This window comes from Oncorhynchus keta, chromosome 2, assembly GCF_023373465.1.
Source record: "Oncorhynchus keta strain PuntledgeMale-10-30-2019 chromosome 2, Oket_V2, whole genome shotgun sequence".
Classification (NCBI taxonomy): domain Eukaryota; kingdom Metazoa; phylum Chordata; class Actinopteri; order Salmoniformes; family Salmonidae; genus Oncorhynchus; species Oncorhynchus keta.
Window position 1 is genome coordinate 35440882 of NC_068422.1, and position 72089 is coordinate 35512970.

At 42.3% G+C, this 72089-nt stretch overlaps 1 protein-coding gene across 1 annotated transcript; it reads left to right on the plus strand.

The window, feature by feature from the left end:
- The first annotated feature begins 7281 nt into the window (after nucleotides 1–7281).
- On the plus strand, nucleotides 7282–42191 carry LOC118361706 (uncharacterized). The gene is made up of 7 exons (XM_035741859.2): nucleotides 7282–7628; nucleotides 17538–17649; nucleotides 18153–18342; nucleotides 19950–20012; nucleotides 20105–20212; nucleotides 26227–26352; nucleotides 40220–42191. Exons 2-7 carry the CDS (start codon nucleotides 17549–17551, stop codon nucleotides 40952–40954), a joined length of 1323 nt encoding a protein of 440 aa, XP_035597752.1. The 5' UTR covers nucleotides 7282–7628; nucleotides 17538–17548; the 3' UTR covers nucleotides 40955–42191.
- Nucleotides 42192–72089: the final 29898 nt, after the last annotated feature.

The following is a 72089-nucleotide window of genomic DNA, read 5'->3' on the forward strand; positions in this document are numbered from 1 at the left end:
CCCGGATAAAGCACTAAATAAACTTCAGTTAGTGCTAAATACGGCTGCTAGAATCCTGACTAGAACCAAAAAATGTGATCATATTACTCCAGTGCTAGCCTCTCTACACTGGCTTCCTGTCAAAGCAAGGGCTGATTTCAGGGTTTTACTGCTAACCTACAAAGCATTACATGGGCTTGCTCCTACCTATCTCTCTGATTTGGTCCTGCCGTACATACCTACACGTACGCTACGGTCACAAGATGCAAGCCTCCAAATTGTCCCTAGAATTTCTAAGCAAACAGCTGGAGGCAGGGCTTTCTCCTATAGAGCTCCATTTTCATGGCACGGTCTGCCTACCCATGTCAGAGATGCAAACTCGGTCTCAACCTTTAAGTCTTTACTGAAGACTCATCTCTTCAGTGGGTCATATGATTGAGTGTAGTCTTGCCCAGGAGCGGGAAGGTGAACAGAAAGGCTTGGGAGCAACGAACCGCCCTTGCTGTCTCTGCCTGGCCGGTTCCCCTCTGTCCACTGGGATTCTCTGCCTCTAACCCTATTACAGGGGCTGAGTCACTGGCTTACTGGGGCTCTCTCATGCCGTCCCTGGAGGGGGTGCATCACCTGAGTGGGTTGATTCACTGATGTGGTCATCCCGTCTGGGTTGGCGCCCCCCCCCTTGGGTTGTGCCGTGGCTGAGATCTTTGTGGGTTATACTCAGCCTTGTCTCAGGATGGTAGTTGGTGGTTGAAGATATCCCTCTAGTGTTGTGGGGGCTGTGCTTTGGCAAAGTGGGTGGGGTTATATCCTTCCTGTTTGGCCCTGTCCGGGGGTGTCCTCGGATGGGACCACAGTGTCTCCTGACCCCTCCTGTCTCAACCTCCAGTATTTATGCTGCAGTAGTTTATGTGTCGGGGGCTAGGGTCAGTTTGTTATATCTGGAGTACTTCTCCTGTCCTATTCGTTGTCCTGTGTGAATCTAAGTGTGCGTTCTCTAATTATCTCCTTCTCTCTTTCTTTCTCTCTCTCGGAGGACCTGAGCCCTAGGACCATGCCCCAGGACTACCTGACATGATGACTCCTTGCTGTCCCCAGTCCACCTGGCCGTGCTGCTGCTCCTGTTTCAACTGTTCTGCCTTATTATTATTGGACCATGCTGGTCATTTATGAACATTTGAACATCTTGGCCATGTTCTGTTATAATCTCCACCCGGCACAGCCAGAAGAGGACTGGCCACCCCACATATGCTCTCTCTAATTCTCTCTTTCTTTCTCTCTCTCGGAGGACCTGTTCCCTAGGACCGTGCCCCAGGACTACCTGACATGATGACTCCTTGCTGTCCCCAGTCCACCTGACCGTGCTGCTGCTCCAGTTTCAACTGTTCTGCCTTATTTTTATTCGACCATGCTATAATAATAATATAATATATGCCATTTAGCAGACGCTTTTATCCAAAGCGACTTACAGTCATGTGTGCATACATTCTACGTATGGTGGTCATTTATGAACATTTGAACATCTTGGCCATGTTCTGTTATAATCTCCACCCGGCACAGCCAGAAGAGGACTGGCCACCCCAAATAGCCTGTTTCCTCTCTCGGTTTCTTCCTAGGTTTTGGCCTTTCTAGGGAGTTTTTCCTAGCCACCGTGCTTCTACGCCTGCATTGCTTGCTGTTTGGGGTTTTAGGCTGGGTTTCTGTACAGCACTTTGAGATATCAGCTGATGTACGAAGGGCTATATAAATACATTTGATTTGATTTGATTTGATGATCGCGCCACAGGGTGCAGATTGAGAGGGACAGGAGGGAAAAGAAGGGGGAATAGAGGTTGACTCACTGTAGGACACAGAATAGTGCTGGCATTCCCGTATTATGTTACAGTCGCTATACACAACCAGAGCAAAAATAATCCTGAGTTGATGTAACCAAAATGTGAATAATGTGTAAAGGGCAATTCCGCAGTCCTGGAATTTAGATGATACCAAGGGGCCAGGGTTCGGGTCTAGAAGCAAGGATCAGACTGCTCCTACAGTTTTGCTTTGTTACTGCAGTTTAACTGAAGCCCATCCGCAGAGATTTCCAAAGACAGCCACATAGGGAAGTAGATTTAGAAAATTCCTAATAAGACACTTTAGTCATCACTTTTGCGCACAAATCATCCATTGAATTATTCAAATAATTTTCACTGAGGCAGAATTATTTTTCATCTCTCACAGCCAAATACATTAACATTTTATTTTCATCCAATGTCTGCCTTGTTTTTGGATGATGTGAGATGTCATAGCTTCTCGCGCTGCTCCTTGTGCACACTGAGTGCTATTGTGCATGTGATGTTGGTCCGTATAAACCGGATGCAATATGGATATCCTGTTAGTGATACCTTCATGCACCAATCCTTTTCGATTTGACAACATCCAGTGAAATTGCAGAGCACCAAATTCAAATTACAGAAATATCTATATTCAAGGTTCACGAAAATATAAGTGTAATACATCAAAATAAAGCTCAACTTCTTGTTAATCCAGCCGCAGTGTCATATTTCAAAAGGCTTTACGGCGAAAGCATACCATGCGATTATCTGAGGACAGCGCCCCGCATACAAACACATGAAAATCATTTTCAACCAGGCAGGTGGCGACACAAAAGTCAGAAATAACAATATAATAAATGCCTTACCTTTGAAGATCTTCTTATTTTTGAAATCCCGAATGTCTTAGTGACACAATGAATGGTCGTTTTTTTTTATAAATTCCTTCTTTATATCCCCAAAATGTCAATTTATTTGGTGTGTTTGATTCAGAAATACACCGGTTCCAACTCGCCCAACATGACTACAAAGTATCTAATAAGTTACCTGTAAACTTGGTCCAAATATTTCAAACAACTTCCTAATCCTACCTCAGGTACCCTAAAACATAAATAATTGATCAAATTTAAGATGGGATAAATTGTTTCCAATACTGGATAAAAACAGCATGAAGCGCGTTCCAGTTCACACGCAACAAACAGTAGAGTCCACCTGGAGTGACACTTACAAAGAATAGCCATACTTTTTCATTTCTCAAAATAAAAACATTGAACAATTTCTAAAGACTGTTGACCTCTAGTGGAAGCCATAGGAACTGCAACCTGGTTCCTATTAAATAGGGCTTCCGATAGAAACCCATTGGGCAAAACTATGCCTTCAATTGTTTTTGTCCTCGGGGTTTCGCCTGCCAAATCAGTTCTTGTTATACTAACATACATTATTGTAACAGTTTTAGAAACGTTAGAGTGTTTTCTATCCAAATCTACCAATTATATGCATATCCTAGCTTCTGGGCCAGAGTAACAGGCAGTTTACTTTGGGCACGCTTTTCATCCGGACGTAAAAATACTGCCCCCTATCCCTAAGAAGATTTAAACTTAAAAAAGGCAGAACATTTACCGCACTATTCAGTTCAAATGTATTTCTAATACATTTTTAAAACCTTTTCTGGAAGATGTGATCTAAGACCCCTTTACTTATTCCGCATTTTTTAAATAGAAAATGGTTAACAAATGTGTATATGCTTTACTTTTATAAAAATGTATAGACTAGCTATCATTTGATACCCAATTTGATATACTCCTGTGAACTTCACGTTGGTGCTCATGGGTCCTTTTACATGGAAATGACCTAACCTCAATCGATTAAATATTTGAACAATGTGTAACCTCAATTGATGAAATATCTAACTATATTTAATATATATGACATGAGAGAGAGATAATCACACTATTCCTATAAATTAGTGGCCAAGAGTCTTAATCTGCTGAGCAGGTTTAGCACCACTGTTTGGACCACCACTGGAGCTAGCTTCATTTCTAATGGGGACCTGCTGTGCTACTGTGGTCCTGCTGGACCCCCCAGTTTGGCTGATGGTTCAAACGTCAGAGTGCCAGGGAAGTCAGCTTGAGTGAGATTTGTTTGAAATATGATCCCAGATTCTCAGTCTATTCAACCAGCCTTTTTCTCCACATTTTTGGGGTAGATTATGAGGCCCGCTCTGCATCCTAGCTGAAGCCCGCCGGTGTGAAATCCCATTTCCTCTGGTGCAACGTGCCGTGACTAAGACCTTCTCCACATAAGGGACTTCTATAGAGGAGAGAGAGGGGAAAGAGAAGAGAAGGTGTGTAAGGGCAGAGGGGAAGAAGAGAGAGGTGAAGAGAGTCAGGAGTAAAGAGAGGAAGAGGATGCAGAAAGGTAAAAAGGGAGAGTGAGAGAAGTCAAGAGAATGATAATAGGACTAAGACATGAGCAGTGGAGAGATCACAGGAGAGAAAGTGTTTGTGTATGTGTGTGTAAGGAGGCAGACCGGCTGGAGAGGTGTCTAAGGTGCCTGAACAGGAGGATGGTTAACAGTTGCAAATTGTTTTATTTATTTATTTATTATTTATTTATTTTCAAGCAAAGGTGAATGGCTTGGTATAGTACCAGATATCTGAAAAATCAACATGTTAATACATGAGAAAAAATGAATAAACTTCAAATTACTTCAATAAATATGATAAACTCATTGATAAACTTAATCCTTGCACTGCGTTTGACTAGCCGGAAGCCCAGCCTGCCCTCTGGCACTCCAGCTCTAACTGGACCTGCTCTTATATCATGAAGATGTTGAACAAACCAACATATCAAATAATTTCAACATTCACCAGTTTACATGTTACATCATTATGATTTTCATATGTAAATCTTTATAAGTTAAATAATGTTGACAAATAATATCAAACTTCATAATGGTCTATCTGTAAATACACAGGATCACATTTCACTATTAGTTTATTGGTTTATTTGGATCCCCATTTTCTTTTTTGCGGAAGCAACAGCTATTGTTCCTGGGGTCCACTACTGACTTGGACTAGCCCACCATCAACAGTGGTGGGAACCCATTCATGAAAAGGGGTTGAATGCACCATCACTTTCTTTACAACACGTAGGACGAGACAAAGCGAATGAAATGCACATCAAGGTAAGTACACAGCTCAGACTCAGCGATCAGACATTCACATACAGAGCACAACATAATGACTTCATAATATTAGGTGATCAGTCTAACAATGGACGACAGATAAAATGTGTTGTCTGTTCTGTTACAGCTTGCTGTGTGCCCAGGCTCCAAACACGCATATGGCGCTCTCTGCTGCACATTACACACATCTGCTCAATAAACAATGAAATAGTAACTTGTATTTCGGGATCATTTCTAATGGATGGTGATGAGGATGAGAACCGTTACAGTGTGGAAGACTGTTCAGTTGGGACATAAGTATGGATCAGATATTATATGTTCTTTATCTGTTTTCTATCATGGTTCCCTGCTTTCCTTACCTTAAATAACACATCATCCATTGATGACCACCAACCTCCATTTTATGGGCACATCTTCAATCGCTATTTATAAAAATGTTCATCTGATGTACAAAATTGCCTTGCAATTCATCCTTTGAATAGCATTCCGAAAGCAAAAAGGTCAAGAGTACAAATCAATACTTCAAACTTTAACGTATTAATTTGTACTCTAGGCCTATTTGCTTTTAGGTGTGCTACGCTTTGAATTCAACAACGAGCAGTATAATCAGAATGCAAACTATTTTAGCTGTAATCATTTTACCTGCTCGCCGTCACATTATTATACTCATTCAAGAGGGATGTTCCTTTAGAGAAATGAATGTGTCTGCTAATCTTTTGTTGTCTCCGACTCTGCGTCTTGTTGTTTTAAATGTCAACCGATGTTTGTGAGATTCAAAACGAGAAGTGTGAGCATAGAAATTTGGCCAATACTTGTTCACTTTAGCAGACAAAAACTGCCCCAATCATGCCTTTTCAGATGGGGGCATTGTGAGGTGTTTTTTTTACATACCCCGACATCCTCTAGAATCTCTTGTAACAATCTCTTGTGAAATGATACGACAAACAGTTGGGTTACTAGCTTGATTATTGTCCTAGATGATGGATGTGTAAACATAAAGTGAATCAAAATTGGAATTTTTATTGAAACCAACATTTGTCTCTCTCCCTCCCTCTCTTCCTCTATGCAGAACATTCTGAACAACCTGGACCACCTGGAGCCAGCTGACCTGGAGGATGACGACCTCCTGCTGGATGTGAACCTCCCTGAGGAAGGCTCTCTACACAATGGTGAGAGGACAGACAATAGTGGCTCCAGGTGCAGTCACATACAGTGTTGATTGACCTCTACCTTCACCTTTCCCCAGGCTTGGTGCTCTTTAATAATATGATTGGTTCAGGAGAGCCCTAATCATTACACTGAAAGCCTACACACTGTGATCAGATCCGGTCACCTTTTGAATGTAGCTCTTCATTCCACTGTGTAATTGTAATCATGTTTCCTTTCCATGTTATATCTAATCATGACACATTCCCTAGCCCTATAACAAGTGCTGATTAGGTAACAAGATAAATTAATTCCATTTATCGTTTTGGTAAATATGCTTTTATTCTCAGAAACAGCATAATTGTCTGAATTTATGGGTGTGGATGGGCATGCATTTAATTACTATTTATTGGACATCGACCGTGAATCGTGGGTAATGAAGTCCCTCAACTGTATTGTGAATGCAGTGCTGACAATGCTATTCATGGGTAATGTAGTTCTTTCTACTGCTCTGAATAGACTTTGCCCAGTGTCAGACCACTGACCTGTCTTGCCAAGGGATTGCTAACAAGGGTCCCTTCATGACCCCAAAACGCACAGACAAACCCAGAGCAAACACACACACACACACACACACACACACACACACACACACACACACACACACACACACACACACACACACACACACACACACACACACACACACACACACACACACACACACACACATTACTGGGGCAGCTGCCCTTTAATTAGAACTAGCTAATGAAAGACTATATAGACAGTCACAGCCTTGTTTTTCTGTTTACAGAGTGCTACAGTGTGTGTGTTGAGTGAGTGTGACAGGAATGTTCACTCTGAAAGAATGTGAATCCAACTGGCATACTTTTCTCCTCCTTTTTGGGAAGAGCCTGTATTTATAGTCCTGTATGTCATAGCGAAGGGTCGTAGCTAAGGGAGAGGAGAGCAGAGAGAGGGTCCAGCCAAGCTCAGCCATTTGAGGCAGGCCTAGAGAGAGGGGAAGAAGGGAGGGAGATTTACTGTTGCATAGTCTTAGGCTCACTCTCCTCCCCTTCCACCCTCCTTTCCATTGACACGCAGGCTGTGCCAGCCAAGCAGGAAGGGGAAAGGAAGAAGGGAGAAGGGAAAGGGAGGCCCTGCTATTTTATCCAGCAGGCAGGCTCTAGCTCCAATGACAGGAGAGGCCCAGTGGTCTCTTCCCTCCCTCCCCAAGCTGGTGACACCCAGCCTGGCCACGAACACAGCCACCCCAGCCTCTCCCTCCCTCTCTGGTCCCAGCTCCTAGAGAGTTTCTCAGAAAACAGGGTGGATGAGTTTCTCTAGCCCTTTAAACAGCTGACTGACACTTTAGCCCACACTGTTTTCTCACACTTTCTTATATTTGGATTTCAGTTTTGTACTGTTGAGAACGTGTTTATGGATGTAGCAGAGAGTCTTGGAATGTAGCTGAGCTGACCATTTGGACAGGGTCGTCATCAGTTGCGGTATGTGGAGAGAGGCTGGATAAATTATTTATTGAGTCCTCAGCTGAAGAAAGTGGCCGACTTTCTGTATTCTGTGTCCTTTGTTTTGCACCACATCATGGTACAACTGCAGTAAGATTCAGTTATTTAAAGACGGGCAATCAATTTTATGCAGTCTGTCTTTTTGATGTTGTCTCGGTTCATTAATGGCTTGTTTGAATAGTGTTGCCAAATATTTATGTCCCTTCCTTTCTTGTTCTGTTTGAAAGGGAAATTGCGTGTCTGTCTGTGTTTTGTGGGTGAGTACGAGTTTGTTAAACTTCTCTCTTGATGTTTTCCCCTGAGAGTCCTACTGACTGTCGGCCTTAGCTTGAGTCTAGAACTGCCGTCTTTGGTTTGATGTCTTATTCAGTACAAATCATACTTCAAGCAATGGAGCAATGTGTGAATGTTTTATGAGATGAAGAACTGCTTAAAGAATCCTTATTTTGCTATGTGATTGTATTCTGACTTTCTGAGTGTATGTGCTTGTTTGTGGGTAGGTGTGTGTGTAGGAACAAATAGATGTCCTCTAAAAATCTAAACAAATCAAGTTGTCACATGCTTCTCAGGGTTCTACACAAGCTTTTTCCACTGGTGCTTTTCCAGTTGGCAGCAGCAGCACATAACTTGGTTGCACCAATTTTTATATATACAGTGCCTTTGGAAAGTGCCTTTTTCCACATTGTTACGTAACAGCCTTATTCTAAAATGGATTAACTAAATACAAATCCTCAGCAATCTACAAACAATAACCCGTAATGACAACATGGTGGTCCTTCTGTAGCTCAGTTGGTAGAGCATGGCGCTTGTAACGCCAGGGTAGTGGGTTCGATCCCCGGGACCACCCATACGTAGAATGTATGCACACATGACTGTAAGTCGCTTTGGATAAAAGCGTCTGCTAAATGGCATATATTATTATTATTTATATTAACATGAAAAAGTTTTTTGTAATTTAGGGAAAATTATGAAAACTTTAATAAAATACCTTATTTACATAAGTATTCAGCTCCTTTGCTGTGCTATTTGTTGATTATCGTTGAGATTTCCTTGAGGTTTCTACAACTTTCTTCCGGCGCCGACAGAGATGGCCGCCTCACTTTGCGTTCCTAGGAAACTATGCACATTTTGTTTTTTTATGTGTTATTTCTTACATTGTTACCCCAGGATATATTAGGTTTTATTACATACAGTTGGATATAAGAGCAACGTCAACTCACCAACATTACGACCAGGAATATGACTTTCCCGAAGCGGATCCTCTGTTTGGTCCACCACCCAGGACAATGGATCGGATCCCAGCCGGCGACCCAAAACAATGGCGCTACAGAAGGGGCAGATGTAAATGTAAGGGGCAGACGGAGCGGTCTTCTGGTCAGGCTCCGTAGACGGGCACATCGCGCACCGCTCCCAAGCATACTACTCGCCAATGTCCAGTCTCTTGACAACAAGGTAGACCAAATCCGAGCAAGGGTTGCCTTCCAGAGAGACATCAGAGATTGTAACGTTCTTTGTTTCACGGAAACATGGCTCAGTATACGTCATCAGAGTCGGTACAGCCACCTGGCGTATTCACGCATCGTGCCGACAGAAACAAACATCTCTGTGGAAAGAAGAAGGGCAGGGGGGTGTGTCTTATGATTAACGAGACGCGGTGTGATCATAACTACATAAAGGAACTCAAGTCCTCTTGTTCACCTGACATAGAATTCCTTACAATCAAATGCTGACCGCATTATCTCCCAAGAGATGTCTCTTCGATCATAATCACAGTCATGTATATCCCACCCCAATCAGACACATCGATGGCCCTGAAAGAACGTCATTTGACTCTATGTAAACTGGAAACCACATATCCTAAGGCTGCATTTATTGTAACTGGGGATTTTAACAAGGCTAATCTGAAAACAAGGCTCCCTAAATATTATCAGCATATCCAATGGCAAAACCCTGGGTCATTGTTATTCTAACTTCCGCATGCATATAAAGCCCTCCCCGCCCTCCTTTCAGAAAGTCTGACCACGACTCCATTTTGTTTCTCCCAGCCTATAGAAAGAAACTAAAACAGGAAGTGCCCATGCTCAGGTCTGTTCAGCGCTGGTCCGACCAATCGGATTCCACACTTCAAGATTGCTTCGAGCACATGGACTGGGATATGTTCCGCATAGCGTCGGACAATAACAATGATGAATACTCTGATTCGGTGAGCGAGTTTATTAGAAGTGCATCGGTGATGTTGTACCCACAGCGTCTATTAAAACATTACCCAACCAGAAACCGTGGATTGATGGCAGCATTCGCGTGAAACTGAAAGCGCGATCCACTGCTTTTAATCATGGCAAGGTGAACGGAAACATGACCGAATACAAACAGTGTAGCTATTCCCTCCGCAAGGCAATCAAACAAGCTAAGAGTCAGTATAGATATGAAGTAGAGTTGCAATTCAACGGCTCAGACACGATAGGTACGTGGCAGTGTCTACAGTCAATCACGGACTACAAAAGGAAAACCAGCCCCGTCGCAGATCACGATATCTTTCTCCCTGAGAAATTAAACAACTTCTTTGCTCGCTTTGAGGACAACAAAGCCAAAACCAACCCAAAACCTGCAGGCTCTCCTTCACTGCAGCCAAAGTGAGTAAAACATTTAAACGTGTTAACCTTCGCAAGGCGCGTCCTCAGAGCATGCGCAGACCAGCTGGCTGGTGTGTTTACGGACATATTCAATCACTCCTTATCCCAGTCTGCTGTTCTCACATGCTTCAAGAGGGCCACCATTTTTCCTGTTCCCAAGAAAGCGAAGGTAACTGAGCTAAATGATTATCGCCCCGTAGCACTCACTTCCGTCATCATGAAGTGCTTTGAGAGACTAGTCAAGGACCATATCCCCTCCACTCTACCTGAAGCATGGGAGAAACTTCCCAAATGCAGGTGTGCCAAGCTTGTAGCGTCATACCCAAGAAGACTCAATGCTGTCAAAGCTGCTTCAACAAAGTACTGAATACTTATGTAAATGTGATATTTCAGTTGTGTGTAGATTGATGAGGGAAAAAAACATTTTAATCAATTTTAGAATAAGGCTTTAACCTCTTGCTCCTACCTGACACGCAGGCGTCCCATCTAGACATCTGGAAATGCAAATGCGCTATGCTAAATGCTAATAGCACTCGTTAAAACTCAAACGTTCATTAAAATACACATGCCAGGTACTGAATTAAAGCTACACTCGTTGTGAATCCAGGCAACAAGTCAGATTTTTAAAATGCTTTTCGGCGAAAGCATGACAAGCTATTATCTGATAGCATGTAACACCCCAAAAGACCCGCAAGGGACGTAAACAAAAACAAAACGCACAAATAAAATATAAAACATTCATTACCTTTGACCATCTTCTTTGTTGGCACTCCTAGATGTCCCATAAACATCACTATTGGGTATTTTTCTTCGATTAAATCGGTCCATATATAGCCTAGATATCGATCTATGAAGACTGTGATCAAGGAAAAAAATAGCGTTTTATAACTTAACGTCATTTTTTAAAATTAAAAAGTTGACGATAAACTTTCACAAAACACTTCGAAATACTTTTGTAATGCAACTTTAGGTATTAGTAAACGTTAATAAGCGATCAAATTGATCACGAGGCGATGTATATTCTATAGCTGTACGTCTGGAAATAATGTCCGGGTAAATCTCAACCAAAATATCCGGTCGGAGACCGGAAGAAAGGCGCTACCTTGATAAGACTGTTGACATCGTGTGGAAGCTGTAGGTATTGCAACCTCGGCCCCATTTAATGTGGTTCACATTCAACAATGGGTTCTAGTAGCGCATGGATATATTTTCGCATTTTCAGTGATCAGATTTTCCTGCGCTTTTCGATGAAACGCACATTCTGTTATAGTCACAGCCGTGATTTAACCAGTTTTATAAATGTCTGAGTGTTTTCTATCCACACATACTAATCATATGCATATACTATATTCCTGGCATGAGTAGCAGGGCGCTGAAATGTTGCGCGATTTTTAACAGAATGTTCGAAAAAGTAGGGGGTAGAAGTAACAGGTTAACGTAACAAAATGTGGAAAAGTCAAAGGGTCTGAAAAGGCAATGTGTGTGTGTATATTTATTATTTCACACTCAATTAGTATTCGGTAGCATTGCCTATAAATTGTTTAACGTTTTGGGTAGCCTTCCACAAGCTTCCCACAATAAGTTGGGTGAATTTTGGGCCATTCTTCCTGAAAGAGCTGGCGTAACTGAGTAAGGTTAGTAGGCCTCCTTGCTCAAACACGCTTTTTCAGTTCTGCCCACAATTTTTCTATGGGATTGATGTCAGGGCTTTGTGATGGCCTCTCCAGTACCTTGACTTTGTTGTCCTTCAGCCATTTTGCCACAACTTTGGAAGTAAGCTTGGGGTCATTTTCCATGTGGAAGACCCACTGGTGACCAAGCATCAACTTCCTGACTGATGTGTTGAGATGCTGCTTCAATATATCCACATACTTTTCCTACCTCATGATGCCATCTCTTTTGTGAAGTGCACCAGTCCCTCCTTGCAGCAAAGCACCCCCACAGAATGATGCTGCCCCCAACCCGTGCTTCACGATTGGGATGGAGTTCTTCGGCTTGCAAGCCTCCCCCTTTTTACTCCCAACATAACGATGGTCATTATGGCCAAACAGTTCTATTTTTGTTTCATCAGACCAGAGGATATTTCTCCAAAAAGTATTAGCTTTGTCCCCATGTGCAGTTGCAAACCATGGTCTGGCTTTTTTTTATGGCGGTTTTGGAGCAGTGGCTTCTTCCTTGCTGAGTGGCATTTTCTGGTTATGTGGATATAGGACTCGTTTTTACTGTGGTTATAGACACTTTTGTACCGGTTTCCTCCAGCATCTTCACATGGACCTTTGCTGTTGTTCTGGGAATGATTTTCACTTCTCGCACCAAAGTAAGTTCATCTCTAGGAGACAGAATGCGTCTCCTTCCTGAGCAGTATGACGGCTGTTTGGTCCCATGGTGTTTATACTTGTGTAACATTGTTTGGACAGATGAACGTGGTACCTTCGGGCATTTGGAAATTGCTCCCAAGGATTAACCAGACTTGTGGAGGTCGACATTTATTTTCTGAGGACTTGGCTGATTGTTTTTGATTTTCTCATGATGTCAAGCAAAGAGGCACTGAGTTTGAAGGTAGGCCTTGAAATACATCCACAGGTACACCTCCAATTGACTCAAATTATGTCAATTAGCCTTTCCGAAGCTTCTAAAGTCGTGACATCATTTTCTGCAATTTTCCAAGCTGTTTAAAGGCACAGTGAACAGAAGTATGTAAACTTCTGACCCACTGGAATTGTGATTCAGTGAATTATAAGTGAAATAATCTGTCTGTAAACAATTGTTGGAAAAATTGCTTGTGTCATGCACAAAGTAGATGTCCTAACCGACTTGCCAGAACTGTAGTTTGTTAACAAGAAATTTGTGGAGTGGTTGAAAAACGAGTTTTAATGACTCCAACCTAAGTGTATGTTAACTTCCGACTTCAACTGTACATACACACACACACACATTGATAATGATCTGGCCTGTGTCCCATAATGTACCTGCATTCCATTCAACATTCAGGTAAATATGCCTGTGGCGCACTGGGCCAGTGCCAACTGAAATCTACTGGCCCAAATTTAAAAACAATCTGACCATAAAGCAAATGATGGGTGCATAATTTCAATAGCAGGTGATTTTAGATTTAATTTGTAGTCTAAGAAAATAATCTATACAGGGTTCATACAGACATTTGAAAGGGAGATTCAAGGGCTTTACAAGCACTTAAATTGTAATTTAATTAAGGACCTACATTTTATATGTAATTGTTGTATAGATTAAAAAAAAAACTCCACCCAATATGTATGCAAAAAATTATCACTTCAAGAATGCATTTTTTATAATCTATCCTAAATGGTATTAAGTTTGATTTTCACCTTATTTTTTACATTCTAAAATGTCAGAGTAATGTGAGCATTGGGGGGGGTGTAAAGTGTTGGTTACATTTTTTTATTTGTATTTTTTTTTTGGGGGGTGGTCAAGGTGAGGAAGAGGATTATTTAAAGCTGGTTCCACGTTTCTGGTGTCAGGACAGAGAAGAGCTTGGTCTGGGCTTAGCAGGAACTGCCCTCCCGTAATGGTGGTATGGCCAAAAGACTTGAGGTGGCGGAGTGCTCAGATTGGGGTGTAGGATTTGAGCATAGCCTGAAGTTAGTGAGGGGCAGTTCCTCTTGCTGTTCTGTAGGTAAGCAGCATGGTCTTGTAGTGGCTGCGAGCTTCGACTGGAAGCCGGTGGAGTGTTTTCGGAGGAGCGGTGTGACATGAGAGAAATTGGGAAGGTTGAAAACCAGGCGGGCAGAAGCATTCTGGATAAGTTGCAGGTGTTTGATGGCACAAGCGGGGAATTGTTCAGTGTCATCCACATAGCAATGATAGGAGAGACCATGTGAGAATATAGAGACAAGTGACTTGGTGACTAGAGAGAAAAGGGCCTAGAACCAAGCCATGAGGGGACACTAGTCGTGAGAGTACGGAAAAAAAGAAAGAGGTCAAGGCGTAGGGTAGTTCTGTGTGAGTGAGACCAGAGTCAATAAGCTGAGTGAATAAGTAGCAGATTTTTTTCAAAGTGGTTGACAAAGTCACCTGGACAATATGATTTTCGTGGGTTGACACGTTGAAATTATTGCTTGATGTCTTTCACAGAAATCTGTATATCAATAGCTGGTATGGTGTCTATACTGTCCAAGTCCACTTTCTGCTGTGATGTAAAATCACAAAAAGTCAACCTAAATAGAAACTGTTAAAATACTTTGGAAAAGCAAGGTCATTTGACAGTCATCCAATGTCTCTTTGGTTTGTAGCCTATGATGGTTTGTAGCCCTTGCCAGGATGTCTTACGGTCCTTGAAAATGTTTTCTAATTGGTCTTTGTACTCTGCTTTGCACTGCTTAAATATTTTTAAGTTGCCTCTGTTATTTTTCCTTTCCTCTTTACTGCCACCTGATTTAAAACACTTTTTTTCTGGTTGAGGAGTTCTTTTAATTCCTGAGTTAGGAATTAAAACAGTTTATTATTGGGGGAGATATTGCCTTCATTTTTGGGAATAATGAGATCCTCACCGAAACAGATGTACTCAGAGACGGTATCCGCTGCCTCTTCCGGGTCATCGGTGCCGTCCATCAGAGCTGCCCAATCAGTTGACTCAAAACAATCATGGAGGGCTTCAGTCCATCTTTTAATCTCCACCTTTTTAGCCTTTTCTCATTACAGACGTGCTTTGTAGCCTGGGATGAGCTGAACCATGTTATGATTGGGTAGTGCCTTGGATAAATACACACATGGGATGTTAGCAAAACAGAGGTTCAGAAAGGCTTCATTTCGGGTAGGACATGTAACATATTGCTGATATAATGGTAAGTGTTCAGATAGATTGCACATGTTAAATTCTCCCAGGATCAGCTTTACTGCTTCAGGTGACTGTCTCAGCCTGGGATACAAGGTCGTGAATCAAGTCGGCAGCTATTTGGGTGTCAGCGTGGGATACGTAAACAATAAAAAATTGGATCTGATTTATTTTCCCATGGCAGGTAGTATGGCCGTAGGTTAAGAGCAAGGAGTTCAATGTCTTTATTACAGACATTGTGCTTAGTTGTAGTATGAGCAGGATTGCAATAGTTCTCATGGATGATTGCACAAACCCCACCACCATATCTTACCAGAGTCGATGTTTTGATCCATTCTAATAATTGTGGAGCCATGCAGCTCCACAACGGAGTCGGGATCCTGTTCCGTAAGCCAGGTCTCAGATAGACAGATCAAGCAGGATTGTCAGTACTCTCAGAGGTATTTGGTACAAGTCCATAAGTACCTAGCAAAAAGACAGTACTAGACCACAACAGATTAAGACAAACAAATGATACTTATCACTCCTGGAGATATCAGGAGTCCTCTAGCTACAGAAAGAAGCGTAAAACCCTTCAATTGAAATGTCAGGAAATGAAAACGCCTACGTATCTCATAAAATGTTATCATAACTTAAATCACGGAATAATTATATTAGACTTCTAAATTTGCTACCATAACTTCAATGACTTTTCAAGGATCAAAGCGCCTGCTTCCGCCATCAAGCTGTACCGGAGCGCCAAGTCTGGGACTAAAAGCCTCCTGAACAGCATCTACCCCCAAGCTTTAAGACTGCTGAACAGTTACTCAAATGGCTACCCTGACTATTTGCATTGATCCCCTTTTTATTTGCAATGACTCTATGCTGGACTCTACCCACACATACTACACTGATATTCCAACATACAGTTACGTCATTTAGCAGACGCTCTTATCCAGAGCGACTTATAGGAGCAATTAGGGTTAAGTGCCTTGCTTAAGGGCACATTGACAGATTTTTTGTTAATTTGACTCAGGGATTCAAACTAACAACCTTTCAGTTACCGGCACAACGCTCTTAACCACTAGGCTACATATACACACATATACACACACTACCTACGCTCACACACAAAACACACACACATGCATATTGATGCCACACACGCACACGCACACTCACATAAAGACACGTTTAAAAAACGTTCACACTCTTCCCAAATGCTGCTGCTACTCTGTTTATTATCTATCCTGATTGCCTAGTCACTTTTATCACTACCTACAGTACATGTACATACTGTACTACCTCAACTACCTCGTGCCTCTGCACATTGACTCAGTACTGTTACTCCTTATACAGTATATAGTCTCGTTATTGTTATTTTTGGGGGTTACTATTTCCTTTAACACTTTTAGCAACTTTTCCTTACTTTTTAACTCTGCATTGTCGGGAAAGGGCTCATAAGTAAGCATTTCACAGTAAAGCCTACACCTGTTTAATTCAGGGAATGTGACAAATTACATTTGTATTTCATATTCAAGGTAGGCTATTCCATGATGACTGAATTGTGCATTGCAAATATTGAACCAAGACTTTGAATTTAATTGGTTTGCATACCCATTCTTGCCTTAGCATTTACTGGTAGATATCATAACTTTGAAAATGTTTCCTACCACTGTCGGGTTTCTCTCCACACAACAACCAGCTGTTTGAGAGCTGTGCGCTATTCTGTCCGACAGATTACCTATAGACTATATGTGTGCTGCGTGCGTGATTAATAATCAACATAACGAACAAACAGCTTCTGGAATCTATCTGTTTTTAAAAAAAATAAATGATTTAGCCTGGATTAAAAATACTATTTTTTTTCACTGGCCCAAGCGGGTTTCCAAAACCTCCCCTGCATGTTGAGCCCTAACACACACAGACATGGGTATTCCCGTGCCGTTGTTGCCTCTTCAGAAAGTTGATTTAATTTTGGTCAATTGCATATTACTGTTTGAATAAATTCTGATGATAAAAAAAAGCGAATTGTGATCAAAAAAGGAATGGGACCAGGTAAAAATAAATATATAGATATATTTTTTGAGCAAATCAAATAAAAATTTGTGTTGCACTGCCAAGTCAAATGGACGCGAATGCAACTGTTTTGGTCACAGTATCGAACCCAGGTGTAGACTAACAGTGAAATGTTTATTATTTTCCAACAATGTAGGGATAAAGATAAGATCATGGGGCAATATTTGTTTGTGTGTGTACAGGAGTCTGTTTACATGCAACATATAGGACCACTGCCCCCAGACACACACACACACACACACACACACACACACACACACACACACACACACACACACACACACACACACACACACACACACACACACACACACACACACACACACAAACGTCTTAGATTCTAAGCTAACTCTTGGATGATCGTGACCTCTCTTTCTCTCTGTGAAGACGCTAACGGGATGTCCCATTTTGAACGCTCAGAGAGGGGGGGGCGACAAGGTCACTGGAGGAGAAGGCAGCATCACTGGAATGGACCGGATCACTTCCACAATGACACCAGGTGAGAATCAGTAGCTATCCTACAGCATGAAAATGGTAAAAATACCAAACATAACATAGTATGCTAGGTGTGCTATATTTAAGCAATAAGGCACAAGGGGGTGTTGTATATGGTCAATATACCATGGATAAGGGCTGTTCTTATGCATGATGCAACGCAGAGTGCTTGGATACAGTCCTTAGCTGCGGTATGTTGGCCATATACCTCTAACCCCTGAGGTGCTTTATTGCTATTATAAACAGGTTACCAATGTAATTAGAGCAGTAAAAATAAATGTTTTGTCATGCCTGTGGTATATGGTCTGATATACCACTGCTGTCAGCCAATCAGCATTCAGGGCTCGAACCACCCACTTGATAATCGTGAATATGAAGCTCCAGGGTGAAATGATTTACAAAAAGCCAGAGTGCATTTTGTAAATGACTTAATTTTCCCATTTACACCTTGTCAATGTGGCAAATATAAATATCTGACTGCCTCTCTCCCCCCACTCCCACTCCCAGGGATCCAGTGTTCCAGCAGTATGATGGTTATGCTGGCCCTGTGGGGTTCAGGGTAGGCCCCCGGCCCTTTCTTCCCGTAGGGAGACACAATGGACACACGGGGGCGCTGGACGAGCTCACACTCAAACATATGGCCCAGGACTGCAGCTCAGTGAAAAACCAGCTGCTTACACTCAAGAGTTTATTACAGGTAACACACACTCCCTCAAAGGCTTGAATGTAGTCCTCGGGAACTCAATGTAATTCCAATCTAATCACTCTGTTGAGTTGAGATATGACTAAGCAAGTGGAAATCATATCTTGTAACTGTTGTCAGCTCCTTTTAAAATTAAATAGATTTAGCATCCAATAAAATGTAACTTTAGTAGAATAACTATTATGTCAAGGTTTGAGTTTACACTTCGCTAGACGGAGGCTGCTGATGTTGTATCAAGCAGTAGCTTTATAGGAGTTTATCACACATCCAGGTGGGAGAAGGCTTCTGAAGTTGAAAGGTAGTGGAAATCTGCATTGCTGCCACAGTGAACCTCTATGCCTACTTGTGAGAATGTAGCAGAGATACACACTGAATCTCTCCCACATCTCCTTAGATGGAGAGATTTCTGGAGAAGAGAACTGGTTTGATATGATGTAATCATAGAAAATAGCTGCTGGCTTTACTGTGCTTTACTGAGAATGTCACATGTCTCATGTCCATGGCTTGCGAGTGAGTGACTGTGGCAGATGGTTTTATTCTATGTGTCACTCATCTCCTCTTACCTCTTACTACGACCCTGCTCCTCCCTTGTGGGTTACCTGTGGTACCTAATCACTTAATAGATCTGTCGGTATCAGATGACACATTCCATTTAACAGACACACACACACACACATACACGCACACGCACACACGCACACACGCACACACGCACACACACAGTGTGTGATGTGACGTGTGAGACAGCTAATCAGTAGTGTCCAGCCTCGGACTGTACAGCGTCTCATGTCTGGCCCTGTAGGACCCCAATATCTACCTTAGTGTCAGGCTGGTTGATATTGGCTTTGGCCTCAAAGCCCTCAACAGATTACATTCCTCCAAAACAAGTCAACTGTGCCTCAAGATTATCTCTGACATGACATGACAAACACATATCGACACACAGTTCACTTTCTGTGATGGTAATTGTATTTGCTTGTCAGAGCTGCGATTCTGTTCATTATCTCCAAAAATGTTTGATTCATGTTCATTTGATATTTGACCTCTGACTGTAAAAGAAGTGCTGTTGCTGCTGGTAATAGTCATCTAATTGACAAAGTCTGTTTGTTTTCTTTAATTAACAGGGTAGTTTGGCCTTGAGCACCAAACAGTTTGTTGGCCCGCCCATTAGTTGTTCTCTTCTTAATTGTTTCTTTGGAGCTGTAATGTTGTGCTCTGGGCAGCAGCTGTAAAATGCATCTCTACTTTAGTCATAATTGATCTATCTGAGCTACAAGCAACAGGCTGTATCGGTGTACCTAGCTGACTATAGGCAAGCTAGAACGTCCAAAAGCAGAAAATTACAGTTATTTCGGGATACACAGTGAAAATGTCCCTCTGCTTGAGAAAAGTTATTTTTATGTCTACCAAACTGCTTCAAGGCCCTTATCAGCCATTCTACAGAATAATCTACTGAATAAGCTCCCAACTATGTAGCAATTAGTAGTATCATTATAATACCATCTAAAATACTATATACCTACAGCTAGTTCTCCTTTCTGCCCAGCATAGTACTGTTCAGAATACTGAATCTTATGTTGTGTTTTTTCTGATGTTTGTAGATGGAGGACGGTGGCCCAGAGGTTGTTGAGGGCGGTGAAGAGGATAACAGCATGACCCTACAGGTAGGACCCCACCTTGAAAAACACTATTTCGGACTTTGAGCCAAAACAAGTAGCATTGTTAGACTAGAAATTAACCACTGTGCGTTTTTCAGTTGGAGGAGCTAATGAAGGAGGTGTGGAAGCTCAGGGAGGAGCTGAGGACTAAGGAGAGATCAATCGCTCAGCTCACACTACAGCAACAGCAGCTACAGCAACAGGGGGTGAGTCTCCAGGAGGGGTCATCCAGAGGACTGCAGTCATTCTCTGCCAGTGCACGACAGCTGCTTAGTGCAACATTGGGTTATGTGGGAGTTGTGGTTTTACTTATACCATAGTCAGACATCTACATATGTGGGAATGGTAATCTCAGTTCTGTTAGCTTTTACCTGGATCCATCAGTGTTGTAACGTTCGTTAGTGTTCAGGTGCTAGTGGTCTCAATAGGCAAAAAAACAGACTGTCCACTGACGTTATTCTAATTCCCCATGTACAGTAATACCAAATGTATGGAAGCCCTGAAGCCCAAGGCAAAACAAATACATTACAAATGTAGACTCATTTGAACAACTTAGTATCTCGTTCAAATTACATAGTTTTCTCGTTTGAATGACTTAGTAAAAAAATGTTATTTTAGACCTAATTTCTTATGCAGCTTGTCAGTCAGTGTGATGGTTGCTGCAGCCATTCATTCGCTGATTCCACCCATTGATATTATTAGTAAATGACAGTTCTTTGATAGCCTAAAGCAGGGCTGCTTTTTAATTCCAGATCATTTAAGTGGGCGAGTGTGGAAGGAGGAGCAGAGCGTGGCCTTCTCTCCCGCACCTATTTTGCTCTGGTATTGCTCAGCCACAAGCTCTGGGCATGCTTTTCCTAGCATTTTTTGTTTCCTTTTTCACTATCACTTTTAATTAGGCCTATTTGGTTGTAATTATTTAGCCTATCCCACCCACAGTAGCCTACATCTAGTTTATATTCTACTTTCTAACATTAGGATATGTCATTTCTATTTTGAAGGACTTCAGATGTATTAACGCATGTTTCAGGTAGGCAATACATAGGCTGCTGTAAAATGTAGAAACACCATAATATAATAATAATATATTTAATGAAGCTAAAATTTCATAAATAAATCTGAAATGATAAAGGCCAGAATCAGTTTATTTTCATAAATTAAAGGGAATAAATAATCTCAAACTGCAACGGTCAAATGATTTGCACACAGAAGCAAGCACCACCAGCATCACATGTGCATTGAGTATGGGAAATGCGCTCTACAAATTAAATATTTATTATGACACAAGGCGAGACCCAGATGCAGACTCAGGAGGCAGATGACTCAGACTCAGGAGGCAGATGAGTCTTACAATGTTTATTAATCCAAAAGGAGTAGGCAAGAGAATGGTTGTGGATAGGTGAAAGGTCAAAACCAGATCAGAGTCCAGGAGGTACAGAGTGGCAGACAGGCTCGTGGTCAAGGCAGGCATAATGGTCAGGCAGGGGAGTACAGAGTCCAGAAACAGGCACAGGTCAAAACCGGGAGGACTAGAAAAAGGAGAATAGCAAAAAGCAGGAGAACCGGAAAACCGCTGGTTGACTTGCACAGAGAGACAGGAAACACAGGGATAAATACACTGGGGAAAATAAGCGACACCTGGAGGGGGTGGAGACAATCATAGAGACAGGTGAAACAGATCAAGGCGTGACAATATAATAAATATTATTATTATTAAGACAGAACAATACACATGTGAAAACTTAATTACATAAAGGAATATTATTGTAAATCTAGCCATAATATAAACAAGTGAAAGGAGAATTTAATATATACCGAACAAAAATATAAACGCAACATGTAAAGTGTTGGTCCCATGTTTCATGAGCTGAATTAAAAGATCCCAGAAATGTTCCATACGCACAAAAAGCTTCTTTCTCTCAAATGCACAAATTTGTTTACATCCCTGTTAGTCAGCATTTTTCTTTTGCCAAGATAATCCATCCACTTGACAGGTGTCAAGTGCTGTTTAATCAAGAGGCTGATTAAACAGTATGATTATTACACAGGTGCACCTTGTGCTGGGGATACTAAAAGGCCACTCTAAAATGTGCAGTTTTGTCACAGAAAAAAATGCAACAGATATCTCAAGTTTTGAGGGAGTGTGCAATTGGCATGCTGACTACAGGAATGTCCCACAGAGCTGTTGCCTGAGAATCATGTCATAAGCTGCCTCCAACGTCATTTTGGAGAATTTGGAAGTACGTCCGCAGACCAAGTGTAACCACGCCAGCCAAGGACCTCCACATTCGGCTTCTTCACCTGCGGGGTCGTCTGAGACCAGTCACCCAGACAGCTGGACCCTCTTGTGGGGAAAAACTCATTTTGATTGGCTGCGTCTCTGCCCAGTCATGTGAAATCCATAAATTAAGGCCTAATTTATTTATCTTAAATTGACTGATTTCCTTATATGAACTGTAACTCAGTAAAATCATAGAAATATTGCATGTTGATTTGATAGTTTTGTTCAGTATATTTCAAAAGCCTGAAATTGAAAAATACATTGAGATGAAGCCAATCCCTTGTGTGGATTCTATTTCCCGAAAATGTTATTGTGCCATTTATTTTTTGGGATTGATGAAAGAAAGCAAGTTGGTGGCCAGTACAGTGCAATAAACTTTTGTGAACTATTTACAGACAATATATACAAATTAAAACATCTAGAAGCAAATCAGCCTGAATATCAGGAAGCACAACTGCAACAGGTTTCGAGTGGACTACTAATTCATAAGCACATCTGAAACGGTTCTTTAGAGATTGCAACCCCTCTGTCCTCTATGTTCATTCCACATGGACCTATTGACCCAGCTGTGGATACGTACTACAGAGTGATGCATAAAGACATATCCAAGTTGGAGGCCTCTATCGCCTATTTCAGGAATAACTTTACGCGCTCTGAGAAACAAGCCCAGTGGGCATGGGAGGCACTGATACTTTACAAGACTGCACTGTCTACGAGACTGAAGTACTCAGGCAACTGAATGATCAAAAGTTCTATAAGAGACGCATTACAAACAAAACAGCTTTTGGCTGTAATCGACAGTCACAGACGGCATGCAAAATGGTGGTATTACCAAAAGAGAACACAGATTATTGGTGCGTAAAAACAGTTCCACACCAGTAATCTACAATCTAAATCTCCAAAGGGACAGGACAAATCTTCTTTGCGATATCAGACCAGGTTTGGCAGAAGGTATGAAGATCTCTACTCCGTATTGTGACACATTTGTTACCAAAGACCAATTAGACATTAGTTCAACTATTTCCCGCTAATAAAAACAACTCCACACAACATTATTGTACATATCATCCATGCACACGTCAGACATTTTCTGCCCAGTAGGTGGCTTTTGACTCCTGGTAGCTTGAAATGTTTGAAAGAGCCTTATCAGTCTGTGTCAGCCTGCACAAAATAGTAAGGTAATAATTGTTTATTCGTTGTTTTATTATTATTATTATTATTATTATTATTATTATTGCTACTGCTGTATGAGGCTATTCATCTGCCACAGCAAGTTGATCCCTGCAATGCAAGGATTTTTTTTGCAACCCATCCGTCAAATCCATCCTTTACTCACGGTTCTCCCTCTCAAGCACTGCTTCTCGAGGATGCATTCCAAAAGTGTGTGTGTGTGTGTGTGTGTGTGTGTGTGTGTGTGTGTGTGTGTGTGTGTGTGTGTGTGTGTGTGTGTGTGTGTGTGTGTGTGTGTGTGTGTAGCCATTTCATTAACTGTTCAGCAGTCTTATGTTATGGCTTGGAGGTTGTTGTCATCGGTGCTATTGAAAATCAGAGAGCTTCCTTGAGTTTCAGTATACAATTAGCATACTCTTTAAAGATGAAACAAAGTCATCTTTTTATTTAGGTGATTTAAAGTATTTGTTCCTGTTATTGTGAACTATATGATATAACAAGTTAATTAAACCTTTCAATTGAAGGCCTATCACAAACCTCTTTTTGTATTCTGGTAGGCTAATAAAAACATGTTGTTTGCAGCATGAACCAGCCTATTATCTCTGAAGTTCATGAATGTATTGGTGATGAATACTTTAGCTGTATGTTTAGGCTACTATTAAAGTACTCATATAGGCCACTTCTCTGTCAGACTGCGCAAGATATCTAGTCCGACCAGTAAGTGAGGTCGAAGCAATTCCCTTATGATATCAAGCTACCTCCCGAAATTGGTTCTATTGATCTAAAATGTTTGTTTACCTCTTGTGTTGCACACATTTAATACAAGCTCACAATCAAGGATGGCTGTGTAGCCTTGTGATACTGCCCTACTGGACTCTATGTCGGTCCCTACTTAAATGTAATTGATTTTTGAGAAATAACATCCCACACATGGGGGCGGCTTCATCTCAATGTATTTAAAATGTTTGTAATCAAGCTTTTACATTTGTGTTTTCTTGTAATGCTAATATTTTTTTATCTGTAGGGTGCATTCCCCATGCTCAGTGCACATGTGAAGCTTGTTGGTGCTTGCTTGTGTGCACAAATGGTTTGATCTCTGCACTTTGACATGATTTATTCCCCTTTATTTATGAAAAGGAGCTGATACTGTCCTTTATTATTTACATGTACATGTTTTAGCTTAATTAAATTGATTTATATTATGGTGTTTCTATTCCAAGATAAGCAAACATTCATTTTACAGTAGTCTATGTCTTGCCTACCTGAAACATCTATAATAGATTACCTTCAAAATAGAAACAACATATCCTATTGTTAGAAAGTAGAATATAAACTAGATATAGGCTACTGTAGGTGGGGTAGGCTAAATAATTACAACCGAATAGAGGAAATGAAAAATGCTAGGGAGAGCATGCCCAGAGCTTGTGACTGAGCAATACCAGAGCGAAATTGGAGCCGGGAGAGAAGCTGACACCATTTTAAAAAATCAGCTTGAATTATGCTCTGTTCTGCACTCACCCACTTACATGCTCTGGCATTCAAAAGCAGCCCTGTTTTAGGCTATCAAAGAACTAATGAATAATCACATTAATGGAATCAATGAAGGAATGGCTGTAGCAAACCATTACACGGTCTGAGAAGCTGCATAACAAATGAGAACTAATTCGACTAAATAGCTATTTTTTTACTAAGTCGTTCAAACGAGATACAAAGTCGTACAAACAAAATAATTCCAAGAGTATGTTTTTTGTTTGTTTTTGGCCTTGAGCTTCAGGGCCTCCTTACAGCAAAGTCAGGTACAGTAATAGAAAATGTCAGAGCAACATCAATGTTCCAACCTCTCCAGCTCTCCCAATTCCAATAAGAATATCCCACATAGCATATTCTCTCCCTCACACTTCTGCCACCTCTAACACACACGCAACCAGTGTCTGGATATTTGCACATCTCTGTCTGAACTTTAAGAACTGAGAATGGGAAAAATCAAGCAAGAGAGAGATGGATAGAAAAGATTGAGAGAGGATGAACTGCAGTAGGGAAGGATTCTGATTGAAACGGATATACAATAATGTAGAATTACCAAGGACACAGAGAGAAAGATTAAGGGAGTTATGTAATGGAATATTAGATGAGAGCCAGATAAGGAGAGATAGAATAATAGAGGGATGGGGAGAGAGAGAATAACAGAGAGACAGATAGATAGAATAATATAATGAGCCAGATAAAGGGAGAAAGACATTCTGAATTCTCTGTGGGGTGAGCTGCCAAAATACTTTAAGTTTTGACGTTTGAGTTTGTGTGTCTGCTTTGTCAGCAGTTGATGCAGAGCTGCAGATGTTCTGTCATTAGCAAAGGGTGTTTTTTTTTTCTCTGAGGAGAGAGACAGACATGTGGGTATGTTGAATTTGAATGTAGCTTAGCTCTTCATTGATTATGAGGTTGGATTGTATTGAATATTAATATTAACCTCACCTCACTCAACATTGAGGCTCCTGGAATGAATACCTTGTTTAACGACAAACTGTCAATTACCAACTGATCCACTGATATAATCCAAACGTCAAAACCCACTGGGGATGACCTACAAGCTCATAGAGTTAATAGGGTCTACTAGTTATGTCTAGACTAGAGATTTTGTATCTTCATTAGAACCCAAAGACTCAGAAATAAGTTCCACACATGCAGTTTTTGAATACCAACTCACCCTAGTAGATCATTCATTTGTTTTTGTTCTTTTCCTGATACAGTACTCTCTCTCTCCTCCCCCAGCCTGCTCATGCTGCCCTGTCCGGGAGGGGTCACTGCCACCAGAGGACACAGTCACTCGGGGGGGACAGACAAACTCACGACAAAGCCACACAGACCTCTTGGAGAGGACAAGGACACAGCCAAGCGGTGAGTACACCTACAGTTTAAACTGTATATCTGGAGAGTGGAGACCTAAATCCAGTGTGTCTCCAATCTGTCCACTACTGTGTCCACTACAGTGTCAGTCATCAAGCCAGTCCATCACATATAGTCCCCACCCTCACACTATCCCCCCATTCAACATACTCTCTCACCTATCACTGGTACTATATTGCCCAATCACCCTTTCATACTCCCACCCATCACCATTTCCCTATATGGTGGAATCACTTGATGGATGGTGAGACTGACTGTGTGCTTGAGACAAGCCGTCAGCTCTCAGCCATTTACAGGTGTAGTGACTTCTTTTTTTTTCATCCTCTGTCTGTCTCCATCTCACTTAGTCTTTCCCCGTTTAATTATTCTATTTCCCCGTCTGATATACCCTCTCCCTTTCTGTTGCTTTCTTTTTATCCACTGTTACATTCGGTTGTGTGATGGTTTTGCTTCCAACTCTTTGTAGGGAAACAGTCGATAATGATAACTTTGACATTGTCCAAATTGCTCTGAAAGGTTAGGAGGAATATAGTGAAGTGGTTTATGATGAGTAGAGGAAAAAAGAAGAGTGTAAACAAACAGAAATCAGATGACAACCGCAGGGTGTTTCTCTCTCTTTTTTCTCTTTATTTCAGACAGTATCAAAGTTCCAGGTTTCACACTGTTTAGTTTTGCACGTTTTATGCTGCACTGCATATTGCACTTCCCATCCTCTCTACATCTGTCCTTTCTCTCCTCCCTCTCCCTCTCTCTCCCACTCCCTCCCTCTCTCCCCTCATAGTTCAAATGGCTGTTGGAGCAGGTAGAAAATGTGGTTTATCTTCTTCTCTGATCTTAGTTCCCACCACTACTGTTGACGTGTGACATCCTGTGTCCTGCCTACTAGTCCCTGTATAGGGGTTTACCCAATGCATTACACTACTACTGTCCAATCACCAGGATGTTGTTTGGGCTTATACATTTTTAAACTGTTATGGAATTGGAGAATTTATATACACCACACTTTGATAAATTTAACGTAGTCCACTGTAACTTCGGGAGATATGAAGGGTACCCATGTTATTAGATATAACTCTTAAGTTCCCATGGCTTAGTTGATACACTGTTAACTAGGGTTTTGGCAATGTATGGAATGACAGATCGTCCCATCATCCTCTCCGAACATTGCGGAGCACGGAGGTGTCAATTGGCTGGAAGAATCATAGACATTAAAACCAGTAGGTAGTGACATCGTCCACATAATCTTATGGAAAACTCCCGATGGCTCATGAAGCCTGAAGTATTTGAATTTGAAGCGTGCCATATTGCTGAAAAGCGCTGAATGGCACTAACAAGTTGCTACGGATCATGGTGAACGTTTCCGTAACTAGCAAAGGATCATGGTCGACAAACAGTAGTCGTTTTCATCCTGCCTGAGAGAGTAAACCAACCAGGCACGAGCCTCTTCGTAGCCTGCCGGCCTGTGATTGGTCTGTGTCATCAAGTGGTCCTGTGTGTCGACAAATGTAGTAGTCAGAATGGATCACTATTTAATGAAATATCTAGATTTGTAGCAAACTTTTAAATAACTCACAGCGGGGATCGAACTTGATCATAGCTTTAGAGCCCAAAACATCCGTATATTTTTGGGGGGTTTGGCCTTTCTGGCGATCGTAATTTACATACTGTAGGCTTTCTATGGCAGACCAGGGGATTTTGCACTGCTGGGTTGCTACAGTATGCAGTCACGAGCAGAGCTTGTGACGTCATGCTCCAGACCGGACACTGGGTGCCTGGGAAGAACACAATATAAAGGACACATTGGTTATACCAGAACTGTGATTTGGTGCATAATGTCATTCTTCTTTTTTAAATTGTTACAAAAGCCACAATAAACAATCTCATTGAATCAATGTTCAAACAAAAGTGTTTGACCTAGTTACTTATGAAATGATTCCAGGCTGCAGAATGATTTTCAAATCGGGGGAACTATGTTTCTCTTGTCCATAAAAATAATCCGATATACAGTGGGGCAAAAAAGTATTTAGTCAGCCACCAATTGTGCAAGTTCTCCCACATAAAAAGACTGACATTCTGCGCTGCTTTGGTTCTCTCCTCTCTTTCTACAATCTAAATTGTTCTCTTGCATTATGTTAAAGATCCAGTATGTAGCTTTGTGCAATACCAGAAAAAATCCACATAGAAGTTAGAGTAATATATTACATGATTAAAAGTATGTGAATACCTGCTCATCAAAAATCTCATTCCAAAATCATGGGCATTAATATGGATTTGGTCTCCCCTTTGCTGCTACAACAGCCTCCACTCTTCTGGGAAGGCTTTCCACTAGATGTTGGAACATTGCTGCAGGGACTTGCTTCCATTCAGCCACAAGAGCATTAGTGAGGTTTGGCACTGATGTTGGGTGAAATCGGCCTGACTCAAAGTCAATGTTCCAATTCATCCCATAAGTGTTCGATGGAGTAGAAGTCAGGGCTTTGTGCAGGCCAGTCAAGTTCTTCCACAACGATCTCAACAAACCATTTCTTTATGGACCTCTCTTTGTGCACGGGGGCATTGTCATGCTGAAACATGAAGTTGGAAGGACAGAATCATCTAGAATGTCATTGTATGCTGTACCATTAATATGTCCATTCACTGGAATTAAGTGGCCTTGCCCGAACCATGAAAAACATCCCCAGACCATTATTCCTCCTTCACCAAACTTTCCAGTTGCCACTATGCATTGGGGTCGGTAGCGCTCTCCTGGCATCCACCAATCCCAGATTTGTCTGTCGGACTGCTAGATGGTGAAACGTGATTCATCACTCCAGAGAACGCTTTGTGGAAACAACGTTGATTCATTTATTTGCCATACTGAGAAATACATAGCCTGTCTGTGACATACAGCCTACTTGGATCTTCTTTGAGGAAGTAGGGGAGGAGCAAACTGGCTGCAGTGATCTTCAGATGTTAAATTGTGTAATAAAAAGACGGGATTAAAGTAAATATAATTAGAATGGCTGCATACTGTAAAGGCTACATGAGAAATGTCATGACAGATTTTTGGAACCGAGGTCAGGGGAGCAGACAGTCAATTACATAACTAGAGATGGTCTTGTTATGCTGCTGGAAATGTGATGGAATAAACAATGTGGGAATAAACTATCAAAGCCAGCAGAGTATTATGGTCTGGGTAGGCACAATGGTGTAAAAAGTTTATTAGTGTGTGAGTACTGTGAGTAGGAAAATGGAAGCCTTTATATATCCCTTCCCTGTCTGGTCTCTCAATGAGGAACACTTTTGTCACGCCTTGGTCATTGTATTTTGTGTTTTCGTTATATGTTTGGTCAGGCCAGGGTGTGACATGGGTTTATATATTGTATTTTCGTATTGGGGTTTGTAGTATTTGGGATTGCGGCTGAGTAGGGGTGTTGTATAGGCTTGGCTGCCTGAGGCGGTTCTCAATCAGAGTCAGGTGATTCTCATTGTCTCTGATTGGGAACCGTATTTAGGTAGCCTGGGTTTCACTGTGTATTTCATGGGTGATTGTTTCTGTCTCTGTGTAGTTTCACCAGATAGGCTGTAATTAGGTTTCACGTTCTGTTTGTTATTTTGTATCGTTATTTCATGTGTCACTTTTTCTATTAAAGTCATGAGTAACCACCACGCTGCATTTCGGTCCGACTCTCTTTCTACAAACGAAGAACGACGTTACAACTTTTGAATGAGCGCTGTGCACACATCCATGTATTGCCAGGTAGTCAGGTACACTATATATACAAACGTATGTGGAGAACCCTTCAAAATAGTGGATTCGGCTTTCAGGTGTATAAAATTGAGCACACAGCCATGCAATCTCTATAGACAAACATTGGCAGTAGAATGGCCTTACTGAAGAGCTCAGTGACTTTCAATGTGGCACCATCATAGGATGAATCCTTTCCAACAAGTCAGTTCGTTAAATGTATGCTCAGCTAGAGCTGCCCTGGTCAACTGTAAGTGCTGTTATTGGGAAGTGCGAAGTGGTAAGCCCACACAAACTCACAGAACGGGACCGCAGAGTGTGAAGTTCGTAGCATTTAAAAATTGTCTGTCCTCGGTTGCAACACTCACTACAGAGATCCAAACTGCCCCTGTAAGCAACATGAGCACAATAACTGTTCGTCGGAAGCTTCATGAAATGGGTTTCCATGGCCAAGCAGCCGCCCACAAGCCTAAGATTGCCATGCCAAGCGTTGGCTGGAGTGCTGTTGTTACGACTTCTACTGAAGTCGATGCCTCTCCTTGTTTGGGCGGTGTTCGGCAGTCGACGTCGCCGGTCTTCTACCCATCGTCGATCCATTTTTCATTTGTTTTGTCTCGTTTTCCCACACACCTGGTTCTCATTTCCCTCATTATGTGTTGTGTATTTAACCCTCTGTTCCCCCATGTCTTTGTGTGGTATTGTTTATTGTAAGTGCTTGTGCACATATTGTTTGACTGGTGCGCGTCGGGGTTATTGTGCCCATGCATTGGTTTTACTATTAAACTGCTCCGGCTATTATCAAGTTCTGCTCTCCTGTGTCTGAATTCCCTGCCACCAGATACGCACTCCTTACAGGTGTAAAGCTCACCGCCATTAGACTCTGGTGTCAAGTTCGTTGTATGGAGGAAACCAAGCCGCAGCGTGATATGCAGACATTCTTCTTTTAACCTGTTAAGTCGACCCTCTACTTTTTCGAACATTCTGTTAAAAATCGCGCAACATTTCAGCGCCCTGCTACTCAGGCCAGGAATATAGTATATGCATATGATTAGTGTGTGTGGATAGAAAACACTCAGACGTTTATAAAACTGGTTAAATCACGGCTGTGACTATAACAGAACGTGCCTTTCATTGAAAAGTGCAGGAAAATCTGATCACTGAAAATGGAAATAAATATCCTTGCGCTACTTCCAGGAAGTGTTCAAAGTGAACCAAATTAAATGAGGCCGAGGTTGCAGTGCCTACAGCTTCCACACGATGTCTAGAGTCTTGTCATTTGATTCAGCTTTGATTCTTGGTCAAACCGAATCAAGGGAACCGATTCCCTCCGGTCTCCGACCGGATGTTTTGGTCGAGCTCTCTCCAGACATTTTTTCGAGACGGACACCTATAGAATTTACATCACCTCCTGATGAATTTTATCGCTTATTAACGTGTACTAATACCTAAAGTTGCATTACAAAAGTATTTCGAAGTGTTTTGTGAAAGTTTATCATCGACTTTTTGAATAAAAAAAAATGACGTTACGTTATGAAACGCTATTTTGTTCCGTTTATCACACCGTCTTCATAGATCGATATCTAGGCTATATATGGACCAATTTAATCGAAAAAAAGACCCAATAGTGATTATGGGACATCTAGGAGTGCCAACAAAGAAGATGGTCAAAGGTAATGAAAGTTTTATATTTTATTGTGCGGTTTGTGTGGCGCCGAATATGCTAATTATTTTGTTTACATCCCCTGCGGGTCTTTTGGGGTGTTACATGCTATCAGATAATAGCTTTTCATGCTTCCGCCGAAAAGCATTTTAAAAATCTGACTTGTTGCCTGGATTCACAATGAGTGTAGCTTTAATTCAATACCCTGCATGTGTATTTTAATGAACGTTTGAGTTTTAACTAATACTATTAGCATTTAGCGTAGCGCATTTGCATTTCCAGAGCTCTAGATGGGACGCCTGCGTGCCAGGTAGGAGCAAGAGGTTAATGAAGGAAGAACACTGAACAAACTAACAAAATAACAAACTGTGAAGCTATATAAACGAGTGCTGACAGGCAACTACACATAGACAAGAACCCACCAATACCCAAGGGAAAATGGCAACCTAAATATTATCCCCAATCAGAGACAATGATAAACAGCTGCCTCTCATTGTGAACCAATTCAGGCCACCAGAAACCTACATATGCCTAGACTTACTAACACCCTTAGACATACAAAAACCTTAGACAAGACAAAACAAGCATACCGACCCTCGTCACACCCTGACCTAACCAAAATAATAAAGAAAACAGAGATAACTAAGGTCAGGGCTTGGCATCTGGATCAGTGGAATCGCGTTCTCTCGCTATACCATCTGTCAGTCTGACAGACGAATCTGGGATTGGCCAATGCCAGGAGAATGCTACCTGCACAAATGCCTAGTGCCAACTGTAAAGTTTGGTGGATGAGGAATAATGTTCTGGGGCTGTTTTTTATGGTTCGGCCTAGGCCCCTTAGTTCCAGTGAAGGGAAATCTTAACGCTACAGCATGCAATGACATTCTAGATGATTATCTGCTTCCAACTTTGTGGCAACAGTTTGGGAAATGCCCTTTCCTGTTTTAGCATGACAATGCCCCCGTGCACAAACGAGATCCATACAGATATGGTTTGTCTAGATCGATGTGGAAGAACTTGACAGGCCTCCACTGTGCCTTGACCTCACTGTGCTGTGCTGTTGTGCGCTGCCAGACTCCGGCGGTGCAGGTGAGTTCCAATATGCTAAATCTGACATCATGATTTCGTCACTATCGACAATGAGTAGTCAAATATCGACGATAGCTGTCAAACATCGTCGATAGATGATGCAATGGTAAAATCGCTCAACCCTACTGTTAACTCAATGCAGTGATTAGAGTGACATGGAGAGAGACAGAGTATGTTTTTGCGTGCATGGAGGTGCAGGATAGATAGAGTACAGAGGCAAGGAGAAGATGCCTCTGAACAAAGGGCTTAGTAAACAGGGGAATATCCTGAATGGCCTCATTAAAACAAACAAGCAAACAAGTGCTGGCAGGAAGTCTAATCGAATGCAAAACCTTATGTTTCATCAGACCAAGACAAGAGGCTAATTACTGCTACACCCCCCCTCTGTCTACCCCTCTCTCTCTCCTCCTCCAACTTTCTCTCTTTTATTTTTTTCTATCTCTCTCCCGTCCCCTTCCCCTTTCTTTCTTTCTTTCTTTCTTTCTTTCTTTCTTTCTTTCTTTCTTTCTTTCTTTCTTTCTTTCTTTCTGTCATTATCTAAGCTGTAATCAGACACAATGCTCTTGTCATTCTGTCAGCAGGAGGTTGGTTTGTAGAGGGAGAGGGAGCGAGAGAGAGAAAGAGGCAATGACAGAACAGCTTGTGTCCAGCATTCTAATCTAGAATGATGGGTGGTTTTCACAGAGAGGTCCTGACATTAGTCCCCCATACCGCCTCTCTCTCCCACCCCCAGAGATTCCACACTCACTGCCCTGCCCACAGCTACCACCAAAACTCTGCTTTGAAAATCAACTTCATAATATCAGACAGGTGCAAATGTAATTGTGAGAACTACCGAAGTAAAAAGTAATGTACAGACATTGGTTGTATGTCTTGCTATTTTTCTCAATCTCGCTGAAAGTCTTTCTTGTAGTGAATGATTAGGGGAGTTAAGTAAGATTTATCAAGCCAGCCATGACATCCTTCAGGACACTGCTAGCAGATCTGCTAATGCCTTGACAATTTATAATGAGCAATGACAACATGCTCCTCAAATAAGGACTCACACCAGCTTGTAAGATGAAAGGGGAAGCTAACGCTTTACTAGCATAACGGCTTATGCTTTACTAACACTTAATTATGAGAAAATCAACAACAATATGCACAGTTTCTGAATGCTTCACACTGACATGTTAAGCATGCTAATGACATCATGATGAAAGTCAAATCCGTCTAATAACTCTGGTAGAGTTCAAGGTAGTTTATAGCGTTAGCCTACGTGTGTGGTTGAAACTTTCCATACAAAACACCATTGTGATTATTGCTAGTTCTTTGCTCGTACTTCCTAATGAAAGAGAATCCCATACTCCTTACATAAAGGGTTCCTCCTAGACCTGTCAGAACTGGGAAGTAGTTACGTATTCACACCAGAATGTAAGATGAAGACAGGAAAGCTTGCCCTGAACTGAGACAGCCCAATGAAAATTCCAGCCACTGTCAGTGCTAGGCTCTCTTTCCCAATTCAAACCTTCCTTTCTCCAAATTAAGCCGTGGCAGGTGGCAGCACAGAAGGGTCCTGCTGTAATTGTGTAGTACAGAAAAAACAGGGAGGAAGTCGATCAGAAACCTCATTTGTCCTCCACTTCCCTCACTGCGGTTGTCTCTGAAATTGCTCGGGCATCCCAGAGAGTCCAGTCTCTCTCACTCTGTGCCTATGCGTCCTTCTCGGTTTGAGGAGATGTGGCCAATTTAAGAGCAGCACCCAACAGTCATGAGAAGGAGATTACCCGTTGACAGTCAAGAAGAGCCTCCACTCTTCTTCTACACAGGATGATTTTATCTTTATGCACAGTTTGGGTTTGTTCAGGTGGGATTGAGCCGGATATTGAGGACAGGCATTCACCCTCACACACAGACAAAGAGTCGGTCTGATTCTTCAGTGTTAAATGTAATAGACTGTGGGAAAGAGATTGAGTGAGAGAGACAGAGATGGAAAAGAAAGGAATGAGATATTGGAGGGAGGTTCACATAAGAACCTCATGCATTTTCATTTGTATGCCTTTCAAAAAGGGAATATGTTTGCATTAATATCCTAGAGCAAGGAAATAGAGAGGGAGAGGTAAGCATGGTAACAGTGGGTGTTTTTCTGGGACTGTGTGTGTTGGGGGGGGGGGTCTTTGTTTGTATGACAGTATGTGTTCCTGTTTATGTGCTGTTTGTGTACTGTATGTGTGTGGTATGGTGACTCAATACTCTCACATGTATAGGACCTATCTCTATATGCATGTACAGTAACAGTCCACAGTTTGGACACACCTACTAAGGGCTTTTCTTTGTTTTTACTATTTTGTACATTGTAGAGTAATAGTGAAGACATCAAAACTATGAAATAACACATATGGAATCATGTAATAACCAAAAAAAGTGTTGAACAAATCAAAATATATGTTATATTTGAGATTCTTCAAAGTAGCAACCCTTTGCCTTGATGACAGCTTTGCACACTTTTGGAAATCTCTCAACCTGCTTCATGAGGAATGCTTTTCCAACAGTCTTGAAGTTATTAACACATATGCTGAGCACTTGTTGGCTGCTTTTCTTTCACTCTGCTATTCAACTCATCCCAAACCATCTCAACTGGGTTGAGGTCAGGTGATTGTGGAGGCCAGGTCATCTGATGCAGCACTCCATCACTCTCCTTCTTGGTCAAATAGCCCTTAGACAGCCTGGAGGTGAGTTGGGTCATTGTCCTGTTGAAAAACAAATGATAGTCCCACTAAGTGCAAACCAGATGGGATCGCGTATCACTGCAGAATGCTGTGGTAGCCATGCTGGTTAAGTGTGCCTTGAATTATATAAAAATCACTAACAGTGTCACCAGCAAAGCTCCCCCACAACATCACACCTACTACACATGTGGAGATCATTCATTCACCTACCCTGTGTCTCACAAAGACATGGTGATTGGAACCAAAAATCTCAATTTTGGACTCATCAGACCAAAGGACAGATTTCCACCGGTCTAATGTCCATTTGTCATGTTTCTTGACCTAAGTGTCTTCTTCTTATTGGTGTCCTTTAGTAGTGGTTTCTTTGCAGCAATTCAACCATGAAGGCCTGATTCATGCAGTTTCCTCTGAACAGATGAGATGACTCTGTTTACTTGAACTCAGTGAAGCATTTATTTGGGCTGCAATTTCTGAGACTGGTAACTCTAATAAAATGATCCTCTGCAGCAGAGGTAACTCTGGGTCTTCCTTTCCTGTGGCGAACCTCATGAGAGCCAGTTTCATAATAGCGCTTGATAATTTTTGCGACTGCACTTGAAGAAACTTTCAAAGTTCTTAAAATGTTCCACCATGACTGACCTTCATGTCTTAAAGTAATGATGGACTGTCACTTCTCTTTGCCTATTTGTACTTTTCTTCCAATAAATAGGCCTATCTGCAGCCTATACCACCCCTACCATCACAACACAACTGATTGGCTCAAATTAATTAAGAAAGAAAGAAACTCCACAAATTAACTTAACTTTTAACTGTTAATTGAAATGCATTCCTCATGAAGCTGGTTGCGAGAATGCCAAGAGTGTACAAAGCTGTCATCAAGGCAAAGGGTGGCTAATTTGAATAATATAAAATATATTTTGATTTGTTTAACACTTTTTTGGTTACTATATGTTTCCATATGTGTTATTTCATAGTTTTGATGTCTTCACTATTATCCTACAATGTAAAAAATAGTAAAAATAAAGAAAAACCCTGGAATGAGTAGGTGTTTCCAAACCTTTGACTGGTACTATACGTCATACCTCCATTGTCTTTTCTCTGTGCAGGGTTTGCTGCCCACCCCCTTCTTCTCCCCCGGGCAGGGTCTGCCCCGCACCAGCATGCCCCAGCGCAGACAGAGTGAGTCACTAACCCCCCCCCCCCTGTTGCCTTGTCTGCTTCCATTATCCCCTGCCTCTGCCCCCCTTCTCTCCATCATTACTCCCTTCCTCTATGTGATCTACCCATTGCTTTCATCAGTGAAGTGGATGAGTGATGTTCAGTTCATTCACCTGAACAAAGTGTGTGTAGGGAAATCAGTAGGTAGCATGGTTGAGTAAGCAAAAGCAGTGGGTAGTTTTTGTAAATTGACTTGGATCGTTATCTGACACATCTCAGCGTAAAGTAACAAGCCTAGCTAATTACTTGGATGAGTTTATGACACCCAAATCAAGACCTCGTCTTTTATCTACAGTACAATTACTACATGGTAATAGTGAACAGTTGGTTGTTTATCATTTACTTTAGCAAGTCCCTGAGACATTTTCATTTAAAATGAAGCAGACTAGCAATCACAGTGCAAATATTGCCATTCTGTCCTACCAAACCCCACTATTATGAATACGTTGTGTTCTGCTGATGAACTGAGGGTGATAGAGAAGAGGAGAAAAAAAGAATGATAAATAAAAGAGAGAAATTACATTCTTTTGATGTTTCTCGACAGGGCTCTGGTTGGGCATCATCCAAAGCATAACAGTCGGGAATGGGGACGTCCCCATTCCCACAACCACGGCAGTCTATTGGCTGTGTTTAATTAGATTTGACAATAATAATGGGCAACCCCGCTGTCAATCAAAGGGGTGCATTTGTCGGGTTTGGCATCATTGACACTTCAAGGTCTTAATTCAGCTAGAGTCTTAGAACAGAGAGAGAGAGAGAGAGAGAGAGAGAGAGAGAGAGAGAGAGAGAGAGAGAGAGAGAGAGAGAGAGAGAGAGAGAGAGAGAGAGAGAGAGAGAGAGAGAGAGAGAATTATGCATGCAGTCATTAAAACATTGTGGAATTCAGGGGAGATAAAAAGGAAAGGACAGAGTCAAAAGAGAAGTGAAGTGACTCATGTTTCTCAATGGAGTAATGTTGTTGTGGAGCTCCTGTTGTATACGTTAGATGTAAACAACTCGGTTGGGGTTTCTTGCTTGTACAATATTGGATTTTAGAGAGGAGATGTGTGGGTAGGAGTTAGGATGACAAGAATACAGTAGATGCACTGGATAGCCAAATGCCCTGGCTTCTGAGCTTGCACTGGATTGAGCTTGTTTGCAATGAACTATTTAACCCTTGAATGCAGGTGTGATGTAAGTGTGTCTGTCCTTTTCTGTGCCTGTTTGGGAGACTGAGTCAGTATGATGGAGTGGTCAAAGTACTTGTTTGTAAAAATGTGGATGCCATTGAAGATATCCTCACTCATTGATGCAATTGCTCCTTTTCAGCTACCCAACTCTACCAAACTCTGTTAACCCTGTTTTAACAGTGTCTGTGCATGAGTGTTAGCATGCATGGAAGCGTGCGTCCTAGATGTGTGCGTGCATGTCTGTACTGTGCATACATGTAAATGTGTGTGTGTGTCTCTGTCAGTCTGCTTTCTGCTACTGTGCCTTATCTCCTATCTCTCTCTCATCCCATCTATAGAGTGATTTCAGTGCCAATTTGATTTGAATTGCATAATTTTGCATTTGTATTAGGATATTCATTTAATATTTGTGGATTCGTAATGTACAAATTGAATCATTGATTTCATAAATTGAAGAGCGTACCGTAAACTCACTCCGTAGCTAGCTTGATATTTTTAGATAGCTCAAACGGTTAGTACATTGACAAGGAGGGTGGTCATGTGTGTTTGTGAAGCAGAGGTCCTGAGTACGAGAAGAGTCTTAGCTCTTTTTCATAATTGCTTATAGCCAAAATTGTGGAAATGCTAGAGACTTCAAACAAATGTCTGTAGGGCTCAGCCTCCGGCATCCACCAAGGGCTCCCCTGTGCTGCACTGAAACAGCCCCTGAAAATGTGCAGTCTAATGAGGCAGAGTTGCCTCAGGTCTGAGACTCTGGGTTTGAGCCCAGGCTCTGAGCCCAGGCTCTGTCACAGCCGGCCGCGACCGGGAGGCCCAAAGTTGGACTAGCGTCGTCCGGATTAGGGAGGGTTGGCCGGCAGGGATATCCTTGTCTCATCGCGCACTAGCGACTCCTGTGGTGGGCCGGGCGCAGTGCACGCGGACTAAGTCGCTAGGTGTACGGTGTTTCCTCTGACACATTGGTGCGGCTGGCTTCTGGGTTGGATGCGTGCTGTGTTAAGAAGCAGTCTGGCTTGGTTGGGTTGTGTTTTGGAGGAGGCATGGCTCTCGACCTTCGCCTCTTCCGAGTCCGTGCGGGAGTTGTAGCGATGAGACAAGACAGTAATGACTTACAATTGGATACCACGAAATTGGGGAGAAAAAAAATAAAAAATATCAAAGACTCCAGTTACCCAAGCCATAGACTGTTCTCTCTGCTTCTGCATGGCAAGCGGTACTGGAATGCAACGTTTAGGTCCAAAGGGCTCCATAACAACTTCTATCCCCAAGCCATAAGACTGCTGAGCAATTAATGGCCACCGGACTATTTGCATTGACCCCCCCCACTCCTTTGTTTTTACACTGCTCATACTCGCCGTTTATATAATATCTACCATATTGAAACTGAATATATAATTATTGAATTTGAATATTCAATTAAATTGAAAAAAACATTTAAACTGAATGCAATATTCATTAAGTTTCAAATCATGAAAGACAAGTTACATTTATGAATTCAATGATTCAACTGTGCATTACAGATACAAAAATATTACTTTCAAATTCAATATCCTAATACAAATTCAAAATGATGGAATTCAATTACAATTTGTGTTGGTACTGAAATTAGTCCATACCATCTCTCTCTAAATCACTGCCAAAGCGTGGTACAGTATGCATTTCCCATCTCTCTAACCTCTGCCATCACCCTGGGCCCTGAACGCTGGCATGGCATGACATGGCACGATGAAAGCATGCCAGTGTTGATGTGCATCTGCAATGCTGTGGGTTGATTTTGGAGTCTACCTAGTGTTCTTGCCAGACCTGCGATAACTGTAGTTTTTAAATATGCGCTGTGGAAAGTAACTATTTTATGGGGGGGGACAAATAATTACTTTGGAGGTGACTATTTTAATTAAGATCCCCAGAAATGGCTACTTTTGAAAACTATTTGAATACAGATCTCAGAAAATGACTACTTTTTCAAAAATATTTGAATACAGATCTGAGAAAGCAACTACTTAAAAAAATATTTGAATACAGATCTCAGAAAGGGAATACTTAAAAAAAATATTGGATTGAATGACTTTAACTAATGGTCGGTTGTGTCTGGAACAGAAACTATTGGATTAGCCTCCTTCAACTAAAGGCAGGGCTGTATCAGGAACTGCATAAAGAGATTAAATAGAGTAAAAATGTATATTCCATTCTCTGACAGAAGTTCATATGTGATGTACACAATATATTTATATCTCAACATTATCAGTGAATTGATAGTAATGTGTTTATTTTTGTTTTTCATCCATAGCCACAAATACAGCCTTCCAGCCCCAGCCACCACGAGCACCTCACCCAAGAAAGACTAGTAAAAACAGCCCACACCGAGGGCCACAGTGACCCCCAGAGAGGGAGGAGGACCAGGGAAGATGGATCCCACTGCACAGACTCTGACCCACCCACTGGAAGCCCGGCCATGGGTGTGGACACTCCACCAGTGCCTGACCCAGATGAATTGAGTGTGCTGCTTAGCACCCAGCTCAACAAACATATCAGAGAGTGGCCTGGAACCACCCCCAGTCCCACCCAGGGGCTTGCTGCAGCCAGCAGCCCAACCCCAGGAGCTCTGTCCAGGCCAGAGGGAGGGCAGCGAGCCTCTCCATTGGGGCCACAGGGCCCTGGCTGCCCTCGCATCCTGCAGCCGCCACGCCTCCACAAGCGTGTGTCCATCCCGGCTCTGCCTCAGGGGGGCACTAATGGCTCTCTTCTTCGATCGGAGTCTTCAGCGCTGCTGGCCAACCACAGGACCAAGCAGCTGTCGCCTCCCTCCAGGGGCCTGGCCTGCTTCAATTCTGGTCCCCAGGCGGTGAGCCCGTCTCTGGACCACGGGGTGCTCGCTAAGCCCCGCGCTCTGGGGGTCAGGAGGGACCTTGGGAGAACCAGCCCTCCTAGCCCTAATATGGAAATGCCAGACCTGGGACTGCTCAGAGCCAGAGTCCTGGTTCCCCCCAGCCTCCCACGCATCCCAATGCCAAAGATCCACTGAAGTGTTCATATAATCAAACATGACATGTTATATACTGTATAACATCCCTCCTCTTCCACCTCCTTGTGGTTCCTGCTCACCATGTGTGTGTCCATATGTGCGTGTGCCCACAGCTCCTTATGGACATTCAGGAACTGCCCTTAACTGTTGTTTGACCTTCTTCTGAACTGAACAGAATATGTAGCATAGTCATGTCTTAAAATTTACAAAATGCAAAGGTACAGTGCACATCTATTCAAAATGGCACCTACAGGTTATGACTGAGATACACTGAAGGACTGTTTTATCCTTTATAAAATGTCCAGTCACTTGCTTAGCAGCCTTTTATTGCACATTGTCTTATGCAGAAAAAGAATGACTAACATTCATAGTTTCTCTTTGCTAATCTCTCACATGTACTGTACATGTTTTTTTAAAGAATGTTCCACTCAACTCTACTCAAACTCACATGGGTCCTTCCATTGAAACAGCAGCACATAGTTTGACTATAGGCTTACATGACCTCAGAAATGTTCAATTCCTCCCAGAGCATAAAAAATGAATGAAAGAAAAAAAGCAGATTGGGGAAAGAAATAAGGAGTGGAGTTTTCTGCTTAAACAGGGAAATGAGTTTAAAGAACAATCGTTCACTAGAAAGTTTAAAGTATTTCCTCTAGAGCATGTCCTTCCGCTAAACTCCCTGATCTACCTCTTTCAGACAAAGTGACAAGTACCAATAAACTCCCTGGTGTACCTCTTTCAGACCAAGTGACAAGTACCACTAAACTCCCTGGTGAACCTCTTTCAGACCAAGTGACAAGTACCACTAAACTCCCTGATGTACCTCTTTCAGACCAAGTGACAAGTACCACTAAACTCCCTGGTGTACCTCTTTCAGACCAAGTGACATTTACCACTAAACTCCCTGGTGTACCTCTTTCAGACCAAGTGACAAGTACCACTAAACTCCCTGGTGTACCTCTTTCAGACCAAGTGACATTTACCACTAAACTCCCTGGTGTACCTCTTTCAGACCAAGTGACAAGTACCACTAAACTCCCTGATGTACCTCTTTCAGACCAAGTGACAAGTACCACTAAACTCCCTGATGTACTTCTTTCAGAACAAGTGACAGGCACAACTAAACTCCCTGATGTACCTCTTTCAGACCAAGTGACAGGCACCACTAAACTCCCCGATGTACCTCTCTCAGACCAAGTGACAGGCACCACTAAACTCCCCGATGTACCTCTTTCAGACCAAGTGACAGGCACCACTAAACTCCCCGATGTACCTATTTCAGACCAAGTGACAGGCACCACTAAACTCCCGATGTTCCTCTTTCAGACCAAGTGACAGGTACCACTAAATTCCCTGGTGTACCTCTTTCAGACCAAGTGACAGGCACCACTAAATTCCCTGGTGTACCTCTTTCAGACCAAGTGACAGGCACCACTAAACTCCCGATGTTCCTCTTTCAGACCAAGTGACAGGTACCACTAAATTCCCTGGTGTACCTCTTTCAGACCAAGTGACAGGCACCACTAAATTCCCTGGTGTACCTCTTTCAGACCAAGTGACAGGCACCACTAAACTCCCTGATGTACCTCTTTCAGACCAAGTGACAGGCACCACTAAACTCCCCGATGTACCTCTTTCAGACCAAGTGACAGGCACCACTAAACTCCCCGATGTACCTCTTTCAGACCAAGTGACAGGCACCACTAAACTCCCTGATGTTCCTCTTTCAGACCAAGTGACAGGCACCACTGAACTCCCCGAAGTACCTCTTTCAGACCAAGTGACAGGCACCACTAAACTCACAGTGAACTCCTGAACACTGAGTAACATAGGTTTACCATATAGTATCTACTAGATCGTTTTGGTTCGGTAGTGGACTGATTAAGACAACATTATTGAACATCACAGGTTTTAGTGTGTTTTGAGTTATCAGGGCTAAGTTAAGTTTGAGGATTTGAGGAGGTTGAGGGTTGTGTTTATCTCCTCTTCAGAACAATGGTTAATGTTTGAATGCCTCTAGAAATGGAGATTGTGTTAAATGGTTTCTGACAGAGACTAAGGCAGCTTCCATGCATGGGGGCTATGACTGTAGGTTTATGACTGTGTCACTCTCTGTTTTACAATACCCAATAATACATACTACACACATGAAAAAAAGCATACACACAATTCTGGAGAGTCCCAAGGGACATTGATCCACCTGTCCCCTACGGAAAAACAAGATGGCTGCCTGTGTGTGTGTGTGTGTGTGTGTGTGTGTGTGTGTGTGTGTGTGTGTGTGTGTGTGTGTGTGTGTGTGTGTGTGTGTGTGTGTGTGTGTGTGTGTGTGTGTGTGTGTGTGTGTGTGTGTGTGTGTGTGTGTGTGTGTGTGTGTGTCTGCATGTTTTTTAGACAGCAAAAAAAGGAGAAACAGGTACATACATTTAACATTACATTTAAGTCATTTAGCAGACGCTCTTATCCAGAGCGACTTACAAATTGGTGCATTCACCTTATGACATCCAGTGGAACAGCCACATACAGAAAAGGACACCACATGTGAAGATATTTCTTATATGTCCTTTTCTCTTTCTCTCCTTCCCACTCGGTAACCATGTTTAGACAGAGAGATCACTCGATGTTGTTGAAATCCTGCTGGCGTATGACTAATACACTACGTGTGTGACCAGGTGTCCATCCAACCTTTTTATGCAAGTAAAATGTCAGATAAAACAGTTCATGACAGGAATGATGAAAACTTTCCAAATGTCGACAAAACTAAATACGCAAAATGGGATTATTTTGGGTCAGTAAAATTAATTATGTGAGAAATGTCTGTTGACACACTTTATGCCAAAATATGTACTGTTGGAAATCAGAAGTTTACATACACCTTAGCCAAATACATTTAAACTCTGTTTTCCACAGTCCCTGACATATAATCATAGTAAAAATCCCCTGTCTTAGGTCAGTTAGGATCACCACTTTATTTGAGGAATGTGAAATGTCAGAAAAATAGTAGAGGGAATGATTTATTTCATCACATTCCCAGTGGGTCAGAAGTTGACATACACTCAATTAGTATTTGGTAGCATTGCCTTTAAATTGTTTGACTTGGGTCAAACGTTCCGGGTAGCCTTCCACAAGCTTCCCACAATAAGTTGGGTGAATTTTGGCCCATTCTTCCTGACAGAGCTGGTGTAACTGAGTCAGGTTTGTAGGCCTCTTTGCTCACACACACATTTTCAGTTTTGCCCAGAATTTTTCTATGGGATTGAGGTCAGGGCTTTGTGATGGCCACTCCAATACCTTGACTTTGTTGTCCTTAAGATATTTTGCCACAACTTTGGAAGTATGCTTGGGGTCATTGTCCATTTGGAAGACCCATTTGCAACCAAGCTTTAACTTCCTGACTGATGTCTTGAGAAGTTGCTTCAATATATCCATATAATTTTCCTACCTCATGATGTGTCGTGGAAATTTACTGTATTTACCAAATCATGAGAGTAAACCACACACAAGTCAGAGTTAGTTATCACAAAGTCCATCTTTAATTATATGAGCTCCATCACAACCCTGTGACTTTCAGATCAATTCAGTGTCTATCAATGAATTCTCTGAGAGTCCCTTACACATTGCAACTGAGATCCTTTATAGCAAAGACACACATAGCCAGACAGCATCGGCATAATTTATCGTTCGGCTTTGTCTCCTAAACTATGTGCTTTTCTCAAACTCAGAACCATAAACCAAATCCATATATCAACAGGCATATATCAAACCCGTCCTATCTTGACAAGATCACAGAGACACATTGACTGGCACACAGACATTGTGGAGCCAAGAGATACACGCTTGACCTCTCCCCTCTCTGCGGCCCAAGTAACTTAGTCCTGACAGAGAACAGATAACTGCAACCCCGGCCACAGTATAAACATTCTGATGAGAAGTAACTTACAAACATATGATGAATATAAAACATCTTACCTATGTTACCAACTAATTCTGATTATTCCCCAACAGATGCCATTTATTTTGTGAAGTGCACCAGTCCCTCCTGCAGCAAAGCACCCCCACAACATGATTTTTTATTTTTTATTTATTTCACCTTTACTTAACCAGGTAGGCAAGTTGAGAACAAGTTCTCATTTACAATTGCGACCTGGCCAAGATAAAGCAAAGCAGTTCGACAGATACAACGACAGAGTTACACATGGAGTAAAACAAACATACAGTCAATAATACAGTATAAACAAGTCAATATACAATGTGAGCAAATGAGGTGAGAAGGGAGGTAAAGGCAAAAAAGGCCATGGTGGCAAAGTAAATACAGTATAGCAAGTAAAACACTGGAATGGTAGTTTTGCAATGGAAGAATGTGCAAAGTAGAAATAAAAATAATGGGGTGCAAAGGAGCAAAATAAATAAATAAATTAAATACAGTTGGGAAAGAGGTAGTTGTTTGGGCTAAATTATAGGTGGGATATGTACAGGTGCAGTAATCTGTGAGCTGCTCTGACAGTTGGTGCTTAAAGCTAGTGAGGGAGATAAGTGTTTCCAGTTTCAGAGATTTTTGTAGTTCGTTCCAGTCATTGGCAGCAGAGAACTGGAAGGAGAGGCGGCCAAAGAAAGAATTGGTTTTGGGGTGACTAGAGAGATATACCTGCGGGAGCGTGTGCTACAGGTGGGAGATGCTATGGTGACCAGTGAGCTGAGATAAGGGGGGACTTTACCTAGCAGGGTCTTGTAGATGACATGGAGCCAGTGGGTTTGGCGACGAGTATGAAGCGAGGGCCAGCCAACGAGAGCATACAGGTCGCAATGGTGGGTAGTATATGGGGCTTTGGTGACAAAACGGATTGCACTGTGATAGACTGCATCCAATTTGTTGAGTAGGGTATTGATATGTAGGGTATGATACTGGCACCCCTGTGCTTCACGTTTGGGATGGTGTTCTTCGGCTTGCAAGTCTCCCCCTTTTTCCTCCAAACATAATGATGGTCATTATGGCCAAACAGTTCTATTTTTGTTTCATCAGACCAGAGGACATTTCTCCAAAAAGTACAATCTTTGTCCCCATGTGCAGTTGTAAACCGTAGTCTGGCTTTTTTATGATGATTTATGAGCAGTGGCTTCTTTCTTGCTGAGCGGCCTTTCAGGTTATGCCGATATAGGGCTTGTTTTACTGTGGATATAAATACTTTTGTACCTGTTTCCTCCAGCATCTTCACACGGTCCTTTGCTGTTGTTCTGTGATTGGTTTAACTTTTTGCACCAAAGTAAGTTAATCTCTAGGAGACAGAACGCATCTCCTTCCTGAGCAGTATGGTAGCTGTGTGGTCCCATTTTACCATGGGGGGCTGTCAGACACTAGTGTGGGTACGCTAGTTTTTGTATTGTCTAGGGTTTTTTATAGGTCTAGGTGATTTGTATGTCTATGGTGGCCTGATATGGTTCCCAATCAGTGGCAGTTTTTTATCGTTGTGTCTGATTGGGGTCATATTTAGGTAGCCATTTCCTTTTGGTGTTTGTGGGATCTTGTCTATGAGTAGTTGCCTTTCAGCACTCGTTTGTATAGCTTCACGGTTTGTTTAGTTATTTAGTTAGTTTGTTCAGTATTTCATTCTTGAAATAAATAAGAATGTATGCATACCACGCTGTGCCTTGGTCTCCTTCATACGACGATTGTGACACCCATAGTGTTTATACTTGCGTACTATTGTCTGTATAGCTGAACGTGGTACCTTCAGGCATTTGGAAATTGCTCCCGAGGATGAACCAGACTTGTGGAAGTCTACAATTTTTTCTGAGGTCTTGGCTGTTTTCTTTTGACTTTCCCCCATGATGCCAAGCAAAGAGGCACTAAGTTTGGCCTTGAAATACATAAACAAGTTACACCTCCGATTGACTCAAATCATGTCAATTAGCCTATCAGTAGTTTCTAAATCCATGACATAATTTTCTGGAATTTTCCAAGCTGTTTAAAGACGCAGTCAACTTAGTGTATGTAAACATCTGACCCACTGGAATTGTGATACAGTGAATTATAAGTGAAATAATCTGTCTGTAAACAATTGTTGGAAAAATTACTTGTGTCATGCACAAAGTAGATGTCCTAACCGACTTACCAAAGCAAAAGTTTGTTAACAAGAAATTTGTGGAGTTGTTGAAAAGCTAGTTTTAATGACTCCAACCTAAGTGTATGTTAACTTCCGACTTCAACTGTATATAATGAACATCATACTGAACGAGTCACGCGATGTCACACAATGACATGTTGTGTGGTCCTCCCACTACAAGTCTTCTGGAAAGTATGCAGTGTATTAGGCTACAGATTAAATATGTCATGATTCACTTCACCTGGTGGTGAAAGTGGTGATGAGCAAGGTGATGAGCTTGATGCTCTTTTCCAATAAATATCAATGGTCTTATTCTGGTGATATGATCATCGATGCTTGGCTGCCGTTTGACAAATAAAAATAATTGATCTTTTGTCCATAATAATCTGATAATTTAGGCTATAACCGCGCTGTATCTGCGAGCTGTTGGCGAGAGTGGGCGCACTGGGTATATAACACAAAAAAAATTGTGAGGAAACCATCAGTAGAGTTGAAAGTGGGATGGAAACACATTTAATTTCGGTACATGGGAATTTAACTGAAAAATGTATATTTATGTGCTCTACATCATCACACAGCCTTTTATCGACAACAAGCCAATATGATGGAATCACATCTCTGGTGGGAAAATGCGCATATTGTTTTTATTTCGATTTTAGAATATTCACATGAAAATTTGTCGCCAATTGGATGGAAACCTAGCTTGTGTGAGAGAGAATATTTGTGTACCATGGTGAGATGTCTTCCCATGCCATACAGACCTGTCAGTCAACACTGCTTGGTAATGCCAAACAGATAAATCAATAAGAGAGACACAGAGAGAGATGTGTGTGGTACGGTCCAGAGAATAGCCCAAAATAATCACCCTGCTGTGTGTGTCTGTAGACACACCAATCTGGAGGTGTGTGTGTGTGTGAGAGATGTATAATATATGCCGACAGACCACAGAAATCATGCTAGGGAGGAAGGGTAGTGCTGTTCTGTCCATCAGACATTCAATAGCTTTCATCAATAATTCTAAAGCAGGAGTCTAGCTAGCTCAGGGGTGTCCAACAGGTCGATCTCGCAGCCGCCTGGGACTAACCTGCCAAACAAACTGTGAAATCGCGAACTGTCATAAACAAATCTCACAAAATATCAGACACTGCGAGGTCCCGGGTGCTATCCAATCAAAGCCACATTGACTTTTTTCCACAACTGGTTAGCAACAATTGGCATAGAAAGCCAAACATAAGACAATATTTGCCAATTCACTTCCATCAATCGTACCCCTGTCTGTGTGGTGCATGCTTAGGGCAATCACCTTTTCTAACCAGTTAGCGATGCTAATGATAGCCGTCTTGAGTGTAGACATAAAGGCTTTTCCCAAAACATTTCTCTATTAAATGTTATTGCAAAGTATGTCTACCAGACACAATGATATCATGATTATTTTTTATCAACTGGGTGGGCATTTGATTTGCAAACTCTGCAATGATGTGCTGTAGGCCTACAGCAACGTCGCTAGCCAAACACATTCCTCTCTTGCTAGGTGCACACACAAACATTTATATTTGTTATTTTTTGTCAAAACCTCAAATTGTATACTGATGTGATTTATATATTGGCATGGACTCGAAACATCCAATTTTGTGGGTCCTCCATAAGTTATTATAATTTTGAGAGTGAAACAGAAAAGCTCTAATGTCAGAAAATGTTGGAGACCCCTGAGCTAGCTAAACCACCACAAAGAGGCCAAAAATGCAATAAAACAAGTTAAATGAATTTGCCATTTATAGCACATTCTCTTTAGTGGAGAAACTAACAGCCTGTTTTGTACCTTGTGTTAGTTAATGGGACACCGAAGGGACATGGCTGCCTGTCTATCATCATTAGGATAGTATACTTAACTATTTTTGCAGTTATTGTTAAAGAATACTGATTTAATGCAAATGAGCAGGTTCAATTTAGGACAGGGTTGTCCCCTCTGCTGTTTTGATGTCTGTCCAGGTTTTGGGCTTACACTGATCACATGTCAAACAACATGGAGGGTTAATTCATATTCGTAAGTCTACCTGCACTATTTATGCAAAAGGACTGCAATTCCCTCCTGTTTCCCCACTACTTACGTATACACCACTATTATTTACACACATTTACATTTACATTTAAGTCATTTAGCAGACGCTCTTATCCAGAGCGACTTACACCCCTTACCTCACTTGTAGCAACGTTTTACACAGCCTTTAGCTCATTTGTTGATTAATGACTTACTATGGTGTAATTGTAACCTTAGAGAGAGGTATTTGTGTGTCTTAAATATTCACAAAAACTATACATTTGTAGTTCCTGTATTTCATGTCAAATCACTAAACAGCTCCATCCTGCTGTATTGCATTGTCCCATTGTATAACGTGCAATACTGTATTGAATTAAGAACTATATTAACCGATATCGATACTGATATTGAAGCAACGCTATGTCTAACAACTGTTGCTAACCTTTATGCAAATGATAAGAGAAGGTCAAAAGCTTAGCTATTCAAATCAAATCAAATCAAATCAAATCAAATTTTATTTGTCACATACACATGGTTAGCAGATGTTAATGCGAGTGTAGCGAAATGCTTGTGCTTCTAGTTCCGACAATGCAGTGATAACCAACAAGTAATCTAACTAACAATTCCAAAACTACTTTCTTATACACAGTGTAAGGGGATAAGGAATATGTACATAAGGATATATGAATTCAGAGATGCACTGTAAATTATGTAGGTCAGGCTGACAGAACACTAAACTGGAAATAGGCTACTCGTTTTTAAAGTATTTTACTAGATTTTTGGTGATGTTTTCCTTTCTCCCTGTTTTTACTGCACTGACATTCTCTCTCATCAAGGTTGTGCGAGACCACAATAAAGGCTCTACCAAACTTGCCAAATCTGTTTGCGTCATACCCTCAAGCAGCAAAAGATGTCAGGTTCTTGTTTTGCAGGGTTGCACTTCTTCGTGCTATAAAGCTGGTAGCATCAAACCCTGTTCATGTGGGCTATTGTTGTCTGTTGCTCGTTTTCATCCTGACCTTTTCATCAACTGATTCAAACCTGCCATGCCAGATATTTGGATGTCAGGTGACATTCATTGATATAATACTATGGGGTCAATTTCAAACCATGTCTTCAAAATAAAATAAATCGTGGACATGAAAAATAAAGCAGAGAATGTACACATTATACTTTTGAGGATGGGTGAAATAATGGATGTTAAAATCAAAAACCAAACAATTGAAAGCAAAATAAGACATCAAAACCCCCAAACTTCACTGTTGAAGTTGAGACTGGTGTTTTGCGGGTACTATTTAATGAAGCTGCCAGTTGAGGACTTGTGAGGCATCTGTTTCTCGAACTAGACACCCTAATGTACTTGTCCTCTTGCTCAGTTGTGCACTGGGGCCTCCCACTCCTCTTTCTATTCTGGTTAGAGCCAGTTTGAGCTGTTCTGTGAAGGGAGTAGTACACAGCGTTGTACGAGATCTTGAGTTTCTTGGCAATTTCTTGCATGGAATATCCTTCATTTCTCAGAACAAGAATATACTGACGAGTTTCAGAAGAAAGTTATTTGTTTCTGGCCATTTTAAGCCTGTAATCGAACCCACAAATGCTGATGCCTCAGATAATCAACTTGTCTAAAGAAGGCCAGTTTTATTTATTCTTTAATCAGAACAGTTTCAGCTGTGCTAACATAATTCCAAAAGGGTTTTCTAATGATCAATTAGCTTATGAAAATTATAAACTTGGATTAGCTAACACAACGTGCTATTGGAACACAGGAGTGAAAGTTGCTGATAATGGGCCTCTGTACAGCTACAATAGTCATTTACAACATTAACAATGTCTACAATGTATTTCTGATCAATTTGATGTTATTTTAATGGACAATGGTCAAAAACAAGGACATTTCTAGGTGACCCCAAATTTTTGAATGGTAGTGTAGATCGTGAGAGAGATGTCTACGTACAGAATGTGCAAGCTTTCATTCTAAAGGTGTATCTCTGAGTCCAGTGTGTACTGAGTTCCAGGTTGTGCAGAAGGTGTTACGCTCGTCGTCAGAATGAGGAGACCAACGTGCAGCGTTGTAAGCGTACATCTTACTTTATTAGATGAACACCAGAAAACAACAAAATACAAACGAATGTAACGTTCTGCAGGCTACAAAGTAACAATACAAAATCAAGACCCCACAACCTAAGGTGGGAAAAAGGACTGCCTAAGTATGATCCCCAATCAGAGACAACGATAAACAGCTGCCTCTGATTGGGAACCATACTAGGCCAACAAATAAATAGAAACATAGATTTGCCCACCCAAGTCACATCCTGACCTAACCAAATAGAGAATAAACAAGGCTCTCTAAGGTCGGAGCGTGACAGAAGGCATGTCTTAAAAATACTGAACAAAACTATCAACGCAACATGCAACAATCTCAAAGATGTTGCTGAGTTACTGTTCATATAAGGAAATCAGTCCATTTAAATAAATTCATTAGCCCCTAATCTATTGATTTCACATGACTGGGCTCCCCAGGTGAAGAAGGGGGATGGGGAGGTCCTGGGCTGGCGTGGTTGGACGTGGTCTGCGGTTTTGAGTCCCTTTGGACGTACTGACAAATTCTTTAAAATTACATTGGAGGCTGCATTTTCTTCAAATGAAATATTTATGTGCTTGTATAAATCAAAAAACATTATTTAGACGAAAATGAGGACACCATTTCAAATGAGTGGATTCGACTATTTCAGTCGCATGGTTGCTGACAGGTATATAAAATCGAGCACATAGGCATGCAATCGCCATAGTCAAACATTGGTCTTACTGAAGAGCTCAGTGACTTTCAATGTGGCACAGTCATAGGATGCCACCTTTCCAACAAGTCAGTTTGTCAAATTTAGAGCTGCCCTGGTCAACTGTAAGTGCTGTTATTGTGAAGTGGAAACATCTAGGAGCAACAACAGCTCAGTCACGAAGTGGTAGCCCACACAAGCTCACAGAACGGGACCGGCGGGTGCTAAAGTGCGCTGCGCATAAAAATCGTCTGTCCTCGGTTGCAACACTCACTCCCGAGTTCCAAACTGCCTCTGGAAGCAACGTCAGCACAATAACTGTTCGTCTGTAGCTTCATGAAATGGGTTTCCATGACTGAGCAGCCGTACACAAGCCTAAGATCACCATGTGCAATGCCAAGCACCGGCTGGAGTGGTATAAAGCTCACCGTCTGTCACGCCCTGGTCGAAGTATTTTGTGTTTTTCTTCATGTATTTGGTCAGGCCAGGGTGTGACATGGGTTTTTGTATGTGGTGTGTAGCTTAGTGGGATTGTAGCTTAGTGGGGTGTTCTAGGAAAGTCTATGGCTGTCTGAAGTGGTTCTCAATCAGAGGCAGGTGTTTATCGTTGTCTCTGATTGGGAACCATATTTAGGCAGCCATATTCTTTGGTTGTATTGTGGGTGATTGTCCTGAGTGTCTTGATGTCCTTGTTCGATGTTAGTTGACACAAGTATAGGCTGTTTTCGGTTTTCGTTTATTGTTTTGTAGTGTTCGTGTTTAGTCGTGTTTACGTTTGTTTAAATAAACATGGATCGCAATCGACACGCTGCCTGTTTGGTCCGACTCTCCTTCACCATATAAAAACCGTGACAGAATCACCCACCACAGGACCAAGCGTGTTAACAGGCAGGAGCAGCCCAAAGAGAAGAAGCGCAATAAGGATTTCTGGACATGGGAGGAAATCCTCGACGGGAGAGGACCCTGGGCTAAACCAGGGGAATATCGCCGCCCCAAGGAGGAATTAGAGGCGGCAAAAAGCGGAGAGGCGCTGGTATGAGGAGGCAGCACGGCGACGCGGATGGAAGCCCGGGAATCAGCCCCAAAAATGTATTGGGGGGTGGCTTACAGGGAGTATGGCTACGCCAGGTAGGAGACCTGCGCAAACTCCCTGTGCTTACCGGGGGGCTAGAAAGACCGGGCAGGCACCGTGTTATGCATTGGTGGCGGCTCTACGCATCTGGTCCCCAGTGCGTCTCCTTGGGCCGGCTTACATGGCACCAGCCTTGCGCTCGGTGTCTCCGGTTCGCCTACATAGCCCAGTGCAGGCTATTCCACCTCGCCGCACTGGCAGGGCGACCGAGAGTATTCAACCAGGTAAGGTTGGGCAGGCTCGGTGCTCAAGAGCTCCAGTGCGCCTGCACGGTCCGGTCTATCCAGTACCACCTCCACACCCCAGCCCTCCGGTAGCAGCTCCCCGCACCAGGCTTCCTGTGCGTGTCCTCGGCCCAGTACCACCAGTGCCAGCACCACGCATCAGGCCTACAGTGCGCCTCGCCTCTCCTACGCTGTCGGAGTCTCCCGCCTCTCCTGCACTGTCGGAGCCTTTCCTGTGCTACCGGAGTCTCCTGTCTGTTCAGCGCAGTCAGAGCTGCCAGCCTGCATGGAGCAGTCAGAGCTGTCAGTCTGCATGGAGCAGCCAGAGCTGTCAGTCTGCATGAAGCAGCCAGATCTGTCAGTCTGCATGAAGCAGCCAGAGCTGTCAGTCTGCATGGAGCAGCCAGAGCTGTCAGTCTGCATGAAGCAGCCAGAGCTGTCAGTCTGCATGAAGCAGCCAGAGATGTCCGTCTGCAAGGAGCTGTCAGTCTGCAAGGAGCTGCCAGTCTGCATGGAGCAGTCAGAGCTGCCAGCCTGCATGGAGCAGTCAGAGATGTTTCAGTCTGCATGGAGCAGTCAGAGCTGTCAGTCCGCATGAAGCAGCCAGAGCTGTCAGTCTGCATGAGGAGGTGCAGTCTGCGGGCTGTCAGTCTGCAGTCCGCACCTTAGGGGGGTGTTCTGTCACGCCCTGGTCGAAGTATTTTGTGTTTTTCTTCATGTATTTGGTCAGGCCAGGGTGTGACATGGGTTTTTGTATCTGGTGTGTAGCTTAGTGGGATTGTAGCTTAGTGGGGTGTTCTAGGAAAGTCTATGGCTGTCTGAAGTGGTTCTCAATCAGAGGCAGGTGTTTATCGTTGTCTCTGATTGGGAACCATATTTAGGCAGCCATATTCTTTGGTTGCATTGTGGGTGATTGTCCTGAGTGTCTTGATGTCCTTGTTCGATGTTAGTTGACACAAGTATAGGCTGTTTTCGGTTTTCGTTTATTGTTTTGTAGTGTTCGTGTTTAGTCGTGTTTACGTTTGTTTAAATAAACATGGATCGCAATCGACACGATGCAGTTTGGTCCGACTCTCCTTCACCATATGAAAACCGTGACACCGTCATTGGACTCTGGAGTGATGCTTCATGATCTGGCACTCCGGCAGATAAATATGGGTTTGGCGGATGCCAGGAGAAGGCTACCTGCCCGAATGTATAGTGCCAACTGTAAAGTTTGGTGGAGGAGGAATAATGGTCTGGGGCAGTTTTGCATGGTTCGGGCTCACTAATGGCCTTGTGGCTGAATGGAAGCAAGTCCCCGCAGCAATGTTCCAACATCTAGTAGAAAGCCTTCCCAGAAGAGTGGAGGGTGTTAGGGCACCAAAGTGGGAATCAACTCCATATTTGTAACAGCTGTCTTGGGAAGAAGGTGAGGAGGACCAAAACGCAGCGTGGTAAGTGTTCATGATGATTTTAATTAAAGAAAGCACTGAACACTGAATCAAAACAATAAACGATTACGTGAATTTACAAAACCGAAACAGTACCGTGTGGCCCAAACACTCACACGGAAACAAACACCCACAAACTAAAAGTTAAACCCATGCTATGTAAGTATGATTCTCAATCAGGGACAACAATTGACAGCTGCCTCTGATTGAGAACCATACTAGGCCGAACTCAAAAACCAACATAGAAAAACAAACAGACTGCCCACCCCAACTCACGCCCTGACCATACTAAAACAAAGACAAAAACAAAGGAACTAAGGTCAGAACGTGACAATATTAATGCCCTTGATTTTGGAATGAGATGTTCGACGAGCAGGTATCCACATACTTTTGGTCATGTAGTGTACATAGAAAATGGAAAACTTTCTGTGGGAACTTGGAAGTGCATACTTGAACTTCAGTGTCAATACACAGTGCAAAACAACATTACTCATGGTTGTCATGAGGTGTCCCTAGATGCTTTTAAAAGAAATGCTCCAGTCTGTCACTCATCACTGCTTAGCAGCAGCAAACAGAAAATCTATGTTACACGCTGTGTGTCTCTAGAAACACTAAGCTGCCAGTGTGTTCTTATTGGATCTGTGTGGTGTGTGTGCCTACGGGGCAAAGATAAACCATGCCAGGGAGAAAGGGAGTTAAAGGGAGTCACTTCAATTTTTTTTTTAGTATTCTCTACAGTGCACAATCAAAGACCTCTCTACCATGGATCTCTGCATAGGACGCCCTTCAAGAGTGTACTCACTTTAACCTCTCTGCAAATCAGCACTTTTAAGAACATGTGAATATTAATCTTATACTGCTGATGAAAAGCATTCAAGAAACCTATTATTTTTTAAGCTACAGATTAGACTAGTACTTGGATTGTTTGCCACAGTCTGAAAGGCAGCAGCCGTAGCTGAGAAGTGAATCCACTATGGTGGGAACTACTTAAAAACACTTGGTGACTGACTAACAATAAGTCTGGCAGGTGGTCAAGATTCTCACATCACCATGTATTTATTCAGTATTTCTGTCTATTCAATACAACGCTATTAGATTAGATTGATTCTCTACTGTAAGGTCGGGATAAAGAAAGAATATCCATGGACAGATATAGACTTCATGGTCTAATTAGAGCAACCACACAACTTCAGGGGACAAATACAATCTAAGGATAAATCATATGAGCAGATAGTTGGCACTTGTTGTGGCTCCAAACCCTAAAATGAACAGCAATCCCAGCAACTCTTGCTCCATATACCCCAGAACCACAGTCACTCAATTACGGTCCCACACTAGCTTTGCTCGGATAGAGCTAATTAACGTTTAGTGAGTTTTGGATGAGTTATGGATGAGGAAAGTGTTGGCCAGACAATTAACTTTTAGCAAACCCCCCTAAACCCTGTAGCAAATTGGCGAGTCTAATAATAATCCTGCCAAATGTGCTGGTTTGATCAAGTATAAATACATTTTTACTCTAATGTCTATATTACACATTAATTACATGCCAAGTAAGATCTTACCTTAATGAAACATGTATGTACAGTATTAAAAATGTCCATGGTTAGCCTTTGTTTAGTCCGTTAATGACATCTCTGTTTTCATCGAAAGGACATGTATTCCAATATTGAAAAACATGCTGTGTTTCCGAATTCATGTGATGGTTTCAGATACTTAAAACTGTGAAACAACACCAAGGCACAGAGGCACTTTTACTATTTTATATATTTGAGGAATTTTCTACCACACTGCCACAGTGTACGCTACCTTGCGATACCTTAAAATGTTCACAAATGCTGCAGGCGAGATGGCTTGTTTTGAAATTGAAAAGGGGAAGTGAGACATGATGGCAGCAGAACATGGTCATAATCAGATCCCCAGACGCCCAGCTTCAATATAAAATGCCCTTATTTTGGACTCGATTTCACTGCTTTATTTGAGCTCATGTCTTTGCATACACATTTCTATCACTGTGGGTCCGATTCCTTTCCTACGCACACCTTTCCTACACAGTTGGTATTTAGACTAACCTTATTTAGGCCATAACAAGCATTTCAGGTGTGGCTATCTTGCACTCACTGAACGAATGTAATTTAACCCATGAAAAAATGACCACTTGTTGACCAAAATATTGTATTGTGGAGATATAATTCAATAGGATTTTCAGTACATTTATCTAAAGCTATCCCTTTAATAATGACTGAAAGCAAATAATTACATCGGCCAAACAGGCTAGCATTTCATTCTTGTTGAAGGAGAAAGAAAAAGGATGACAGATCATGCAGTCTTTTCAAAGGGAGAAATTCAGCAGGACCTCATTGGAGATCTATCTCTTCTACATAACGAGCTATGACAAAACTGAAACCTAGCCACTTACTCTTATCTTAGCAAACAGTAGCTAGCTACACACGTTTTTAGATAGCTAGTTAATAGTTTATCCCAACAACATTGACACTCATTAAATGTTTGTTTTCAGCCATACAGTGCATTCGGAAAGTATTCAGACCACTTTACAGTTTGTATAGGTTATAATTATTCGAATATATATATATATATATTTTTTTTTTTATTTTATTTTTTTTTATTCATGCAAATTTATAATAACAAATAAATAAAATACATTATGTACATAAGTATTCAGACCATTCTCTACAAAACTCAAAATTTAGCTCAGGTGCATCCTGTTTACATTGATCATCCTTGAGATGTTTCTACAAATTGATTGGAATCCACCTTTGGTAAATTCTATTGATTGGACATGATTTGGAAAGGCACACACCTGTCTATTTAATGTCCCACACTTGGCAATGCATGTCAGAGCAAAAACCAAGCTATGAGGTCGAAGGAATTGTCCGTAGAGCTCCATAACAGGATTGTGTTGAGGCACAGATCTGGGGAACGGTACATAGAAATGTCTGCAGTATTGAAGGTCCTCCATTCTTAAAATGGAAGAAGTTTGGAACCACCAACACTCTTCTTAGAACTGGCCCGCCTTGCCAAACTGTCAGGGGGATGACCATTATGCCATAATGTGTGTAGATTGATAAGGGAAAAATAATGTAATCATTTTTAGAATAAGGCTGTAAAGTAACAAAATGTGGAAAAAGTCAAAGGGTCTGAATATTTCCCGAATACACTGTATTCCTGGAGAGTTACCCTCCTGTAACGTATCAACTGGCTAGCTATTGAATTCAGGTGCACCAGATTAGGGTTTGCAGAAAACTTACAGGACAGTAACTCTCTAGGAGTGCTCTGTATCAGATCATGTTGGATCTCACGTCAAGTCTGTTGATTCCATCTCGATCTGGTCATTCTCATTGGTGTCACACCTTTTCCACAGCCCCAGCCAACACACCTGATTAAACTAATTGCATTCCGAGGACAAGAGTTGCCCATCTCTATGATAGACAGTCACCATGATCACATAAAGTGTCACCATTTTTTGGTTTGCAAACTGTAGCAACACTGAAACTTAAAAAAAAAACATATCTAACCTACATGCTTGCGGTTGGCAAAGAAAGCAAACAGGTACACGTAACAAACATTAATTCAAGTATAGTTATTGTGTTCAGAGTTGGATCATGTCTACATTCGATTGCCGGTGAGGAGGTGGGGAATATGATTAGTCTAGATAGAACAGCATTTCTTAATCCTGGTCCTGGGGACCCAAAGGGGTGCCCATTTTTAGTTTTTTGCCCGAGCCCTAGACAGCTGATTCAAATTATTATCAAGTGTTGATGATTTGAGTCAGGTGTGTAATGCTGTATCTTCCTCAACTGTCCCTGTCCTACACCGGGCTCAAACCAGTGATCCTCTGCTCGCAAACACACATGACTATCCTCCTTGATAAACTTACCAACGTTATGAGACACCCAAAATGTACCAATTGGATGGATCCATCCACAACATTTCAAGCTAGCTGAAGTGAGCTTACAGCACGTTCTTAACTCTGTTACAAGTTTGTATGTGATCATCTATTAGTCTATGTCTTTGATTTCCATCGTGACCCACCTGCCTTCGGCGCTACTCATTCATGTCACCTCTCACTTTTACACCCTGGTACTGTACTTGTACTCCTCAGTCTTGCCTTCTTCCTTCTTCAGTGAGACAAGGTGGTGGTACTAGGGTGGTTGCCCTCAGTCTCATTCATCCAAGGCATCTCCAGAGGAACATTGAGGGTGGCTAGAGGGATAGATGGGAAGGGGATAAAATGTACATGATCTTATCAGTAAGGTATAGCAGTGTAAATACAGTTATTCTGGTTGGAAAGTGGGTGCATGTCGAGGCAAATAATGCATTCCTAAACCTTCTAAAACGTAATTGAGGAGACATTGAGATATTGAGGAGCTAAGGGGAAGATACTCAAGTGTACATGGAGGAAGCCATAGGTGGAGTCGACTCTGTATGTCTCCTAGTTGAACATCTCACTACATGGGACTAGTGGTTAGTGTGTGCATCACAGTGTGAGTCTCACTGTGTCTGTCACCAGAGTGGTATACTATGAAGCAAGCTAGAGCTACTCAGGCTTTTATTAAGCTAGCTAACATCAGTTAGCTTTACGTTCCAGGTCAGGCTTCATCCTTACTATGATGGTGGATATTGCTCGCCCGCCTGCCGCTAACTCTAGCAGGCTTGTAACTGTGCGTGCATCTCACACATGGCTAGTCGAACGCAGAACTCTTCATTAAGACAGTTCTGAAGCATCACAGGGCGAGTAACTGCCACATTTTAATTTGTGACAAAATAAAAATAAAATAACATTTATCTTGCAAATTCAGCAGGCTATGGTGGGAATTAGGCTTTTAGAAGTCATATCTTTACATTATTATTTATTGTTAATGCCATCTTTGATATGCTTATCAATGCACTAGCACCTTTTTCCCACTCGTATCACTCCTTCTATCTGTGGTATAGCTTGTTGCGTTGTGGCCATAGATTTATAATCCATAAGCAGGCTTTCTAACTTCTAACCCTGGCAATTTGACTGTTAAACTCATGGGTACACTAGCAATGGCTATGGATTACAGTATATGTCTATGGTTGGTTGCGGCTGTCAGTTTGCCTTTCGTAAATTTCAAAATACAATTGTGTGAAAAATGCAGTTTGGAAAGCAAACGCGGTCCTTTCAAAATAAGTCATTTGACATGTATTTTAACATTATTATTTTTTTACACACCAAAAAACATTTGATTAATAAAATATTTTATCAGTCTTCCTGAAATGACGGGGATGATGACACAATCTTTGCGAGAGGGTGTAACAGCGTTCTTCGTTTGTGGAAAGAGAGTCGGACCGAAATGCAGCGTGGTTGTTACTCATGTTCTTTAATGAATGAAATGACGATACATGAAATAACTATACAATACAAAACAACAAACGGAACGTGAAACCTAACTACAGCCTGTCTGGTGAAACTACACAGAGACAGGAACAATCACCCACAAAATACAAAGCGAAACCAGGCTACCTAAATACGGTTCCCAATCAGAGACAACGAGAATCACCTGACTCTGATTGAGAACCGCCTCAGGCAGCCAAGCCTATACAACACCCCTAATCAGCCGCGATCCCAAATACTACAAACCCCAATACGAAAATACAATAACATAAACCCATGTCACACCCTGGCCTGACCAAATATATAACGAAAACACAAAATACAATGACCAAGGCGTGACAGGGAGGATATCTGATTTCATTGGTCCTCAACTCATGGCTCAGACACTTCATTCAGCGTAAATGGAGTTACCCCTTAGTTAGCCTGTCCCAGAGCAGATTAGTTCTGAAGGATTATTTGCCATTAAAATGTACCTGGCTAAAAGGTGAGCCACATTCATGGTAACGGTTATCCCAAATTGAACCCAGAGTTGACCAAAGTTTCCTCGCTAACACCTCAAACCTGATTCTTAGCATAAGGCTCAAGATTAAGCCCTCTCTGTTGCTGTCTCCTCTGTCCTATCGCTACAGCACTGTGATCCCAGTTCACCCCAACAAGCTGACCGCTGTGTCTGTGAATGCATACATCCACACACATAGAGAGACAGAGGAGACATAACTGTAAATCAACCATACACTAACATTATCTACAAACATTGAACAAACAAATCAGTAATTAGGAATTGATGATACATCAAAATGAGATGGTAAGTGATTACTGAATGACTCCCAACTACTTAACCTCATTGAGATAGAGTTGAACTCTATCATGAGGTCAGAAAGACAGATGGAGACATTCTCACCTCTATTGTGCTGTCCCTCTACTTCTTTCTTACCTTTATTGCTTTTATTTTCTGGTGCCCGCTCCTGAAAGAGAGGTTTCATTCGACTCCATTGAACGACAAGGCAGCAGTCTCTAATAATGGTCACATTGTTGGAACATACACAACTATCTTCAAGCCATCAGACTGCTGAACACTTGAACTGGACTGAACACCTGCTCTGATTATCCCCCTAGCACACATGCACTCACACACACACACACACACACACACACACACACACACACACTTTATGTTCATATTCTTATATTTTATTATTTGTTACTGTTGTTGCATGGTCGAGAAGGAATTTGCAAGTAAGCATTTCATTGGACGTGTATACCATGTGTATCCTGTACAAAACATGAAACTCTAAACTACTGTTATAAAGCCTACATTAGCTTGTAACACTGTTCGCTACATTACACTAACTCTGACAATAACAATGGGGCTGAAGTATACATCACCCCATATTACAGTACACTCCATTAGACCCCATTAACGTCCATTAGCCCGCTGTGTGTGTGGGTGTGTGTGTGTTTGTGGGTGTGTGTGCATCTGTAACTGTGGGCATGCCGGTTCTGTGGATGTTCTTCCACCAGCGCTGTTTGTCCTGCTCATTGATGATCATGAGAGTGCGGTGAAGCTCATTATACAGAACCATCACATTTGGAGAATGAAGGAGAGAGAGAGAAAAGGGGGAGAGAGAAAGGTGGAAAGGGGAGGAAGATAAGGGGGAGTGAGAGATCAGGACGTGACATAAATGATCAATGAGAGATGAGATAAAGATAGACCACCCACATCCACACACACCCTCCTATTAACAGTCTGACTGCAGGTGTAGCCTAACTCTAATTATTGGTGACATCCATTTCGGATCATTGTTGATCCTCTTCCTCTCCTCCTGCAATTACAGGGTTCTCCTCAAGCTCTGTCAGGTTGGATGGGGAGCGTCGCTGCACAGCTATTTTCAGGTCTCTCCAGAGATGTTCAATCAGGTTCAAGTTTGGGCTCTGGCTGGACCACTCAAGGATATTTAGACACTTGTCCTGAAGCCACGTCCGTGTTGTCTTGCCTGTGTGCTTAGGGTCGTTGTCCTGTTGCAAGGTGAACCTCCGCCCCAATCGGAGGTCCTGAGCGATCTGGTGTAGGTTTTCATCAATGATCTCTCTGTACTTTTCTCTATTCATCGTTCCCTTGATACTGACTAGTCTCCCAGTCCCTGCTGCTGAAAAACCTCCCCACAGCTTGATGTTGCCACCATCATGCTTCACTGTAAGGATGGTGCTAGGTTTCCTCCAGACGTGACGCATGGCATTCAGGCCAAAGAGTTCAATCTTGGATTTTTTCAGACCAAAGAATCTTGTTTCTAATGGTCTGAGTGTCCTTTAGGTGTCTTTTGGCAAACTCTGAGAGGGCTGTCATGTGCCTTTTTGTCACGATTGTCGTATGGAGGAGACCAAGGCGCAGCATGTTATGAATAGTTATTCTATATTTAATGAAGAAAGAACCCTAAAACATACTTACAAAACAACAAATGAACGTGACGCTATATATAAACAGTGCCGACACAGGCAACTAGACATAGACAATAACTCACGAAATACTAATTTTTCCCTCGATCCTGACTAGTCTCCCTGCCTCTGAAAACATCCTCACAGCATGATGCTGCTGGCTGCCTAAATATGGTTCCCAATCAGAGACAACGATAAACAGCTGCCTCTAATTGATAACCAATCTAGGCAACCATAGACATACATAAACACCTAGATGGTAAACAACCCCATAAACCTACAAAACCCCTAGACAGTACAAAACACATACATCACACATGTCACACCCTGACCAAACCAAAATATATAAAGAAAACATAGAATACTCAGGTCAGGGCGTGACAGTACCCCCCCCCACAAAGGTGCGGACTCCGGCCGCAAAAAAACTAATCTAAAGGGGAGGGTCCGGGTGGGCCTCTTTCACGGCGGCGGCTCGGGTGCGGACCCCAGACTGAAGATCATCGTAGAGAGCACCACTGGAAAGAAAGGCGCCTCTGGACTGAGGAGCGACTCTGGCAGCTCCGGACAGGAGGGAGACTCTGACAGGCGGCTCTGGCACCTCCTGGCTGGCTGACGACTCTGGCAGCTCCTGGCTGGCTGACAGCTCTGACGGCTCAGGACAGATGGGAGAGTTTAGCGGCTCAGGACAGACTGGAGACTCTGGCGGCTCAGGACAGACGGGAGACTCTGGCGGCTCAGGACAGACGGGAGACTCTGGCGGCTCAGGACAGACGGGAGACTCTGGCGGCTCCGGACAGACGGGAAACTCTGGCGGCTCCGGACAGACGGGAGACTCTGGCGGCTCCGGACAGACGGGAGAGTTTAGCGGCTCAGGACAGACGGGAGACTCTGGCGGCTCAGGACAGACGGGAGACTCTGGCGGCTCAGGACAGACGGGAGAATCTGGCGGCTCAGGACAGACCGGAGACTCTGGCGGCTCCGGACAGACGGGAGACTCTGGCGGCTCCGGACAGACCGGAGACTCTGGCGGCTCCGGACAGACGGGAGACTCTGGCGGCTCCGGACAGACGGGAGACTCTGGCGGCTCCGGGCAGACGGGAGACTCTGGCGGCTCCGGACAGACGGGAGACTCTGACGACTCCGGACAGACGGGAGACTGGCGGCTCAGGACTGGAGGGAGACTCTGGCGGATACGGACTGGAGGGAGACTCTGGCGGATCCAGACTGGTAGGTTCCAGACTGTGACCCGTCGTGGTAGGTTCTGGACTGTGACCCGTCGTGGTAGGTTCCGGACTGCGACCCATCGTAGGAGGTTCCGGTCTGTAGACTGTTGCCGGACGCACTGGACTGGGTACTGTTGCCGGACGCTCTGGACTGGGTACTGTTGCCGGACGCTCTGGACTGGGTACTGTAGCCGGACGCTCTGGACTGGGTACTGTCGCAGGACGCTCTGGACTGGCGAGGCGCACTGTAGGCCTGGTGCGTGGTGCCGGCACTGGTGGTAAAGGACTGGGGACACGCACCCCCGGGCGAGTGCGAGGAGCAGGAACAGGGAGTACTGGACCCTGGAGGCGCACTGGTGGCCTGGTGCGTGGTGCCGGCACTGGTGGTACCGGGCTGGAGACACGCAGGGGAGGAAGAACAGGGCATACAGGAAGCTTGATGCGTGGTGTTGGCACTGGTGGTACTGGGTCGAGGACACGCACCTCAGGGCGAGTGCGGGGAGAAGGAGCAGGGCGTACTGGACTGCCGAGGCGCACTATAGGCCTGGTGCGTGGCACCGGTACTGGTGGTACCGGGCTGAGAACACGCACCTCAGGATGGGTGCGAGAAGCAGGAACAGGACACACCGGGCTGTGAAGGTGTACTTGAGACCTGGTGTGTTTAGCCGGCATTAAATCTTCCGGAAGTTTAACACAAGTTCCAAGCTGAGTACGAGGAACTGACACAGGTGGCATCGGACAGCTAACACGCTCCTCAGGGCGAATGCCGTGCATACTATGCCAAACCAACAGCTCTTTCTCTTCACTCTCCTCCAATTTCGTCAACAACTCCTCGAATGTCTCATAATATCCCCTCCGTTCACTCTCCTCCAATCTGTCCAATAACTCCTCGACAATCTCAGACTCAACCCTCAACTCTGCCGACTGCTCCAAAAAGTGACAATTTTGGGGCTGCCTCTCGGGCTTTCAGCTGCACATACCGGCGCCTCTCTGCTTTCGCTGCCTCCAGCTCTGCCTTGGGGCGGCGATATTCCCCTGGTTGTGCCTAGGGTCCTCCGCTGTCCAGTATTTCCTCCCAAGTCCATGAGTCCTGCGATTGCTGCTGCTACCTTTTAATCACGCTGCTTGGTCCTTTTATGGTGGGTTATTCTGTCAGGATTGTCGTATGGAGGAGGCCAAGGCACAGCGTGATATGAATACATGTTCTATATTTAATAAAGAAAGAACACTAAAACAATCTTACAAAACAACAAGTGACGCTATATATAAACAGTGCAGACACAGGCAACTAGACATAGACAATAACTCACGAAATACCCAAAGAAGATGGCTGCCTAAATATAGTTCCCAATCAGAGACAACGATAAACAGCTGCCTCTAATTGAGAACCAATCTAGGCAACCATAGAAATACATAAACACCTAGATGGAAAACAACCACATAAATCTACAAAACCCCTAGACAGTAAAAAATATATACATCACCCATGTCACACCCTGACCTAACCAAAATATTTAAAGAAAACAAAGAATACTCAGGTCAGGGCGTGACACTTTTACTGAAGAGTAGCATCCTTCTGGCCACTCTACCATATAGGCTTGATTGGTGAAGTGCTGCAGAAATGGTTGTCCTTCTGGATGGTTCTCCCGTCTCCAAAGAGGACCTCTAGAGCTTTGTCAGAGTGACCAGTGACCTTCTTGGTCATCTCCCTTTTTCAATTTAAGAATGATGGAGGCCACTGTGTTCTTGGGGACCTTCAATGCTGCAGAATTTTTTTGGTACCCTTCCCCAGATCTGTGCCTCGACACAATCCTATCTCAGAGCTCTACGGACAATTTCTTTGACCTCATGGCTCGGTTTTTGCTCTGACATGCTCTGTAAACTTTGGGACCTTATACAGACAGATGTGTGCTTTTCCAAATCATGTCAATTGAATTTACCACAGGTAGACTCCAATCAAGTTGTAGAAACATGTCAAGGATGATCAATGGAAACAGGATGCACCTGAGCTCAATTTTCGAGTCTCATAGCAAAGGGTCTGAATAATTATGTAAATAAGGTATTTATGTTTAATTTGTTTTATACATTTGCAAAAATGTTGTCATTATGGGGTATTGTGTGTAGATTGACAAGGGAAAAAGTTAATTTAATCAATTTTAGAATAAGGCTGTAACGTAACAAAATGTGGAAAAAGTCAAGAGGTCTGAATACTTTCCGAATGGCCTGTATATACTTTTTTGTATATACACTGTACTTTTTCTTCAGGATTTTGGAAACTACCCCTAGTTTCGGAACCACTGCAGTAGGCCTGTGTGGAATGAGTTTGACACCCCTGCTTTAGAGGTCATATCCAAAACAAGCCAATGAAACTTAATTCAATTCAGGGATGACAGAATGGACATGTAAAGGTTGTGGCCCTCTTGAAGAATGACAGCTCATATGCATCCATGCGTCAAACTCTCACTAGTGGATATAATGAGGTCATTTATGTACTGTAAATAGTTATGTTTATATTGACTGTGTATCTTGAGGTTGTGTAGCTGTGTACGTAACCTCAGACGTCTTACCTGGACATATTGGTATCTTTGCTCTTTTACCCGTTCACTGTTTCTCTCGAACGGTACAGTGTATAACTGTTTCATTGTAACTTGGTGTTTCTTTAGGTCAAGAGCAATAGTTGTTGTGCTGACAGAATTAACATTTTCAAATATATCATTATCAGCCAGCACTCTATCTTGAATCTCCCACAGTTTTATTGCATTGTTGACAACAACCATGTCAACAATAGCATTTTCCTGCGCATCTGAAAATATTTTTCCTCTTCCCCCTGTTGGGGGCAGCCTTTGGGTCCTGTTGTAAAAATATATTTTACAGTCAAACTTACTGTAATATATATCTGTGTAAATATTCTATAATTGCAATACAAAATAGATTCCTGTAATGTTTTCATTTACTGTAAGGATGTAACTCTCACCTGTTTGCATGATGGAAAATTTGCATTACAGATGCCACTGTGGATCTTTGCAGATTGGGTTGCACCCTCAACCCTGCCTCTCTCAATGAGAGACCATGGTACACGACATGGTCTATAAGTGTCCCTTATTTCATCTGAAATAACAGCTCTTTGTCTTCTTTGTCTTCCTCCACGCATCCGCCCTCTCCCTGCCACCCTTCTCCCTCCACGAACCCATCTTCCTTGTTCCATTTCCAAAATGAGTCTTTCTGAGCTCTACCTATATATACTGTAATATGTGTGTGTGTTCACTAACAAGTCTAAAACAAGATACCTGCTTAGTCTTTCAGCTGAAATTGCAATCAGCAGTGTTTGAAAGGCACAAGGCTGAAATCTATTCCGTTTTGAATGTGTGGTTCACAGTTTTGACAGTGTGTTAGCATTTGAACAAAGTGCTGTAAATCCACAGTGTTGTGCAGGTTGTGGTTAAAGTCATGGGATAAGTGTGTAGAGTTTTGAAAACTGTGTTCAAGCAATGAAAGACGAACTAGAGTTTGGTCCACATGAACTGCTGCTGTGCAGACTGTAGTTAGAGTTTAGCACATGTGACTCCAGTTGTGTCCACTGTCGTTTAGCAATCGAAAAAAACTGTAATAAACACACTCCATGTTTGAGATGTCAATGTTTTAAATAACACATACTTTGCTTTCCTGGCTAATCTTTTATCTCATAACTTTATATAAATGATTCAAGATATTTTGGCTTCAATTGAATAATTAATCCAAATCCAGGTGTGTGTGTGTGTGTGTGTGTGTGTGTGTGTGTGTGTGTGTGTGTGTGTGTGTGTGTGTGTGTGTGTGTGTGTGTGTGTGTGTGTGTGTGTGTGTGTGTGTGTGTGTGTGTGTGTGTGTGTGTGTGTTAGACAGCACAAAAGGGAGAAACAGGTACATACAGAAAAGGACACCACGTGTGAAGATATTTCTTTCCCACGTTTAGACAGAGAGATCACTCAATATTGTTGAAATCCTGCTGGCGTATGACAAGTACACTACATGACCACAAGTATGTGGAGACCTGCTTGTCAAACTTCTCATGTTCTGGACCTGTGAGTTGTTTAGCACCCCCTAGCTTAGCAATATCAAACATTTTTTTTACTAGGCAAGTCAGTTAAAGAAGAAATTCATATTTTCAATGACAGCTTAGGAATAGTGGGTTAACTGCCTGTTCAGGGGCAGAATGACAGATTTGTACCTTGTCAGCTCAGGGATTTGAACTTGCAACCTTTCAGTTACTAGTCCAACACTCTAACCACTAGGCTACCCTGCTGCCCATGCTGTTGCATCCTAGTAACTTTATTTAATATTTGACTCTAGATTGAGTACTCATTCCTTATTTTGTACATTTAGTGCAGTTATCGTGTAAGACTTTCTGTGCTCTATACTACTGTAACTGAAAACATGTACTTTTGTGTTTGTTGCAGTTTCACACTGTTATTCAAGTAAACTTCCAAACCAGCACCCTGCTTTTCACTGAGTTATTTGAATGAGTGTTTAGATAGGTGGATAAGGGCTACTATACATTTAGGGAGTCCAGTATATCTCATTTCAAAATAAATGGTAACTCCTATGCTGCTATAACAGCCACTCTTCTGGGAAAGCTTTCCACTAGATGTTGGAACATTGCTGCGGCGACTTGCTTCCATTCAGTCACGAGCATGACTGAGGTCGGGCACTGATGTTTGGCGATTAGGCCTGGCTCGCAGTCGGCCTTCCTATTCATCCCAAAGGTGTTTGATGGGGTTGACGTCAGGGCTCTGTGCAGGCAGGTGAAGTTCTTCCACACTCGACAAACCATTTCTGTATGGAGCTGTCATATAGTCTGTGATATCATGGTATGCTGCACCGTTAAGATTTCCCTTCACTGGAACAAAGGGGCCTAGCCCAAACCATGACAAACATCCCCAGTTGGCACTATCCATTTGGACAGGTAGCTTTCTCCTGGCATCTGCCAAACCCAGATGTGTCTGTCGGACTGCTAGATGGTGAAGCTTGATTCATCACTCCAGAGAGCGTGTTTCCACTGCTCCAGAGACCAATGTGTCGTGGTAATTTCCTGTATTACTAAATGAGGAGAGTTTACAAACCACACACAAGTCAGAGTTATATTTCAACTTCATTTTTAATCATATGAGCTTCACCATCGCCCTTTGACTCTCAGATCAATTCAGTATCTATAAATTAATTCTGAGAGTGCTTACAAAATAATTATAGTATCTTTTATAGCCAAGATACACCCCTCTCAACTCACATGACGAACCACAGATCTCAGAAACTTCACAAGGGGCATTTTACTTGAGAAAGGAGTATCCCATAGCCAGATCGCATTAGCTATAAAGTATCGTTCAGTTTGGTCTCTAAAACGAGGTTCTAATCTCGTTCTTGGTACTTCATAGTACCAAAACATTACCTCATTCAATGGCATATATCAATTGTCAATTCTAGATACTCCCATCTCAAATACACCCCACCCCTGGACAAGCTCACCGAGGGGAGTGACTTCTAGGTCATATACTATCTCAAGATTAGTGCAACATCAGAGGGGTAATTCAATGGTTCCAATGGCTCTTCATTAAGGCCATTCTAATGCCAATGTTTGTCTATGGATATTGCATGACTGTGTGCTCAATTTTTAAACACCTGTTAGCAACGGGTGTGCCTGAAATTGCCAAATCCACTAATTTGAAAGGGTGTCCACATACTTTTGTATACATAGTGTACCGGTACATTAAATTAAGCAGCCTTTGAGGACACGCCAAGGTTTACCAGCATATTTTCTTGTATCTTTATGGAACAAAATAGATAACATTATGTCATTAGTTAAATTCTACACATATACGCTGTATACAAATAGACTCATCAAACAGTTGAGAAATGAAGTATTTGCAAGCAGTGTTACTGACAATCTATCCTGGGATTAAAGAGGTTGATCTCTGGTTGATATTGACAACAAACTGCCTTCATCCGTGTATCCATTGGGCTTTGTCAATGATGATTAAATTGTTTGTGTTGGGTAGACTGTGACACCATCAATGCAGTTCGTTCAAATCCTCTCAGATGTTTTTATTCAGTATCAATGCAATGATCATTTGTCACCTCAGCTTTGAAGTTGTCTCTATCACTTGTAAACACCATTCTCTTTCAATCTGTATGTTTCTCTGTATTTTATGCATTTTAAAGGGAGTGTTTTTTATTTACCTCTGGAATTTTGGTCTGTTTAAGTGTATCTTCAAGAAGAATCTTCAAACACCACCTCTCTTGGCCTGTATGTATGGCTGATGAAGAAAAACTTGCCTCAATTACTGGGTGAATCTCAGCGCTGTCAACCACTGACCTGTGCATCAAATTATCTCTTTAGTCAGACTAAAGAAAGACAAAGATAAATAAAAAGAACAAATAGACAGAGCCAGAGAGAGAAAGCGAGAGGCATGAAACCCTGAACACACGATCACAACCTGAGGGGTATTATACGAAGAAAGCTTGATCTACTCAGTGTTTTCTAAAGCTAGCTAGCTTCCCAATCCAGTTAAAGCTTCATCCATTTATACGGTGGATATTGCTTGTCCGCCTGCCGCTAACTCTAGCAGGCTTGTAACTGGCATGCATGTAGCATGTAGCTAGTTGAACACCGAACTCTTCATTGAGACAATACTGAAACATCAATCCATGGGCAACTCATTACCACATTTTTCATTTGTGCCAAAATTAAAGAAAAGATATCTTGCAAATTCAGTAGGCTATTGTGTGAAAAATACTTTTAGAAGTGCCGTCTTTATTTTATTACTTTGGTGTGCTTTGGTGTGGTTATTAAAGTGTGACCGAGATGGCAGATTATCAATTTGGGAGCAAAACAAAAGATGCAACATAACGGTGATAGAAGCAAGAGAACATGTTGCTTTCTACACGTTTATGGAGATCAAAAGCACTTCACAATAAAGCAGTCTCGGGATGCAGCATGGTTGCTAACGATAGTAGTGGAGGTGATTCTGAGATGGTCTGTTACTGCTGATTTATCCAGGCAGATCGCTCAAGATTGACTTTGAAATTTTACCTTTTGAGCAACTTTGAAATTTGACGTTTAGAGAAGCGTGGATACAAGAACAGACACTCCTGAATATACAGTACACTCACCCTTACACACTTAGAGCCTACTTTTCTATTAGGGCAAGAAGACACCAATCTACAACAGAATGTATTATTTTCATATACTGTCTCCAGTATGATAGCTCACGAATACAACACACACACACTCATCTTTCAGGGATAGCTCATATCCATGAGAAGCTTTACCCATACAATAAAGTAGATAATCACGTCAGGAGTATTATGAAATGAAAATAACATTACGGCAGTGAGAGCAGATATAATGAAAACCTTAATTAAATGAGCCATCAATCCAAAACATACTATAATATGACACGAAAAAAGCTTGCCAGAATCACCTTAATCTAATATGGGATTTTTTTGCTTTCTAAATCCTTCTCATCTCAAAGATTTCCAACCACTTTAAATCTCAAATCAGGAATATGTCAAATGTATAGCTCCTCAAGGTTTTGAATAATTAGGCTGAGTGAAGGCAAGCAAGGCAAGGGCCCGCTACTAGAAGGGATGACTCAGCACATTTCCTCTGGAGGTGTTGGGGAGGTCATTGCCAGCTGTTCTGCTACTACTTTGATTTTACTGATATGGAAATGACTCGCAATGTTAGATTTTTTATTGTCTGTTAAGTGGGTCATACTTTAACTGCGACTGACAGAGGCTATCGGTTTGTACTTCTGTTCGCACTTTTTTTGGGGGGGGCGGGGTTCATTCAAAAGGGAGATAGCCTATCTGTTCTCTACAGAGAGAGGAAATAAATGGTAGAATGCCATACTCAGCGATGATGTGAAGTGTTTCATTTCTGCAACTTCTTTTGTGCTATTCGTCCTTGTCTTACTGTCATCAGATCATAGAGAAGTCCACAGGAGGCTGCTGATGGGAGAACGGCTCATAATAATGGCCGGAGCGGTACAAATAGAATGGTAATCTGCTCCAGTTATTTTCACGAGCCCATTCTCCCCATTTAAGGTGCCACCAACCTCCTGCGTTAAGAGAACATACAATATTTCAGATATTTGCTCAAAAACACTTTTATTTCAAATAGAACACCAATGCATTGAGAAGTCATGATAGTATTGTTTTCTATCCTATTTATTACCTCTTGATTTAACATTGAATGCAGATGGTTTCCAGTCTCCAAGGCTAATATTTCCCCAGCTGGCAGTGTTATTGCTGTCATTACAGACTCATGTCTGCTGTTGTAGATTTAGAGCACCCCAGCATGCAGCCCTGGCGTGCAAAGGGGACCAGGTGGGGGGGACAAAAAGTGAAGGATGGAGGCATGAAATATACTTT

Coding starts and splice junctions, on each gene's coding strand:
- LOC118361706 (XM_035741859.2), top strand. CDS start 17,549: ATGTCCCATTTTGAACGCTCAGAGAGGGGGGGGCGACAAGGTCACTGG. Junction 18,343..19,949: donor CACTCAAGAGTTTATTACAG/GTAACACACACT, acceptor TGATGTTTGTAG/ATGGAGGACGGTGGCCCAGA. Junction 26,353..40,219: donor GACAAGGACACAGCCAAGCG/GTGAGTACACCT, acceptor TTTCATCCATAG/CCACAAATACAGCCTTCCAG.